The sequence below is a fragment of the Juglans microcarpa x Juglans regia genome, chromosome 2S (genome assembly GCF_004785595.1).
Source record: "Juglans microcarpa x Juglans regia isolate MS1-56 chromosome 2S, Jm3101_v1.0, whole genome shotgun sequence".
Classification (NCBI taxonomy): domain Eukaryota; kingdom Viridiplantae; phylum Streptophyta; class Magnoliopsida; order Fagales; family Juglandaceae; genus Juglans; species Juglans microcarpa x Juglans regia.
In genome coordinates this window covers 4,154,083-4,220,593 of record NC_054597.1, presented here as the reverse complement: position 1 = coordinate 4,220,593, position 66,511 = coordinate 4,154,083, and the positions used below count along the sequence as shown (strand labels likewise).

At 36.4% G+C, this 66,511-nt stretch overlaps 6 protein-coding genes and 1 long non-coding RNA gene across 7 annotated transcripts; 6 read left to right on the top strand and 1 right to left on the bottom strand.

Annotated features, from left to right (window-relative positions):
- The first annotated feature begins 3,249 nt into the window (after positions 1-3,249).
- LOC121252255 (GDSL esterase/lipase 7-like) lies at positions 3,250-5,555 on the top strand. Its single transcript, XM_041151811.1, has 5 exons — positions 3,250-3,555; positions 3,692-3,813; positions 3,951-4,217; positions 4,785-5,040; positions 5,151-5,555. The coding sequence occupies exons 1-5, from the start codon at positions 3,312-3,314 to the stop codon at positions 5,360-5,362; spliced, it is 1,101 nt and encodes a 366-aa protein (XP_041007745.1). The 5' UTR covers positions 3,250-3,311; the 3' UTR covers positions 5,363-5,555.
- Positions 5,556-31,039: 25,484 nt separating this feature from the next.
- On the top strand, positions 31,040-42,869 carry LOC121252163 (DNA-directed RNA polymerase 2B, chloroplastic/mitochondrial-like). The gene is given in 20 exon segments (XM_041151662.1): positions 31,040-32,041; positions 32,044-32,186; positions 33,252-33,467; positions 33,560-33,693; positions 33,778-33,844; positions 34,226-34,284; positions 35,693-35,810; positions 36,016-36,129; positions 36,297-36,428; positions 36,509-36,925; positions 37,610-37,660; positions 38,640-38,710; positions 39,403-39,487; positions 39,722-39,874; positions 39,989-40,063; positions 40,175-40,264; positions 40,384-40,431; positions 41,067-41,181; positions 41,262-41,365; positions 41,888-42,869. Coding segments are annotated over 20 exon segments (3,099 nt in total). The 5' UTR covers positions 31,040-31,245; the 3' UTR covers positions 41,999-42,869.
- A 1,068-nt stretch (positions 42,870-43,937) lies between these two features.
- LOC121252196 (pentatricopeptide repeat-containing protein At3g29290) lies at positions 43,938-46,874 on the top strand. The gene is made up of 3 exons (XM_041151721.1): positions 43,938-44,082; positions 44,157-45,809; positions 45,983-46,874. Exons 2-3 carry the CDS (start codon positions 44,166-44,168, stop codon positions 46,223-46,225), a joined length of 1,887 nt encoding a protein of 628 aa, XP_041007655.1. The 5' UTR covers positions 43,938-44,082; positions 44,157-44,165; the 3' UTR covers positions 46,226-46,874.
- On the bottom strand, positions 46,502-51,747 carry LOC121252227 (amino acid transporter AVT6A-like). Its single transcript, XM_041151762.1, has 6 exons — positions 50,843-51,747; positions 50,510-50,662; positions 49,033-49,236; positions 47,885-48,350; positions 47,032-47,213; positions 46,502-46,872 (listed from the first exon to the last, which is right to left on the bottom strand). Exons 1-5 carry the CDS (start codon positions 51,267-51,269, stop codon positions 47,075-47,077), a joined length of 1,389 nt encoding a protein of 462 aa, XP_041007696.1. The 5' UTR covers positions 51,270-51,747; the 3' UTR covers positions 46,502-46,872; positions 47,032-47,074.
- Positions 51,748-51,797: 50 nt separating this feature from the next.
- LOC121252367 lies at positions 51,798-52,006 on the top strand. The gene is made up of 2 exons (XR_005938208.1): positions 51,798-51,930; positions 51,965-52,006. It is a non-coding gene; the product is annotated as an uncharacterized LOC121252367 (long non-coding RNA).
- A 2,848-nt stretch (positions 52,007-54,854) lies between these two features.
- LOC121252183 (WPP domain-interacting tail-anchored protein 1-like) lies at positions 54,855-59,047 on the top strand. Its single transcript, XM_041151693.1, has 4 exons — positions 54,855-54,985; positions 55,251-55,852; positions 56,234-57,623; positions 58,961-59,047. Exons 2-3 carry the CDS (start codon positions 55,285-55,287, stop codon positions 57,541-57,543), a joined length of 1,878 nt encoding a protein of 625 aa, XP_041007627.1. The 5' UTR covers positions 54,855-54,985; positions 55,251-55,284; the 3' UTR covers positions 57,544-57,623; positions 58,961-59,047.
- A 2,826-nt stretch (positions 59,048-61,873) lies between these two features.
- Positions 61,874-63,370, top strand: LOC121252261 (E3 ubiquitin ligase BIG BROTHER-related-like). Its single transcript, XM_041151819.1, has one exon. It carries the CDS (start codon positions 61,965-61,967, stop codon positions 63,024-63,026), a length of 1,062 nt encoding a protein of 353 aa, XP_041007753.1. The 5' UTR covers positions 61,874-61,964; the 3' UTR covers positions 63,027-63,370.
- The last annotated feature ends 3,141 nt before the right edge of the window (positions 63,371-66,511 follow it).

Below are 66,511 nucleotides of genomic sequence, written 5' to 3'. Positions count from 1 at the left end.
ATAAGGACGATTGGTTATACGGAGGATTAACATCAATGAAAAATTAATGCCCCCTTCAAATTGATCCAACCGATCCAATTCGATCGGTTTGTGTTTCTTTTATTTTATGCGTACGCGTGCTCACTTTCTCCGCAAGTTGTTTTGTTGCTATGAGATAAATTTATCACCTCTACCCATAGTTTTTAATTTCGTTTTGTTCCGATCATTTCGGCCGGAATTTTTCATTTCAATGTACTATCTAATACATTTTAACTTCTCGTTCTGTTTTGTTTCAAATTCCAGTCCGTCCTGATCAAATTCTGGTTAGAATTTATTCTGGTTAGAATTTGGCATTTCAGATCTTATTCTGTTGATTTGAATTGTTTTAATGGCATTTTTGTAAATTTTAAATCTAGATAATATTTAATTAATTCTAAAATCTAAAAGGTATTTATAGAACTTTAATTTTTTAAAAACTTTAAATATGCTCCTCATTCTTTATTTGTGTAAATATCATTATTTTTAATAGTTTATCTATTCTTTTATTTGTTTTTTTTTTTTTTTGGTGTCTCGACTCTAGTATTTTATTTTTTAATATTATCTTTTAACAGTAATATATCTACTTTTTATAATTTTTTCAACATATATTTATTTTATAAATCGTCAATTCTTCTATATATATACACTCACTCACACATTATGCATACTTACATATTCATGTATTTATTATATTAATTATCAGTTTTTATATAAATCTATATAAAATTAATCTTAAAACCATATTACACCAAAATGCACTGATACCGAGATGTTTTGTTCTAATAGTACTTAAACTAAAATGATTACTAGAATGGAATTTAAAACATTGCAATTTTACGCTCGTTGGTTCGACATCTATTTTACTTTTACGACTAATCAATATGATACTATGATTTTATAAAAAAATATTAAATTTTTAATCTCAAGTTTTCTTACTTGTTTGAATTTTAAATTTCACATAATTATATTTTTAAAAAAATTATAAAAAGAGTTGTGTTTCATTAGTTGTCAAGAAATAATGCGAGAAATGGAACATCACACAAGCTTACAAAACCTTTACTCTAAGAATGACAAGAAGCTGATCACAGCTTGCTTCTATTCTTTATATACATACAACATATATATATATATATATATATATATATATATATATATCATTCTTCATATTGCGCGTCTCTTCCACACATTCTAAATTGGTAAATCCACTTTCACTAAATAACTTTTTTAAATCTGGCTTTTGATCATAAGCTTTACGAATAACAGGGCAATATAATTAGAGCTTGATCCTTTTGTCTGCACATCTCTTTCATGCTTCATACACAGATAATTTAATTAATCAATCCACTTTCCAAGAAGAAGAATTTCTTCTGATCCTTAATCGAGTACTTTAGGATAGTATCAATATTCATGATGCAGACTAATAACAGTTTTCTTTGTAATTAATTAAGAGGGCCTTAACAAAGGTTAAACTAGTAAATCTTTCTCTCTCTCTCCACCCACATTATCAATCGTTCCAAATTCCGACCTTTCCATGTAACAACTAGCCTTACAAAATCCTTAAAAAAAAGTTGAGTAAGCGTCATTTCCTGCCACGTAGACTCCACATCCTCTCAATGGTGGACCGCACTGCATAGAGGAAAAAATTATGTCCCTCACTTCCGTCCTCCCTCCCCCCTCCCCTCTCTCTCTCTCTCTCTCTCTAAAGCTTCCTTCAATGCTTTCAAGTAAAAGATAATGCTAGCTTTTCCTCTTGAGAAATATTTGAGAAACGATTTTCCGACATTTATAACAAAAAGAGATGTTTTTTTTGTGGGTTGTTTTCTTTCTTTAATCTACTGTAATCTTGATGAATGCCAATGTTTGGTGAAGGTGTATGAGGGGGAAATGTGTTTGGGTGTTTTGGCAGGGTAGGTTCAGGCAAATGGGTTAACTGTCAAGAAGGGCTTTCAAAAGCCATTGATATTTGTCTGTTAGCGGCAAAATCCATCTGCTACAAGAAAATCGAGAGGGTTGAAGCTTCAGGTATTATTTGGGTGGAAGAATTGTCTTGTAATTGCTGAGTGAGTGAGAAAAAAATTATAAATTTCAGAGGGGGAGTTTCAAGTCCACAGGATAAAGAGTTTCAAATCAAGAATTATGCTGAGAAGTCCGCAGCTTAAAAATAAACTCATCTTAATTTTTATAAGGAGTTATCTTACTTTTCTTATTAAGTCTTTTATGAAGAGAAAATGAGTTTTTCTATAGATTAATCTTGGATGCCCGTCACACCAGAGTTTTGTTTTATGCCAACCAAAATAGGATTTTGCACCGGGCTGGTTTGGAGCTTCTATGCCAGTGTGACGGCCATACGTCGTGCGGTGGTTGGGTCGGTGCGAAGTGTGGTCTGTATTCACAAAAGGGAAACACATACACGGGTGAGGAGGGAGTTTTGATTTTGATATGCTGTGATGCAGTACAAGAGTTTATTATGGTCTGATGTGTCAAAACAGTATTGACTGCCGTTAAATTCACAATATAGGAATTTTCGTTCCAAAGAGTAATCGTTTTGAAAAATGTTAGTTTGTCCTCTTACTTTATCCGTTCAATTGGACCGTTTGTGTATTTATTTATTTAATAATTAAAAAATTAATTTTTAATGTATTAATATTTTTTTTAAAAAAATATTTAAATATATTAAAAAAATACTAAAAAAGTGAGAAAAAAAAACCAAAATAGCCTAGCGGTCAAATAGAGTAGTGCTACTTAAACAGCAGAGTAGCACCGCTCAATTGTTTTTTTTTATTATTATTATTATTATAAATCATGTTATGTTTTATTTATGAATTAATCATTTAATTTCACCTCAATAAATGTTAGGAGAACGATGATAAATAAAAATTTTCACCCCGAAAATCAAGTAATTTATAAGTTACTTGTGTAATATCAAGTAACGCTTCTTAATTTTATCCATTTTTTCTGTCAAAAAGAGGTAACCAACCTCCGTATATTTCGGTTGCGTGTATGTGGATGTCTCATTACATGACCCACTGTTTCCACCACCTTCCTCCCCGGTGATCTTCATGTGACTGCTCCCTTCCTTTCTGGGATCATCAATTTAAACAAAAATTGTTCTCTCTCTCTCTCTCTCTCTCTCTCTCTCTCTCTCTCTCTCTCTCTCTCTCTCTCTCTCTCTATATCTATATATATATATATACATACAGGTACTGATCCTGATTTGCCTATTTCATCCAAACACATTGATCTTCATTAATCTTTCACTTTACGAACAACACACATTCTTTCCAGTACTAGGAATGTCGACAATTATGATAATTTCGATGTCTTTCATTTTCTTCCTTCATGTTCTTCCTGCAGCTATGATCCAGAGTCTGCCATTGGCACCAGCTTTGTATGTTTTTGGAGATTCCTTGTTCGATAGCGGCAATAACAATTTGTTGCCCACCGTTGCCAAGGCAGATTACCTCCCCTATGGTATCAACTTTGCCAAAGGAGTTACTGGAAGATTCACCAATGGCAAAACAATTGCAGATTTTATAGGTATTCTAGTACATCTCTGTGACTTTAGAGAGAGAGAGAGAGAGAGAGAGAGAATGAAACGTTCGTTCTGGTTATAAATATCACTGTTCAAGGCATTTGACAAACTCTTTTTTTTTTATCTTCCCTTGCCTTTTAGCTGAGTTTCTAGGGCTACCTTATTCTCCACCATTCATGAGTATACGGAGAACAACACCACTGACAGGTTTGAACTATGCTTCTGGGTCCTGTGGCATTCTTCCTGAAACTGGAAACCTATATGTACGTAAGAGATTATTACTGATCATTTGTTGTCTTGTCACACACTTTCTTATATGCTTATGTTTGATTATTCGTCATATTTTAAGATCACCCTCATGCAAGCTTTATCATTAATCCATGATGATGGTTGTTTGCAGGGAAAATGCTTGAATTTAAATGAACAGATAAATCTGTTCGAGAGGACGGTCAAGTCAGGATTAGAAAGGCATGCATGCATGCAATATTTCAACATGAGCTCGAATGAGCTCTCAGATTACTTGTCTAAGTCCATATTTATATTCTCTGTGGGAAGCAATGACTACCTCAATAACTACCTTGAACCTAACGTGTACGATACAAGCAAGCGTTACCCTCCTCAACCCTTCGCTCAGTTCCTCGTGGATACACTCGGCAAGGTTTTTCAAGTAATTATCTTTTTATCTCTCAGCACTTAAAAAAGAGATACTTACGTAAAAAAGTTAAATTCATCTCAATTTATTTTATACATTTCAATTTAAAAAGTTAAACATATATTAATTTAAAGAAGTTAAACTCATCTTAATGAGGCTCCCAAAATATTAATATTCACAATTTAATTCAACCCATCTCAACATATAAATACATTAGTTTAGTTTAACCAGCAGGGCAAAGCGGTTTTTGTATTGCTAGGGAGTGATATTTTTTTTAAAAAAAATAAAATATCTACAAGCCGATCGATCGCCTTGTACGTACGTACGTAATTTTGAGTTTGCTGGCTTCCTAGTACTATACTTTATCAAATCATAATTTTGGTGCCATTTTTTTTTTTGAAAGATTTTACGTTTTAGCATCAGACTAATTAATTAATTACCATATATATATATATATCCTGTCCTATATATATAATATCTTTCACATGTAAAAAAAAAAAAAAAATCTTTCAGTTTCACCTAATTATTTTCCGTGCATATATATATATATATATATATATATATGTTCCCGGCCGCGCGCAGAGATTATATAATTTAGGAGGCAGGAAGATAATCATGTTTGAAATCGGCCCCATTGGATGCATCCCATCAATTACAAGGAAAAAGAAGCACAACGCCGGGCAATGTGTGGAAGAAACAAATCAGATTGTGTCATTTTTTAATCAGAGACTCCCAGCGTTTCTCAACAATCTTACATCCACTCTCCATGGCTCCACCTTTATCCTTGCCCAAGCTAATTTTCTTGGCTATGATGCAATCATAAATCCTTCTAAATATGGTAACACACACTCTCTCTCTTATTAACATATAAAGGTTTTGTAACGCTCTCTTTCCCTTGATCTTCTTTTAATAGTTATTTTGGTTCAAATAAATAACACGTATATACAGGCTTAGAGGACTCGAACTCCCCATGTTGTACTACGTGGGCAAATGGGACTTCTGGGTGCATTCCATTTATAACTCCCTGCCTTCATGCCTATAAAAACTTCTTTTGGGATGCCTTTCATCTTACAGAAGCCGCGTATTCTCTCATAGCAACACGATGCTTCAATGACTCAATTTGCTCCCCATTCAACATCAAGGAGCTCGTGCGAATGTAAAGTACTGCGTGTACACATTTTATGATATATATATATATATATATATAAATCACGTCAGCAATATTGTTGCTAGCTAGCTATAGATAAGTTGATCAGAGATGGCCTTTACAAGAACGTAAATTTTAGTAAAATTAAAGGAATTTTATGTATGAATGTGATAGCTAGCTAGTAATTCAGTTGCTGCGCGCATGTTATACTTGACCCACCCCCGACGACATGATACTAGTTTGACCGATGGGCAGGAATTAATGTGATATTATATATAATGATCATCATGTTATGCCAGGAAAACTTACAAATCGAGGCGGGAATGTCTTAATTATGATCATCATGTCATGCCAGGAAACTTACAAATCGATCGTTGAAATCACATTCTTTTTTTTTAATGGAATATCGTATAAAAGTCGAAACTAGGCTATAGCTGGCTGGGTAGCTAGGAATATTTAACTCCTCTTTTAATAATTGAATTAGTGTTACAAGATTAAGTATGACTCGTGTGTGTGATCGATTCATATATGGGAGAGGAAAAAAAATGGAACTTTAATTAATTAGGAGGAGAATTGATTAATGACGGTGATTCTATTAATTCATATAATTTGGATTCAAAACTAGTATATATATATATATATATAGTTTTAGTCTTTTAGAGCTGATCACCATGAAACTACTACACTAAAAATAAACATGATTAAATTAATACCATTATTATATTAATATAATATATATATCACTTCACAAAACTAGCTAGTGATCATCTACCAATTAAAAGGCTTAAGCAGCACACTTGATGTACGTACGTACAGCACTTTTATATGTGTCCTACTTAATTCTGACTTGTCTGAGAAACAAAAAACATTACTACTACTACTGCGAGCTAGCTTAAGCCCTTTTGATCCATCAAAAAACAAAAAACAAAATAAAGATAAAAGATGGTACCTATATAACTACGTCTTGGGCAAAATTGTGTGCCTAATTAAACCTGTCGATCTGCATAGAGCGCGTTTAATTTCCATTTTACTTAATGCCGCCAAGGGTCGTGATTGTTTGTGGGTGGCTTACGTCGAGCCATTTTCCCATAATCCTTGTGCATCAGGTTCACAATCTCTTTGGTTGCCTCAAGAAGTCTCTGGGTTTCATCTCTGATCTGCAGAGAAGTATCATATATTTCTTGATGATCAGAGACTGTTTTGTAAGACCTCGAGGAACTCCCCAAGCTGGCAGCTTTGTTTGACACTGCCTTGGAGTCTCGATAGTACTGCTGATCTCGGTTCGTGTTTGGAAATTGGGCTGGCTTGATAGTACTCCTAGGAATTCCCAAGCTAGCAGACTTCGATGACTTTGGCCTTAGCATGTTCATATTATTCTGGTCATGTGAACGTGCATGAAATAAATTAAATAACGCCATAAGAGTGAAATACTAAACTCGGATTATAAACATATATATGATAACTGCATGCTAGCTGTTTAGCGAATTAATATATATAACATGTTCATAATTTGCAAGACCATAGCTAGCTAGGTTTATTAATAAAAGAAATGCAGATCCAAAAAAGTGGAGTACAGTTTGGGTTTTTTGCATTGACTGCAACGTACGTGCACAAGTTTTGCTTTTCTTCATATTAGCTGGAATAAATGTTTCTACGGAATATAAGTGATGAAAGAGAGAGAGAGACAGGAAGAGACCTGATCATTCAGTTTATCTTGTGAAAGACCACCAGGAGAATTATCTGAAGCGTTACTGTCCTGATCTCCTGCATGCATTCAGACAACAAATATTCATAACGAACGAGGAAGTTTCGCCTTATCTCCCGCAATCATCAATAGATTGTAAAGAATAAAGTAGTGTTTCGTGACCTCAACAAAGACCTTTGCAAGCATCGAAACAAAACATCATAATTTTTCGATTACATACAAGTATTACACTCCATGATACATATATTTTCATCAGGACCGGACTAAATATTTAAGACAAAGCAAGGAAGCGTAAAATTAAAGTTTTGATGCTTTTCAATTATGTTTTGGAGGGTGGCGTTTCGGCCCATGATAATCAGCTGTGAAAGCCACAAAGCCAGATGCTTTGTGCTTCTTAGGAGCAATATCACTTTTACCCCACAATTTACATTTTACTTTGAAATCGGCCCCCTTCAGTACTTCAATGTCAAGTATTCCATCAGAATGGGTTGCACCTGAAATCTCTGAAGTCCGTCCATTCAGTCCATGATCTTCTCTCTCGATCTCTTCACTCAACAGTACTTTTTGCACTGCCATTAATTTCCTTCCTCCATGCCATATTTTGCCCAAACCATCAGCAGCATTAACACCATCATGAGGAAGTACTCCCTGTTCACACTTTTATGCCTCAGTTAATCAAATTTCACGAAAGATAATACGTATTCCGCTTTTAAAATTCATGGAATAAGAAACCTAATATCTCTCCAAAAAATAAAAGCAGATGATCTACTTGTAATTAATTAAATAACAAGCCTTGCCTTTGGAACCGCAACATTATTTTCCTTTGCTGCAAAGTACCCTTGATCCTCTCCTACACGCAGATGGAGGTTCATAAAACTCATAACACAACCCATCTCAAAACTGTTGTAGTTTTGCTAAAATTGAACAAAAATATTAATGGAGAAGAAATGTTCTCTAGCTACGTACCTTGTTGAGCATATGCAGAAGACTCGCTAAGGACAGGCATAACAAAGAGAAGCACCAGTACGAAGCTTGTAAACCTTAAGTGAACCATATTTGAGTAATTTCTTTCCTTCTATTGGGTATGCTTGTTGTTCAACAACACAGAGAGAGGAAACTTGGAGAAGATGGCCGTGTAGGTTTTATAGAGATTTCAAAGTCAAGTCAAACCTAACTAGGGTTCCGACACCAGGTCGCGCAAAATAGAACTCCTAGGTATATGCAACAACCTGGGGAATCTCAAAGCTAACAAATAAATAAATTGGCACACACCTAGATAATTAATGAGAGAGAGAGAGAGAGAGAGAGAGGGAGAGAGGGAGAGAAAAAAACAACGTTCTTAGCTTCAAAAGTTTGAACGTGGTTTCCGTGGTTTTTTTAAACTAAAAATAGAGAGAATTAAGAATAATAATAGTACTATATTTGGCATAAACTTGGTTTTCTTTACAGTCATTGATACCACACTCAGTTGTTATTTGATCTGTTTTTTAATCCAATATTATGTATAAAGAAAAGATATTTACAATTGTAAATTATTCTGCTGATATATATATATATATATATATATATATTTATATGATTAGGATGATTCATGCACTACGTACAAAGAAAACCGGCCGGCCTCGTTCTTTTGAGGGTCGATCGGGAGTGGTACTCCTTTTTTATTTCTGCCCACTTGTGCTGGCCAGCTACTCGATCGATGGTCCTGGTCCCAAATGCATATATATACTGGCCCGACTCTTTTTATTGGTATATATATACCCTAGCTAGCTAGCTGCATGTGTTCAAGAAAGTGATTAATATATAATTTAACAAAAAACTAAAATATTTAATAATTAGCTAGTCATGATCTCAATATATATTAATATAAGATCATGTCCTGATCCAGCTACCATAACCAATCATATCAATCGTTATATATGCTAATCTATTACTAATTTATTTGCGTAACATCGGTCTAACTAGCTGTTTATATATCCTAATTTATTTTTCTCAACCCAAGTAAGTTTTTTATTATACTAAAAAATAAACCTTTTTTGTAGTACATGTGGTATTGAATTTTGAGACTTCATATAAGATCAATTATTAATTAATATGGTAATTGTCACACTTAATTTCAAGCTCAACGTCTACTTAACTTATTTTGAATTATTTAATATTTAAACTAATCAAGTACTGCAACATATATACCATGCAACTGCTTGTTAATTATTAATAGAATCAATCCTCGCAAAGATCCGCGCGAGTCAGAGATTCGGTCCTCATGAGTACTGTTAACAATTATTAGATTAATTAATACTAGTACTAATCATGTGTAATATATTCATGATGCATGGAGTTTATAATTAGTCAATAGGTACTAAAAAATACACCTAGAATTAAAAAGTAATTTGGGATATTATAACTTAATTGATCAGATCAAGCTGTAGACGTTAATTTATAAGATCATGCTAACGAAATGTGAACAGAAGAGTACTTCTTCTAAGCTGGAAATTTCCTGACATTTTACAAGACTAGTCAACGAGTTTTTGACAGTGATATATATATATATATATATATATATATATATATATATATACCGGCCATGAAATTAAAAAAAAAAAAACTTTTGATTAATATTCCACGCTATAGATATATATATATATATATATGATCAAATATAATTCGAGAAAATATTTTAGCTACAAAAGAATTATATAAAAGTAAATCCACATATTAATGTGACTTGATGTAATACGTTAAATTATAAAGTTACTTTTATTATAAAATAGAACTAATAGATTTCATGAAATCACATTAATTTATAGATTTGTCTTGCGTAATATTCTCTTTCTGTAGCAGTTCTCATTCCATAATCTTGACTCCACATGCAACAAATTAATTAAACTAGAAATTAATCTCGTACGTACTGATTAACTGGATGGGAGGGGATCAGGGTTGTGATCATTTGGCCGGGAAGGCATAATTCCCGATCGAAGAGAGTAGTACAGGCCGGTGGCATGCATATTCATGAGCATGCATCAAATTAGGAGCCCTTGGACGATTCGCCCAAGGGCATGCAAGTGATTATGCATAGATTTACTAAATTATGTCACCCTTCGGACATTAACTTTAAAAAAAATAAAGAAAAAATAATTTATTTAAGGCCGCATATATTAAACTTAGAGCCCGAGTGTTAAAAGAGTTTAGAACACGAGGACGTGACCCCCAACCTGATGCTAGTGGTTGCTCCTTGAGAACAGGATCAACCTCAAGGTCGGTTCGACAGCTCACGGGTAAAAAAAAAACAGGGCTGAAATTAATTAACTGACAGCTCTATGATCTTTCCCTCATAAATATATATAGTTAATAATTATGTGTCAGATAATTTACATGGGTTAAGTTGATCATTTTGGAAAGTTACGACCGCTTGAAATGCCTCTTTGTAATCGTAATGGGCATTTTATGATCCTAGTAACAAAAATGTGATAAAAATATTGTTTGTTTGTTTATATATATATATATATTTCATAAAAAAAAACTATAATATATCAAAGCTAAAATACGATATCGAGTGATATAAATTTGTTAATTTAATCTTTTTTAGATTTTTTCCTGACTCTAATTAACTTATTATTTTGAGTGTTAATTATTTATCAGTAACTAGATACAATTATAGATTGTATAAATACTATGCACTAATTTAAAAAAAAAAAGAGTACAATTTATTATTTAATAATGGCCACGCAAGCCATCTGTAAGAAGCAAATAAGATAAGAACACGAGAACAGTAATGACCAAATGGACACGTGGATACAGAAAGCATGCATGCATGGCTCCATTTACCGAGAAATATATATATCAGCGTCAAAGCCATAAATAATATATATATATATATATATATATATCTTTTTTCTTAATTCTTTTGGTATGATAGAATCATAGAAGAATAGAAAAGCAAGAGAAGCTGCACGTATACTCATAAAAGGGTCTCAAAATTTGTACCCTCGTACGGGGATGAAGCTAATTTTGAGGTGTCCGGTACTGGTGAGTGGCTGGGCCGGCGTGTCGCCCCGTTGGTAAAATTTGACCGTTGATCAGTTTTCCAAGTAAAGAGAATGCGTTTCAAATACATGAGTAACTATGGACTTGTCCATGTGCAGGATGTATGATTGCTAGGCAATAGGTAGCTTCAAAAAGCTTCAATTATTGAGGAAGACTTCGGCTGCATTTTCATGCAGGTGCTTCAAAGAATTGACAAGTCAAATATTAGTCTATTTACAGATATTGCAATATCGCTATGAACTAGAAGAAATAAAATGTTATTTGAGGACAACTTTCTACCTCCATCAGTATTATTCAACCGAGCTATAGACATAAAGAGTATCAACAAACTCAAAGAAGGCATGCTAGCTCGAGACTAGCTTCTAATCAACAGGTCAACAAACTATGGGAAGTTCCACCTGCAAATTGGATCAAAATTAACTGGGACATAGCAATTAGAGAAGCAGGTAATAGAATTGGTGTGGGAGTGGCTTTTCGAGACAAATAAGGTGAAATACTGGTTACTTTGATGCAACTACTGTGTTTTTATTCACAATCTACTATAACAGAAGTAAAAGGATTAGTATATGCTGCAATTTTGTGTACAGAGCTAGGTTTACAGAATGTTGTGTTTGAAGGTGATTCAATTCAGGTTGTGAAGGCAATGAGACAACACACATAACCATGGGTTGCTAAACTGCCTAGTGCAAGATGTCAAGACCATCTTGGCTGATACAAACTGGCTTATTAAACATGTCAAGAGGGATGCAAATAGAGTGACACATCGATTGGCACAACAAGCTGTTAATTTGAGTACTGAAATGATAAATATTGATAACATCAACCCAAGTATTGGGCCTCTGGTTATAGCTAAATGTAATAGATTTGGTATAGAGACTTATGTAATGGTTGAAGGCCATAGTACTGTTTAATGCAATGAAGTACCAACTTCTCAAAAAAAAAAAAAAAAAAACATGCGTTCACATATATGAAACATTGGACAGATACATGTTTCCACTTTCAACCGAAAAGAACCCAACCACCCAACCCAATATCTCTGTACTGCCACCCCAAACCCCTGCCACATGAAACCGCTATGACCTAGCTACTTAGATCATTGCGAAAATAATATATATATATATATATAAAACAAATCAATAATGCTCTATATATCATACTTTTATATCATTTTTATCTTATTATGTAAAATACGATAATCTTATCATTCTTAGATCAACATTATTTAAACAAAAAATTATCAAAAGTTGAAAGCTAATACCATCCCACCATAGCAGAATCATGATCATGAAAGTGGGATGAGAAATATTCGGTTATGGAGCATGGTTGTTTTTTAGCTGAGGATACGTCAAATCGAAAGTTCGCCCAATTCTCGCTCAACACGACACTTAGGGGTGAAAAACAAAACATGTGAATCGGTAAAAACCAGACCGGTTACACCCATATGCACTCGAGTGAACTCAGACAATGAGTTCGCTCGATGTGCGCTCAATAGAGAATTCATTCGAGATTCGCTCGATAGACTATTTGAGCCAATGTTGGATTAGTTGTTCGCACGCAACATGCTCAACACCTGCTCAAGCGAAGAACCTTGTTTTTGCCAAATTAAGATTTTCAACGCCGTTTACTCTATATATATATATCTGTTATGTTTATGTTCATAAGGTATCAGATTGAATTGAGAAGAATAGAAATGGTGTAGAGCAATATTGTGAGAGAGAAAAAGCCCTAGAGAGAGAGTTAAGATTTGTGAGTAGAGTGAAGCTCTTGTAACTCACAGTGTAATTGTAATCTCCTTTATAATAAAATTCCCTCTCAGTTCTGTGAACGAAAGCACGTTGACAAACCACGTTAAATATTGTGTTATATGTGTGCATGCTTGATTCATGTGTTTTTGTATTTATTTCACTGTCAATCTCGTAATCATTAATGTGTATTGTGGGTGCATGTGCTAATTTTCACAACAAGAAAATGGTACACATGCGCAGAATACTAGAATTTTCCATAACAAATGTCAACTTGCCCGCGGGTATATACACACATTATCAGTAGTTATGAATGCAAGAAGCAGCATCATATACTTGAGTACTAATCGATCTGTCCTAACTTTTCGAGTTCAACTCACCATTTCTACTCTCTTTGTTTGGCAATATCAAACAGATCATCTTGTGTGAGGAAAGACATGAAGTATTAATTTGCTGTAGTCGATGCAACATTCTAAAGCTTAACTATTGCATATGGCTTTAACCCTCAACTAGTTCCAAACAGAGAGATTTTTAAGTTAAGCAACGTACGTACGTGCTTGTATCCCCATGATCAAGTACTTCATGAGTCAGTGAACAAAATATAAGTAGAAACAAATTTTAGATGGCTTTAAGGATTAATATATATATATATATATATATATATATATTTGCATTCAACTATATATGACTACCCTGAATGAGCTACGCGCAGATATTCGAGTACTATGTGATCAAGTACTTGAAGGTCTTTGTCATGCAAGCGACTTAAGCTTGAGTTTTTTTTTTTTTTTTTATAAGTAAATAGGTAGCTTTATTGAATAGAATGAAATTAGGCAATGTCTAAGGACACAGAAAGTATATAAAGTGAGACACATAATTACATTCTAGTGAACTGAAAAGAAGATAGAAATTCATAGACATTCCCACCCTTCAATACAATAGAAGAAAATCACTGTAAAACAAAGAAAATAAAAAAATTCTAAATTTCCCCCACTGCATGCTCCTTGTTATTAAAACACCTATCATTCTTTTCCGACCATAGACACCACATTAAGCAGAAAGGTAACATACGTCACGTTGTTGCCAATTGGTACTGATATGCCTCATGTTCTAGCACGCTAGTAATTCCACAACACTCTTAGGCATTACCCAACTTAGTCCGGCTCTATCAAGGATACCAGCCCATAATTCTCCCGCCATCTCACATTGTAAAAGCTAATGATCTATTAATTCTCCATTCATTTTATACATGTAGCACCACTCTATAACCACCATACCCTGCTTCCTTAAATTATCAACCATCAAAATCTTTCTAAGCGCAACTGTCCAAGTAAAAAACGTAACTTTAGATGGAGCTTGTGCTTTCCAAATACTCTTCTACGGGAAAAATGTGGGTTGTTGTACTGTCAAAGCCTAGTAAAAGGATTTAACAGTGAACTTTTTTCTCCCCGTGTGAATCCATAACATACGATCACCCCCATTTCCTCCTACCTTTGCTAAATACAAGTAATTATAAAAGGTTGTTATCTCATCAAATTCACAATTTTGAGCATTTCTAGTAAAAGTGACATTCTAAGTTACTGTCCCATTGGCACAACACAACAAATCTGAAGCTATTGCTTGTTGATTTCCAGCCATGTTAAATGTGACTGGAAAGACAATGGAAAGAAGTCTCTCCCCACTTCAAGCATCGAACCAGAAGCGAAGTCTTACTTCATCACCCACTCCAAACCTAATATGTTTTTCAAAGGTGTTCCACCATTTTCTAATAAATTTCTGTAGGCTTACTCCATATGAACCCCTGCCCTCCTTAAAACACCTTCCCCCCACTCACTACCATACTTGTACTACCATACTTGTGTTCAATTACCTCTCTCCACAACGAGTTCTCTTTTATTTGATACCTCCACAACCACTTACCAAGAAGGGCCTTGTTGAAGATGCTCAAGTTTCACACTCCTAATGCCCCATTTGCAATCGGGCAGCACACGCTTTGCCAACTTACAAGGTGAAATTTGATTTCCTCCCCCATGTCATCCCACAAGAAAGTTCTAAACAACTTTTCAATATGGTTAGCCACTTTCACCGACAATGGAAATATGGAAAGATAGCAAGTAGGAAGGTTGGAAAGGGTACTTTTAATAAGTGTTAACCTCTCCCCTTTTGATAGATATAGCTGCTTCCATCTCTATAAACTTTTCTCAATATTTTCTACCACCCCATCCCAAATGTTATTTGCTTTAAATGACACCCTTAAGGGGAGTCCAAGATATTTCATAGGAAGTGAAGCAATTTTACAGCTCCACAACTCTGCTAGAGAAGCAATATTACTCACAACTCCCACTGGTACCAATTTTGACTTCCCAAGTTCACCGTAAGTCTCGAAAATACAGCTTCAAAATATAACAAAACTGCCCTTAGAGTGTGAATCTAGTCGTTAATAGCATCACAGAAAATAAGTATATCATCCACAAATAATAAGTGAAAAATAGAAACAAGTTAATTGAGTTTTTTCTAGTGCAATACAGTTAATTGAAACATAGGAGTAGTAAAAATAATCCTCCTCCTCCTCCTGGTGGATGAGAAGTTTAAAAGGGGGTGAATGGTGAATGTTGGAGGCAGCTTTGATCAGTTTGGACGTGACTATATATATATATATTATATATATATAATGACAATTCACTCGATCGATCGCTAAAAATCAAACAGCAGGAATCCTAGCTTTCCCTTATGGTCGGTGAAATTAAGCATGCATGATTATAATTACCACGTACGTGATATGAAGGCAGAAGTAAATGCACAGGCGTTTAGCCCTCATAATCAAATTACAACAAAATTAAAACCAAATTATGGCACATAGTCCACCACATGACCTACGATCGAGTGGTCGACATGCAGTAGTACTTGGGGCTGCAACCCGATGACAATTAATCGGGTCTGGGCCCGATCCGACCCGACCCGTTACTATTTGCACGCCAATCTAGTCCGACCCGACCCGTTAATGTGCGGGTCAGATCGGTTTCCACACCCCCCCCCCCCCCCCCCACAGTGGTTATTGTGTATCGCCAACGGTTGAAACGTCATATTTTTGTAGACTAAGTTTATGCCAACCTCACTTCAACCATACTTACTAAAAAAAACTTAGTAATGGCTAATGATACCACTAATCACCTCCTTCCTTAGAACTGTTTGATTTAATGGCTAACATATAGGTTAAATTTGTACAAAAACTAATAAAAAAAAATATACAAAAGTCATCTATTATAAAAACTATCTAAATTAGAAAATATGAATATCAACTACAAAAGACTAAGGAGCATCCAATGATCAAATTACAGCAGCTTCCCATCTCTTTCTCTATATCTGCCATTATGAAAAAGTCTTAACACAAAATCAATAATAGCACAGATACTTTTACTAAAAAAGAAGTAAGGAAATGTCAAAATATTCAACTCAACCAAATGAAAACAGAGCAGTAATGCCTAATATCACTGCTCTGTTCAGAGAAAAAACAAAAGGATCAAGATTCTCTTTAATTCTCTATTGGTAACTATTAATAAAAATTAAGGATCACGATTCTCTTCAATTTTCTACTGAATTGAATGGTCTAGTTTGAAGAGAGATATAAGAAAAAAATGCTACAGCTTTTGTAACAAATTAAAGACCTATCTAAAGCTACATTATGTTCCTGTCAAACTAATTTAACTTGCTTTTCTGGACCTTGAGACAAATAACAAATCAACCTCTAGACCATTTTTTTATATAAGTAAATCAACCTCTAGACCATGAGAAGAATATGAATGCAAACCATGTCCATAATAATTAACTTCATCCAATTGAGTAAAAGCAGAAATTTCTTCAAATCTTACATCATAACTTTTTACATTATTAGCCTCACCTTTATTTTTTTACTTTCCCATTTTCCCCAAATTAAATAACCATAATGCAGTATGTTTCTATATGAATATATAATATTTGCTTAAACCAAGACTCCTTTGGTAAAGCTTTGTCTTCCTAATAGTTCTAACCATAGCAATAATATGGAATGTCATTATAACTATTCTAAACATATATCTAATCATTTATAAATGTTTTTTTTGTCTTTAATTTGTTTTTGACTTAACGAGAGGAGATGATTATATTTTGCCAAAACTTGAGATGAAAAACTGCAAACAGTACTTTTCATATTAACTTGGTTGGCTGCATCACACTCAAATTGTCGTGGGTCTTTTGTATATATTCTCAGCTACTATGAATTCCTTCCAATTTACAATGCAATATGCAGTTTCCAGAATTGGAGGCGACCATGTCCACTTAATAGTCATTTTCCTGCTTACTAATCTCTCTATCAACCCCTTATGCATGTTAATGTGTAAAAGCATTAGACAAATATAGCTAGACAATTGTGCGTTTAATGAAACATATAATAGATACAAAATGACTAAAATTATAATGCCATGAGCTTTTCTACTGATCCTTACCCACAACCGGTGATGAAAAAACGAAGAACATGTAACTAGATGACAAGCAGCAGGCCTGAAAATTGAAATGGCAAGAGAGTAGAGGTCATATTCCCAGAGTAGGTGAATAGGAGAATCTTCACACTAGTCCAAAGAAATAAAACAATCTCTATATATATTTCCCCATTAGCCTATTTATTCATGGAACTTTAAATAATTACACCATAACTACTACATATAGTTGTTTGCATCTTTAGAGTGCTTCAACCTTCCTATACAGAGAGTAAATGAGAAAAATGAATAATTGCTTCAGTTATCTGGTTATCTTTTCGGTTCTAGTAGGCTCATTGGAGAAGTTCAATCTATCATGTGGTGCCAATCCTACTTATGGCTTCACCTCTGTCCATTAACAGAAGCAAATTTCAAGTTACAGAAACCATATGACATACCTCTCGAGCAACGATACAATTATGTTAATGGGGTTCACAAATTGGGGTAACTAGTTTTTTGGGCCATGACGCTTATTTTCCATTCATTAAGTGAAGGTTCAAGGTTTTAATATATAAACCTACAAGTGATGTCCAGCAAAGGTAAGACCCATCTTGTTTTGGAGTAAACTACCACCACCCAAACAAAAAAAATACTAAAAGTTTGGATAAGAAAACCAGACCCAGAAAATTAACAAGGATTGCATAAAACCCAACAAAACAAAAGAACCTTCACATTCCCAAACATCAGTTTTTCCCTCAATAGCTGATGATAATCATATGTTCATCTAACCTCAAAGAATATCTTCATTCCTATTGCTATTACCCCGAATTCACATGATCTATTTCTTGGTAAGTAAATCACATCACCTAAAGAAGTGAAAAGCAAATCTACATATCAGATGGTGTTAAGGGACGACAAAAACAAGTGGAATGAGGCAGAGAGATTGAGAATCTACTTTTCTGTTCTACTTGAGTGATTGAAAAAAAAAAACAGAGAGAACCGAAACAGAGAGAGCCGAGAGATAGAGAGATGTATATTAGTACTTGTTTAGGGCACCTAGCTACCTAGCTATCATGATGATCTTGATCATGAAAAGACATGTATATTTTTCTTCGATTGAGAAGTTGAAACTCCACATGATGCACGATGTATGTGGATCATGATTTAGAAGAAGATTCCACGCACAATATCACCCGTACTGCTACTGATCACTTCTAATTAATTACCCAATACTAATTATGCAATGCCTATATATCCAATTAAATACCAAACCCAAATAAATCCCAAGTCATACATATATATATGTATGTATGTATATATATATACATACATACATATATATAGGGCATGCACCCACGTACGTGCACCCAAGTATCCAAAATTGATAAAACTTAGAAGAATCCATTTCTAGAAGCCCATGCATCAACCCACTTATATATTGAGCCAGGCCATGCCACCTTGAATAAATTATAATCTAGCTCGTAGGTAACAACGAACATGATTAAGATATTATAAGCAGCCTAGCTAGCTAAATCATTCTCATATATATATTAATACAAAATTGAAGCTTTTTGGTTTTGTGTTAATGTAACTACCACCTTTGCCTCAAGAATCATGTGGATTTACTTGGCGTGAAAGGCTTGCTAGAGTTGAATTAAAGAAGTAAAATTCTAGGACAGGGACTGTAGATGTAAAGTTTGGCTAGGACTAGGTGACTAAGTTGATGAGTTTGTATAGGATTAGGTGACTAAAATGATAGAGTTTATCTTATCAATAAGTTTGAATTTGAATGAATGTAAAATAATTGTTGACTTTATTTTAAACAACATTAAGTTTATCTAGGAGTCTTTAAGGTTGGTTAGATAAGTCAGCAACATGAAATTTGAATTCAAAAAGATTTGCAATTATCCAGAACAGAAGTTGAATACAGTTCAGTAACTACAGAGAAGAGTTATCGCGACATGTTAGCAATCCGTCAAGAGACGTCTTCGCGACAGATTCTATCCGTCAGCAGAATCCTACTGAAACTGAAACTCTTTTCAGATTGTTTATTTAAAGGATTCTACTGGTTAGGATCCATACAGATTCAGATCTACATATTTTCTAGAGCACTTTTTAGTGCATTGGTTGGTGAGAAAATTCCTTAGTGAATTTTCATATTTGTGATCTCTCTTTGAGTATGATTGTGCTTCGTGTATGGAGGATCGTGTGATTGGATTTCAGCCCCTAGAGTTCTAGGAGGAAAGACAATATTTGAAAATCGCCAGAAGTTCTGGCTGGACCCGTTTGTCTGGGCAAGTAAGAAAGTCAAGTTACAAAGGTTTTGTAATTGATGAGTACTTGTAATTGATTTTTAAATTATAAGATTGACTTTCCTTAGTTTGGCTGCCCCGTAGGGTTTTACCTTTAAAGAGTTCTTTAAATGGTTTCCCTTCGATACCAATCTTAGTGTTATGCAATTTATTTATTTTTATGTTATTGATTAATTATTAAATTAATTAAATGCTTAATAACCAACCAATTTGTTGAGTGAATTGGTAGATATTTTCGCTGCATTACAGGGGTACTTAGGTAATTTCAATTGGCATCAGAGCGTAGTTCACTCATCCGAGTGTGATCCGTTCCCCTATTGACTATGTCGTTACATGTCCCACCACACTTTGATGGGGAAAACTATACATATTGTAAAGTTCGTATGAGGGCTTTTCTCAAATCGTTGGATGAACGAGTGTAGTATTCCGTTGAAAAATAATAGACTAAACCAACAACAAGTATTGATGCTTGGACAAAAGATGAGATCAACAACTGTAATTGGAATAGCAAGGGACTGAATGCTATATTCATGTCTGTATCTCCGAAAAAATTTAAGAGAATCTCCATGTGTGAGATTGCTAAAGAAGCATGAGACATCTTGAAGGTTACACATGAAGGAACAAAAATTGTGAAAAATTCAAAATTACAATTGCTTACTTCAAAATTTGAAGAGATTAAGATGATGGAAGATGAAAGTTTTAATGATTTTTATGCTAAACTTAACGATATTATTAATTCCAGGTTTAATCTCGGTGAGAAGGTGGAAGATTCAAGGGTCGTGAGAAAGATTTTGAGGTCTCTACCTAAAAGATTTTGGCCTAAGGTTACTGTCATTGAGGAAAGTAAGGATTTGGATGCAATAAGGGTTGAAGAGCTGGTCGGTTCCTTACAAACGTATGAATCCTCACTTCCTCAAACAAGAAAAGGTAAATCCATTGCTTTAAAAACAGTAAAAGAGGATCAAAATGATTTTTCTGATGAAAACAATTTTAACAATGAAGATATAGATCTTATTGCAAGAAAATTCAGAAAATTCTTGTTTAACAAGAAAGGTAGGGAAAACAAAAGCAAGGTAAATAATTTTTTGCAAAGAAAAATTATTCTGAAAAATGGAATAAAGAAAATTCTGATGATAAAAATAAAGTAAAGTGCTATGAATATTCGGGTTATGGCCATATAAGAATTGAATGTCCAAATTTCAAGAAAAGTAAAGGAAAAGCGTTGAATGTCACGCTTAGTGATAGTTCAGATTCTGAAAGTTCAACCTCATCATCTGATGATGAAAAATCTTTTATGGCTTTTCCTTCTATTGTGAATGATTTTCCTGAGATTGCACTAACAAAATCTGAAAGTGGTTGTGATTACAGTGATTCAGATGTATCACTTGTTGATGCTGACCAAGAACTAAGTTTACAGGAAGCATACAATGATGTGTGTGAAGAAGTGGTCAAATCAAACAAACTCAACAAAAAGTTGTACAATAAATTTACTACTGTGGAGAATGAGAAAAACAATCTCTCTAAGGCATTAAAAATTTCTGATGATGAAATATCAATATTAAAAGATCAAAAGGTTGCACTTGAAAAAGAATTGGAAAAGTTTCAGGAGTACAAGCAGAAAACAGCAACACAGAAATTAGAAGAGATGTTGAGTTCTCAAAAATCTAGATATGATTGCACGGGTTTGGGGTATATGACTTCCTAAGGTATGGAACTTAAAGGCTCATCATCCGCTGCCACTTCATAAAAAAGTATCATATTTGTTGAAGGAAGTCAAGATGAGGAAGCTCCAATGAATACCGTGTCTAAACTCATGTTCCGAGAGCCTCACATGATAGATCAATGACAAAGAAGCTCAACCAAGGTAAGTCTGAAGGTAAGTTTATTCCTACTTGTCATCATTGTGGTATTCTTGGCCATATAAGACCATATTGCTTTAACTTGAATAAAGTGAAGAAAAATGAAGGTGAAAAAAGTTGAAAAGGAAGGAAAAGACTTTAGAAAATCAAGTTGGTGAGATGAGTCAACAAATTACTACCTTCATAACTCTAAAACTTGGTGAACTAGCAGAATTTTACTTTCACAATAAAGAAAAGATCATACAAAGTGGTATTAATGAAAATAATAGGCCAAAATTTAAAGCAAAGTGAGTGATCAAAGAAGATACCGTGCCACATTAATTGATAAGACCACTTGCATATTCTTACATTCTTGCATTTCATTTTTATTATTCTAGGACATGCATTTTATTTTTCTGTTTTTAAGTTATGTTTTTGTTTTCAGTTTTTTTTAATAAGAAAAATAATATAAAAAAATATATATTTCTGGTTTGTTTCTAATTTTTTTTTGGAAGTACATGCTTGATATATCTGAGTTTTGAGCACATGTGTTCTCACAAAATAAATTTTTGAACTTATACATTTCTCTACTTTGTGCAGTGCACTTTGTGCATATTAACCCTTTGAGCCATCCTGATAAAGTTCATTTACAAAGTACTGTGAGAAACTTATGTTTATACATCTTATAATTAAGTTCCATATTTATTATTGAGATGCTCACCATAGAGGGAGTTCATGCCTTGAATTGACTAATACTAGTTGAACCTAGTACAATAACAGAGAGATTTTCCCTTGCCGAACACAAATAGTTGATCCATATAGAAAAAGTCGCTGTTACATTATTATGGAAAAAGACAAACATCATACACGGATCAATCCCTTAAGTTCTTATAGAAAGAATTGTGGCTCAAATCATTGTGGAAAAAGATGAGTAACAAAAATGGAAATGAAATGGGTTGTGCAAACTAGTGTTTGGAGGAGATACTCATGTATCTAGGCCCTAGCATAAAATTTGACTTTTGAGGTGAGTACAATCTCTTGGGAGCATCTATGAGAAGAAAATACTGCATCTATGAAAAGAAAATACTCATAAAGAATAAAAAATATCTAAGAGAAAAAGAGATAAAAAGTTGCTATTTTATATAAGTTTGCTCACTCACACACTCACATGAACTTTTACATTGATGATCTTATGAGGAGTGAACATCCATAGTGATTGTTACAAATGAGAGTGTGTAAATGATCAGTTTTTTTTTTTTTTTTTTGTGGAACACATTATAGTTAAACTAAGATTTTTTTAAGCATGTTGCTAGTCTCATTATTCATTTTTTTTAATTAAAAAAAATTGCATCATTTTCATTTATATTATTTATATGGTAATTTTATTTTATATATATTCTCATGAATTGTCTTTTAAAAAATATATATAAATAAATAAAATATGATTGTTTGTTGGGGAAATTTTTTCTCGTTCTGGGGACTTTAAGTTTTTAACTTAAGTCTCAGTAGGACTCTTTGACTTACGACATGCGCATGGGGCTTAGTCACTTAAGTGGCTTACGGTGCTTTTTTTGGTCACAACACGCTCAGCCGAGCCTATGTCCATCATCTCATGCGATATAGTAGCCCACGACTCCTTTTCCACATCTCACTCGGTGTTTCAACAAAAATTCACTCATATCGGTTTCAATTCTCTTGTAATCAAGAACACACAAACTTATCTTCCTTTTCTCCTCTTCCAAATCAAGGTAAGTCTCTTTTGGTCTTCGAAATATTCATGTTCTAAGGTCTGGTATGCATTTATGAAAAATTTGTATGTGGGTATTGCCTATGTGGAGGCTGGATTGATCTAATTATTTGGGATGAATAACCGTTTCTTTGACTACTCATATGAGAGTATTTTATTAATGTATTGAGAACAATTTTTTGTGAGTTATGTGATTATACATTTCAGTTTTATCTCAGTGCATACCAAGTGTTTAATTTTTTGTCTCAACCAAGTTGTCTCAATCATTTGCTCATTGCTTGACATACATTCATGCTTATACATCAAGTGCATTTTATCCATGAGAAGTTGAGACACATGGGAGTTTTTCATCATGACTTTCTTAGTTTTTTTTTTTCATCTTGACACACATAAGTGGTATTAATTCTCTTATGGGTATTATCAGATTAGTGACAAAAATGGGGAGTATTAGAGCAAATTAAAATATTTTGGTATTGTGAATTTTAGGGAGAGTTTGAGTAGTGTGTTGTTGAGGGGGAGTTGAAGAATTTGCTGCTGAAATGAATTTATTGAGGGGGAGATAAATGATGTTAAAAGGGAGAAAGTTTATGTTTGCTGGACATTATTTAATGTTGGACTAAAACAAGATTAGACTTTGAATTAATTTTTAAATCTTGTGAAATATGGTTTAATTCAGTTTCAAGTCTAATTTCATTTTGTTCAAGTGAATGGTTTGAACTGAACTTCTAATATTAGTTAATGATGCTTCACGAGATCTTGGTCTACTGGTTGTGTTTGTCTCCGGTACACTTTACATTCATCAAGTTGGTTTTGTCACCAATCCGCCAAAGGGGGAGATTATAAATGTAAAGTTTGGTTAGAACTAGGTGACTAAGTTGATGAGTTTGTATAGGATTAAGTGACTAAAATAATAGAATTTATCTTATCAATAAGTTTGAATTTGAATGAATGTAAAATAATTGTTGACTTTATTTTAAACAACATTAAGTTTATCTAGGAGTCTTTATTAGTTAGATAAGTTAGCAACTTGAAATGCGAATTCAAAAAGATCTGCAATTATCCAAAATAAAAGTTGAATACAGTTCAGTAACTACAGAGAAGAGTTATCGCGACATGTCAGCAATCTGTTAAGAGACGTCTTCGTGACAGATTCTATCATTCAGCAGAATCCTACTGAAACTGAAACTCTTTTCAGATTGTTTATTTAAAGGATACTACTGGTTAGGATCCATACAGATTCAGATCTACATATTTTCTAGAGCACTTTCTAGTGCATTGTTTGGTGAGAAAATTCCTTTGTGAATTTTCATATTTGTGATCTCTCTTTGAGTGTGATCGTGCTTCGTGTGATTGGATTTCAGCCCCTAGAGTTCTAGGAGGAAAGAAAATATTTGAAGATCGCCAGAGGTTCTGGCTGCTACCGCGGTAGAAGACAAACGAGTCGTTTGTCTGGGCAAGTAAGAGAGTCAAGTTACAAAGGTTTTGTAATTGATGAGTACTTGCAATTGAATTTCAAATAATAAGATTGACTTTACTGAGTTTGGTTGCCCCGTAGGGTTTTACCTTTAAAGAGTTTTTTAAAAGGTTTCCCTTTGATACCAATCTTAGTGTTATGCAATTTATTTATTTTATGTTATTGATTAATTATTAAATTAATTACATGCTTAATAACCGATCAATTTGTTGAGTGAATTGGTAGATATTCCCGCTGCATTACAGGAATACTTGGGTAATTTCAGGAACTACCAAATTAACCTTGAAAATCTCTCTCTCCAGCCACTTGCATTGTGTTTATAATTACATGTCGGTGGAAAAATACACTACTATTTGTATAAGGTGCTAATTATAATATTACATGGATTTTTAATTACATCAATAATGGTACATTTAGGCCCGTTTGGATAGAGAAATGGTTTCATCTCATCTCATCATTATAAATTTCTTAAATTTTCACACAAAATATAATAAACAATTTAAAATTTTCAAATTCCAAAACAATAATAATATTAAAAAATAATATTCTAACTGTGAGGGAATAAAATACACCAGACTCAAAATGGTTCTCAAGGCCCAGCCCAGCCCATCTAAGGATCATTACTAGAAGATAAATGAAGAGAGAGGTAAATGGGACAGAGAAGGGACAATAGAAGGCAATGGGTAATGTGTTAGGAGAGAAAATAGGTGATTTTACGTAAAGTAAATGGAAGTGACATAAAGTAAAGGGGAGTAGGAGATAAAAGGGACATGGTGCCTACAGTTTCAAGGACTTTTTTTTTTTTAAAGCTTGGAGGGACTTTTTGCTAGGCTTCTTTTTCTTTGATTTTTCTTCTTCTCCAACCTCTGGACAGAGAGCTTGAAAGAATGTATTTTCTCTAGCAAATAAATTTGCAGCTTTCACTGTACAGTGAGAAATAAGAGGCTATGAGAGACTGTAAACAAGCATATTATAGTGGAATCTTCCCTTCCAAAATCATGTGGATGTAAGCCTAGTGCTGAACCACATAAATTTGTATCCATCTCTCTTTACTTTCTCAGCATTTAAATACTGTGTTCACCACCATAGACGTATGTACGGACACCGTAAAACATCACCGAATCACAACCAGGGGCTCCACACCTCACCGATCGAGGCCCAGCCCACCTCAGCGCGTCCGAGAATGGATCTTTCTCCCCTTCCAGGCTGCACCATTTTTAGGCATTAACATTGGTGCCGTCTGTGAGATCGAGATTGTTTTTGCATTGGAAGCGGAAGAAGGACGATTTCTCTGCGTGCTAAATAATCTCCCAAGGAACAGATGAAGGTTTTCTAGATAAGTATTTTCAGCCTTTCCACTTTTATTTTTATGAAAAACACTAATGCAAAAACTAGGCAAGCAAACATTTTCTCGCCCAGATGGGAACCCCAAGTTACTCGCTGCTTGAATTGTAAATGCTCAATACCCATTAAGGGAATTGTACAAAGGGGCGAGTATGAGAGGATGCAATACACTTAGAGTACACATGTAGGAACAACCAAGCACACAGTGCACAAGCATACAGTGCTCGAGCACACAGTGCATGTACCGTGCATGGCATGAACAGTGCCGTGCACGATGAGGCGTGCACGTTACCATACACCCTGGGCTCCCCTCGACCATTGGCCATGGTGCCAACGAAGATACCAACAGCCACCCCTTGGCTCGCCGGCATACTATGTCGGTGTAGAAGTGGTCGCTGACAATCCCGGTGGGCTAAGGGTGGCTCACGGCCATGCACCGAGGCTCACGGTGTACTTGCGGAAGCATACTGAGAGCCGTGAAGACCTTCCGGCAACCACCACACAGATCGCTGGCATCATCTAGACCTCCCCAGATGACCCAACCACCTCCCTTCAGTGGAGACCCCGCCGCGCCAGCCAAGTGCATGCACGAGACTGCACATGGTTGAGGTCTCCTTGGCCCAGTCCCACCACAACAAGGCAGAGGCACCGGCGGCCACCATGTGTACTGCTGACAAAGTTTGTCCAGGCCTGAGTGCCTCCAGCACGCCCCAACGCATGGTGGGCAACAGTGGTGTTTGGCCATGTACTTTATGCATGTAGCAAGCTCACGGCAGACCGCCATAAGCCACTTGATCCATCGGTGATCACCACTTGGACCGTCGGCATCCTCTGTCGTCTAAGGGGTGATCCCTAACCACCACGGCTGACCCTGGTGGCCCTTCGGCCATGCACCTAATGCACGAAACATGCATTGGACTCCTTGGCCAGCTCACGACCGAGGTCTCCCCTCGGCCCGTAACTTCCACGACCATGGTCTCCATGGCTAAAACATTTGTCGCCAAGCACCTCTTCGGCCAGAGATCTCTATACACCACGATCATGCACCACGACCAGAGATCTCCTCACCCAAGACCATGCACCACTAACAAAGGTCTCCTCGGCCATTGACAACCCAGCAAGTGTCTTTGGCCAGTGACGACTCATCACCCAGACTCCACGACCATGCAACTCCTCGGCCAAGCAAGCTCCTCAGACTCTCCCACGATAAACGGTAGACTCCACGCCAACCTTGCCCTACAACAGGATTCTCGGCTTGAACAAATGCACGGCCTGGGTGATTGAGCCGTTAACCTCTAGCACATGACCACCCGATTTCTTTGGCTACGTGGGCAACATGCAGCACACATTACATGGCCCATGCAACGTGCTCCACTAGCCCCCGCTTGGCCTCTGTAGGCACGACCAAAGGAGTCCTGACTCACCCGTGCGGTCGGCTAACCATTCCCGACTGGCGGGCACAGTGTCGTCGCCACTGGCTTTTTCTACCACCAAGTTGCCCCCACTCGACCATACGAATAGAAATCATGGACAAGCATGCACCTAAAAAAAATGAAAATAAAAATGAGGAGCAAGGAAAAGAATAAATGACAAACAGTAGTGAGCAATTTCAGTCAAGCAATATTCCGGTTTGTCTCCTTCAAGACTTGTGTGGATTTAGTTTTCACTAATATAATTGATCTTTGTAGCACGAAATCTCCATCAATTTCTTACCTCCCCGTGAGGCACCAAAGGGATGAGTGTAATGCCTAAGGCTGCTCTATTCCTTTTGCGGAGGAGTGCGGGTTAGCTTTCAGCTACTCGAAGATGAAATCTCTACCAACGAAATATCCATCAATGAAATCTCTATCAGCTACTTACCTCCTTGCTAGGCACATGGATGAGTCTAATGCCTAAAGATACTTTATCCCTCTCACGGATGAGTGCGGGTCAGCTTTCGGCTACCCGAAGATGAAATCTTCATCAACGAAATTTCATTAACAAAATCTCCATCATCTACTTACCTTCCCTCGAAACAAAGGGATGAGTTTAATGTCTAAGGCTACTCTATCCCTCTTGCAGAGGAGTGCGGGTCAGCCTTTGGCTACCCGAAGAAGGAATATTTACCAACGGAATCTCTACCAACTACATACCTCCCGAGAGGCAAAGAGATGAGTGCAATGCCTAAAGTTGCTCTATTCCTCTCAATGAGGAGTGCAGGTCAGCTTTCGGCTACCCGAAGACGGAATCTCCACCAATGAAATCTCCATCAGCTACTTACCTCCCCATGAGGCAAAGTGATAAGTGTAATACCTAAGGCTGCTCTATTCCTCTTGCGAAGGAGTGCGGGTCAGCCTTCGGCTACCAGAACTACTCCTGGGACGTCATCTCCAGCAACAGAACGCTAAACGGATAGCACTTTAGACCTTCACCACACCCTAGCAAGACGGCTCAGGTTTGCGAATTTCGAACTTGTGATTGGAAAATATTTGCATTAGCAAGTTTGACTTGTGCAGCGTTTGTTATTTACCTTTCCGTGAGGGTCAACAGGTGGGTCTAGCTGTAAGGTGGCCTGGCCTGCTTCACGGTGAAGTGCTAGTTCAGTCTTTCGACTGCCCGACATTACTTTTGAGACAACATTTGCACAAGCGAACTCTGAATGTTCACACTCGTACCATAACCGCTGCCAGCGGGTTACCTTCGAGAACAAGCCTTCAGAGTTAATGTGCCTCTGAGCTCCACAACCACCTAAAGTGGACCTAGAGGGTCGGTGGATTCCCTGACCACTTCGCGCGGGTTACAACAAACATACTCTAACATTAATCGCAATTCACATCAAAAAAGGAAAGTTCACCAACATCATCTAAAACAAAGACGTCAGAAGAACGTACACCTTTCGACAAGACTTAGGATGAGTCCAATCTTACAAATTGCTCGACCCTTTTTATAAAAAGTTAGTAGGCAGGAAAGGTCAAAGACCGCCCGACCTCTCAGGTGCCTAAACGAGCAGGAAAGGTTAGGGACCACCCGACCTCCCAGGTGTTTGAATAGGCAGGCAAGTCACTTGACTGCCCGACCAACTTTTGTACGCATTTTACACAATCGAGCCCATCTCTCACCATAGCCGAGCTACATGCTCGCACCCTATGCATGTTATGCGGGCTGAGCCTACCTCCCACTTACCTCGCCAGGACAGGCTTGGCGTTCGCGCTCCATGCGGTCGAGCCTACCTCCCTCTTACCTCGCCAAGAAGGGCTTCGCGCTCGCGCTCTATGCGATCGAGCCTACCTCCCGCTTACCTCGCTAGGACGGGCTTCGCGCTCGCACTCCACGAGGTCGAGCCCATCTCCCGCCTAATCTTGCGCTAAAAAATCTTTACTTCTTAACGCGAGAGGAACGAATGACCAGGGCCAGCCCCCGAAACTTATTTCTTTATAGACAGGGGCGGATCAGTTTGATTGCATATTTTACCTTTAAAGATTCTCAATGCTTTTTTTTGAACAAATTGCCTTTAAGAATCGCGGAGAACTGTGAGGAGGTAAAATACACTAGGCCCAAAATGGTTCTTAAGTCCCAGCTCATCAAATGGCCATCATTAGAAGATAAAGGAAATGAGAGGCAAATGGGATAGAGAAAGGACAATGGAAGGCAATGGGTAATGTGTCACGAGAGAAAAATAGTGATTTGATGTAAAGTAAAGGGAAATGACATAAAGCAAAAGGGGGCAAGAGATAAAAGGAATCGGGTGCCTACGGTTTTAATGACTTTTTTTTTTTTTTAATGCTTGGAGGGACTTTTTGTCAAGCTTCTTCTTCTTCGATTTTTTTTCTTCTCCAACCTCTGGACATAGAGCTCGAGAGAATGTATCTTTTCCAGCAAGTAGATCTTCAGCTCTCATTGTACAATGAGAAATAAGAGGCTATAAGAGACTGTAAACACGCATATTATAGTGAAATTTTTCCTCCCAAAACTCCGTGGATGTAGGTCTAGTGTCAAACCACATAAATCTATGTGTTCATCTCCCTTTATTTTCTCAACATTTAAATATTGTTTATTGTCATAGATGTACGTACGGACATCATACAGCCACACCGGATCACTGTCGGGAGCTGCACACCTCACCGATTGAAGCCCAGCGCATCTCAGTGCGTCCGAGAGTGGATTTTTCTCCCCTTCTAGGCTGCGCCCTTTTTGGATGTTAACACTAACAATATTTTATTCAACTTTTAACTTTCATATAAAACCATCTCATCTCATCTTACTATCCAAATGGGGCCATGTGTCAATAAACAAACTACTTTATCACTATCTAACTACGATAAGCAATCGAAATTTATCAATTGATCCATGAGTCAATTTTCTAGTTAATTAGTTATAGACTACGTATGTACGATATGGATACTAGGTCCGTTTAGATACCGATGTGAGATGAAACCATCTCATCTCATCTAATTTTAACTAATAATCTTATTACTATTCATAAATTATCTTATTTCATCTCATTTCACTATTCAATTTAGATGACTGATGACGTGGTTGTCTAGTATTTTTTTTTCCTTCTCGAAATATCTATTATAACGTCATGTTTTAGAATTATTAACCTTTTAACGAGTTTTGTTCATATTTTTTCTCACAGTTTTGGATTAAATTGAATTTTAATTTGTTACAAAATAATCACAATATTTAATGCACTTATATTGTTTTTCTTAAGCTCATTTTTTTTAATTATGCAACCAATAAATTTATAATATTAGTGTTAAATAACTTACATTATTATAACTTTTAATTAGGTTAATACATTATATAAAGGCTCTCAATATTTCTATTCATTTGTGAAACTTGTTAGGTCTCTAATTTTAACAATAATGGTATAGACTTAATGAAAATTAATACAGAAATAAACTAATATTTACGTTAAGAATTTTAAAAATCAATATAAGAGTATTGAAGTTCCCTAATCTGTTATTGGTCCACGTCACCAAAGTGGAGCCGCATATAGCCACGTAATGCACCATTGAGTCGACTACATGTTTAAACTTTAACCCATCAGAATTCAGAGAAAGCAAGGGGACAGGGAGATGCAGGGTAAAATAAAGGTTTAAGAAGGGTTTAGCTTCAAGGCGGCTACTACACACGCTCTCTATGTGAATTCAGTTCCTTTGCTAACTTCTTCTCCAACCCAATTCCTCTAATCCCATTCGACATCCCAATCCTACTCGATTCCATCAATTTAATTTCCCTCAAAATATTATTCAAATTGATGTCCATTAGTAAAACCCCAGAAATTAGTAAAACCCCAATAGTCTCTGCAAATCTCAGCAGCAAGACCGATCATTTACTTCCCTTTCGTAACGAAATAAATTTTTCTTTAAATACTTCAAGGATTTCCACAGCCATGTGGAGCAACATTGCCAAGCGAGCTGTTTCAAAGCCCCGGGATTTTGGCCTTAATTCCCACTCCCTCCGACGGGTTCATAGCTTTCTGGGTCTTACCCAGGACCGGGTCTTCACCGAGAAATTCAGATTTAGGCCCTCTGAGCTTAGCGCTTGCTCGGATTATGGGTTTACGGAAATGGGTTATCGTCGAAATGGCGAAGTTCTGTCACATGAGGACTTTATGGGGGGGCCAAGTTTTGGACTTAGAGGGTTTTGTCCCAAAGGGTATGCAAGTTTGGCCGAGGCCGAGGCCGTTTTGTCTACAGATGTGGAGGAAGACGCCTCTGTTGCCGAGGAGATTCAAGAATTATTGCAGGAAATGAGTAAAGAAGAGAAGAGGCTGGTTGATTACAGGCGGCGGAGGCAGCAGAAAATGGTGAGGGGAATGGGGCAAGGGAAGTATCACTTGATTAGGAGGAGGCAGGTGAAGATTGAGACCGAGGCATGGGAACAAGCGGCAAACGAGTATAAGGAGCTTTTGATGGATATGTGCGAGCAGAAGCTGGCCCCGAATTTGCCGTATATGAAGTCGTTGTTTCTTGGTTGGTTTGAGCCTTTGCGGGATGCCATTGAAAAGGACCAAGTGGGATGCCGGAATGGGAAGAACAGGGCAGCATATGCCCGTATTTCGACCAGTTACCGGCTGACATGATGTCGGTTATCACAATGCATAAGTTGACGAGTTTATTGATGACAGGAGGTGAACACGGGGCTGCAAGGGTGGTACAGGCCGCTTGCATGATAGGTGATGCCATTGAGCAGGAGGTAGGAAGTTTCTTTCCTCATTAATTTCATTGTCATTTTGGTTTTAATCCTTTCATTTGGTCATCCAATAGTTTTCGGCCTTTCACTAGGATTGATTGAAGAGATGTGCGTGCATTTAAACTTTGTTTAGAGGTGATGAATAAGAAGATACAAACTAAAGATTTATTGATCTTTCAAATGCATTGGGGTTTATGTTTAGAATTTTTGTTGATGAAGCGATAAATTGGTGAATGGTGACTGTCATAATTGTCAATTTATAACCATGGAGCAAGATCATGTTTTAGTCTTAATAATGATGATTTTACGAGCCTGAGATTTAGGTGCCGTTTGGAATCTGGATAGTGAGTTGAGATGAGATGAGATGAGTTGAGATGAAAGTTGAATAAAATATTGTTAGAATATTATTTTATAATATTATTATTGTTTTGAGATTTGAAAAAGTTGAATTGTTTATTATATTTTTATGGAAATTTGAAAAAGTTGTAATGGTGAGATGAAAGTTGTCTTAGGAGCAAGCTGACTGAGATAAAGCCATTTATGCATGTTGGCGTGTTTTTGAAAATTTGTTGTTTTTTGTAAAATATTGGGCAGCAACATTTTTGTAACAGCAGGCAAGTTACATCAATTAATTATACTGGCTTAAAAAAATACGGATACACCAGAATCATATCAGGTTCCATTTTTTTTTCCTCTCATAATGGGGTACTTTAATGTGATTAAGCAGATTATAGACATGGAATGAAAGAATTGTGTGGCGTGGCCGACACTCTAAAGTAAAAATTCTTTTGAAAAACAGTTATACTGTCAGACACCATTTTGTGCCATCATGAAATTCTTATTTTAGCACTTACGTGATGTGTGTTTATGTATAAGTTGCTCAAATCATGACGACATTAATGAGATTGAGGGGCATGGACAGTGGGGTTATGATTTTCAGACTAGTTTCCTCTCTTACATTATGAAGTGCCTTATCCTTTGTTTCATATAGACTAAGCAAAGCAGTATTCCATACCCCTACTCGTTATCCCACAGTGAGCACTGATGTGTCACTTCTTCATGTGCCAGGTTAGAATTCACAAATTCTTGGAGAAAACAAAAAAGAAAAAGGGTGATAAAGATAAGAAAAATGAAGGAGGTGACTCTGATACTATTATCAAGGAACAAGAGAAGTTAAGAAAAAAGGTCACTGATTTGATGAAGCAGCAAAAGCTGCTAGCAGTGAAGCAGATAGTGAAGGGACAGGACGATTCAAAACCGTGGGGCCAGGATGCTAGGGTTAAGGTTTGAAGATATCTTGTAATGACATGGAAAAGGTTATTTGTTTCTGTTGGTATGCTTTCTAAAATGGTTCTCTTTGCCCTTGAAATTTTCAGGTTGGAAGCCGGCTGATTGAACTGTTGATTCAAACAGCTTATATACAACCACCGACCAATCAATTAGCAGATGATCTATCTGACATTCGACCTGCATTTGTACACTCATTAAGAAATGTGACGAAGGAAGGAAAGTATGATCCACTCACCCCTGTTTTATCAATACCTCGTATTTTTTTCCTCATCACAGTAAATGGTATGGGCTTGTCTTTCCACAGGAAAACGAGCAGAAGATATGGTATCATTGAATGTAACCCTCTAGTTCTCAAAGGCCTTGAGAAAACTGTAAGCAAGTTGTTTCATCTTCCATTCATTGACAAAAAGTTCAACTTTTAGATTCTGTTAGTTCTTGAGATATTGGAAAGTTTCATGTGTGCAAGTGGTGGATTTTTTTTTTAGATTTTTGAGGTGGATAAATTAATGTGAGGAATGATATAATTATTGATTGGAGGCTAAAAAATTAGTCTGTAGAATTTTCTTTTCGTTTTTTTTTTCTGCCCCTGCGCGTGGGGGGGGGGGGGGGGGGGGGGGGGGGGGGGGGGGGAGGGGTGCTTCCTGCCCAAGAACACATATATTTCATGCAAAACTTTGCAGAACTTGATTTTATTATTTTATTTTCTCTTCTTGCTAATGATGGATTACAAAAATTGTTATCTGCTCAAACAGGCAAGGCACATGGTGATTCCTTATATGCCAATGTTGGTGCCCCCCGTCAAGTGGACAGGGTATGTTATTTAGAGCTTCATTTTTCATTTTTGCCAGTGTGCTGCCTTTGTTTGTTTTTCTTGTGTAATCATGGTGCAGAGAACTTAGGCTCAAACATTTAGAAATTCATCCACTCCAGAGATAGCCCCTCTATTTTTTCACTCTTTTTTGTTGAGTGCAAGTTTAAAACTTTGGAACAGGTGTATTTTCCACACTTTTTCGCCTGTTTGCTGCCTTTTCTTTATTTTTAATGTGTAACCATGGCGCCGACAACTTTGCCTCAAACATTTGAAAAGTCATAGGAGATTGATTGGTTGAGCTCCTCAATTGTTACACTTGTTCAGTACAAGCGGTTTCTAATTTTTGACTGGTTAGGGTATTTGATATAAGTGTGAAGGAAGTGGTAAGAAGTGGATTCCTTGTATCTATCTCTAGTTCCTAAGTACGTGCATTCTCTTGTATGCTACTTGTGTACTTGGGCTATGCGTATTCCGTATCAATAAAATTTCTTTTACTTAAAAAAAGAAGTCAATGGTTGGCTGCTATTGTACTAAAGGGAGGGAATGTTCATGAGTTCTTATTTTCTTTTCAGCTTTCTAGAATGTAATTAGGAGTCTCTTTTGTATACTTCCTGTGTATATGGGCGTTACCATAGTTTCATTCAATCAATAAATTTTCTTACTTATAAAAGAAAAATAAAATAAAAAAGAAATGGGTGTTTCCTCTTCTATATATATCCCATGTACTAGGGTTGCACCCCTCTACGCATTTTAATAATATTGCATTACTTATAAAAAAGGAAGTGCTAAGAAGTAAGGGTGCTTTATGTAAAGGGGAAGAAGTCACTATATTGTAATCATGCATGTTTGTTGTTATTATTATTATTGTTATTTTAATTTTTGAATAAACTAGTTGAATCAAATTGGGAACTAAGTTACATATCGCATGGGTCCTGAAAATCTTTCAAGTACGAGAGAAATGACTTGCGATGGCCATTTGATTAACTTTTAAGAGCTCATACTTGAGCTGTTTGGAATTAGTAAAGAAAATATTGCAATTTTGATTGGAAATAACTTTTTATTAAATATAAGTTGTCTCCATTGAGCACAAAAATCATAGATGTGATATCATCTAAATTATGGTGGATGAGAAGGTTAATTTAAACACATCCATAGAGACACAGATGCCCCTTCTGCCCACAGACTGGTTTATGTAAATCATCAGTGCATCCAAATGATAGAAAGGGATTCGAGCTGCCGCTTGCCTATATGATGGTTGTGCTAATAATTCAGGATAAAAGATAATGATGGCTTTTTGGTGGTTCAACTGCTGGTGATATTTGTGAAAATGGCTTGCTAGGTTACTTCCTTTTGGTCGAATAGTTACTCCTTTGATTATGTTCTTTCTTTTTCTTTTGTACTTTTGCAGTTATGACAAAGGAGGGCACTTGTTCTTACCATCTTATATCATGCGCACTCATGGGTCCAGACAGCAACGTGAAGCAGTTAAGAGGGCACCTAGGAAGCAACTAGAACCTGTTTTTGAGGTTTGAAATTGTTTGAATCGTTTCATGACTTTATTTCATGACATATATTGTGTAATCGGAACCCTTTAATGTATTTAGCTACGAGGACTAGATACCAGTATTATGTTGACTGTGACACATTTATATTTTATCTGCTTGGTATTTCTTCTCGTTTTGTTCCATTCGGCAACTTTGCAATAATTGTTTATGTAAATTAACTGTCCAGGCCCTGAATACTCTTGGGTATACCAAGTGGAGAATAAATAAGAGGGTCCTGAGTATTGTAGATAGAATATGGGCTAATGGAGGCCGTCTTGCTGATTTGGTGGACCGCAATGATGTGAGTTATATTATAGCACTTATCTTTCTTTCTTTTTTATCATTCTAATTATGATTTATTTGTGTTTTTTGACACCATTCCAACTTCCAAGTGATTGGTATATGGAGTGAGTTTGATTCATTGACAGCAGTTTGAAAATGCTGTTGTTTACCTTTATTGTGTTGTAGGTTCCTTTACCAGATGAGCCAGATACTGAAGACGAGGCTCAGCTTAAGAAATGGAAATGGAAAATCAAATCTGTGAGGAAACAGAACAGGGAGAGACATTCACAGCGCTGTGACATAGAACTTAAACTTGCTGTAAGATGCCTTTTACTTCCCGTAAGTAACCATTTCTTATTTTTAAGAAGGTTTGTGCCAACTTTTCTTTACGGGAGCAGGTAGCACGAAAAATGAAGGATGAAGGTGGTTTTTTCTACCCGCACAACCTTGACTTTCGCGGCCGTGCATACCCAATGCACCCATACTTAAATCATCTTGGCTCAGATCTATGCCGGGGTATTTTGGAATTTGCAGAAGGACGCAGTCTTGGAAAATCAGGCTTACGTTGGTTAAAGATACACCTAGCAAATCTATTTGCTGGTGGTGTGGACAAATTGTCTCATGAGGGTCGAATAGCATTTACTGAGAACCATTTGGATGATATATTTGATTCTGCAGACAGGCCACTTGAAGGCAGGTGCTGGTGGTTGAATGCAGAAGATCCATTTCAGTGCTTGGCTGTGTGCATGAATTTAACTGAGGCCTTGAGAAGTTCTTCCCCTGAGACTTTTATTTCACATATTCCTGTACACCAGGTACTTTGATTGTGGCACATTGCTAGATCTTGCTCTTTTGAATTCTGAAGGACAGGGAACATAAGTTGCTTTGGGATTACTAATGCCTTGAATAGTAATTCTGGCGGTTATGGACATCTCTCTCATGGTAAATGCCTTTAAAATAAGTGATATTCTTGTGCCAGATTTTATAGGAAAAAATCATCAAGAAATTTTTAAAAAGAAAAAAGAAAGGGAAAAAAGGACCAGATCTTAGGCAAGGGTGCCACAGGAGGTGTAGCAGCAGTTTCTAAGTTTTTATGCATAAACTGTCTCCATGATTGATGTATTCACATATATGCATATGTAGCTTTTTGTGGGTTTCTGAACACTTTTGGGATTTATTTGTTATGGCTACCTCCTTCCTCCTGTCTCTTGCAGAGACAAACCAAAGATAAGTTTGGGTTTCTTTATTGGGTTGTTTTACTTGATTTGTCTTGTATTAGAGGGCATTTTAACATATCATTGCAATTGTTGCGTAGATGTGGATGGGATCACCAACTTCATTCCACTTCATGTTTCTTTTCTTTTATGATACTGTCATTTGTTTGCCAATTAAGAACTTTCAGTACTGCAAAACTTTGGCTTGATCTGGTATGTCGCGCTTTCTCCTTAATTCATAAACCCCGTACTAAGTCATCTTTGCCCCTTTATGATGTTCTCTAGGATGGCTCTTGCAATGGTTTACAACACTATGCTGCTCTTGGAAGAGACAAGGTAATGGCGGTATTTTTCTGTTCTAGTTTAACTTAGCAGAAAGTATTAAGATTTCACTTTGGCTTAGATGACTTCCCCCAGAAAATGCCAAATGTATGAGAGATGTTATAAGCTTCTCACCTGTCAAGGTGCAGCCTAGTGGTCAAAGGGTGGGCTTGGGATGATTTGAAGACGTAGACATCCTAGGTTCGATTCCACACTATGAGTTTCCTTGGATTACCTGATACATGGTTTTGGCGGGTGAAGTTGTGTTTTGGGTTTACTCCGCAGGGGTGGGTCTGAAGGACCCTACCTTGGTGAGGTTCTGGGTCATTGAATTAAAAAAAAAAAGATGTCAGTCTTTGAACTTATCAGGAGAAAAGGAAGTGTTTTGATTTACCACAAGTGCCTTCTCCAGTACATGTCAAACTTCTGGTTTTTTTTTTATTGGCATAGATGAGAGAATCTTTTCGCATTAAATTTGTTTACCTGCTGCAACACAATGGGAAAGTTCCATGTTTTGAAGTGACATTTCTATAAGTTAGGATTCAAAACACTGTCTCAGTTGGCTTTTCATTTTGGCTTGTGAATTATAAGACATCAATAATATGATTTGTTAGTGTATGAACACTTAAAGACACTGAGGAATCTTGTGGTAACTTATCAAATAAATTTTGCCAAAAATGCAGATGAGGTTAATTGAAAACCTTCTTAACCATTTCTTTAGTGGGAATTTATCCACTTGTATTTTCTTAATTTTCCCTTTGCCTGATTCACTATTCTGATGGCATTTGTTGAAATCGAAATGGATATGCCATTATACCAGTGTTCTTCTTATTACTTCGTGTGCTCGGACTATACTGTTTGCATTTGTTAATAAAATATTCGATATTTATCAAAAAAGGATATTGGAAAACTTTCTCTCTCTTGTGTTTGGAGAAAAGATATGCTTCACTTTCAGATGCATGGAATTAATTCTCATTCCTAATGTTCAATTCAGTTGGGAGCAGTTGCTGTAAACTTAGTTGCGGGAGAGAAGCCTGCAGACGTTTACTCAGGAATAGCTGCTAGGTAAGCTGTTCTTTACTGAGGGAGGTAAATGGGATCCATCAGATAATAGGGTTCTGAGCCATTTTACTTTCAGTAGCAATGGTATGATTTCAGGAAGTAGCTTTGCAATGTCGGAGATTGTACCTTCTAAACAAAATGCAAGTTAGATAATGAAATGAAGATTTTTTAAATAGAGATATTAAAAAGGTTATTAATTATTTGAATCAACTTCAGATTAAAATGAACTAATTGGGTCATTTTCTGGTTCAAATCTTAATTGCCAAAATTTGCATTTATTTCTCAGCCTGAAGTCAACCCTTTATGAATAATGCAAAAAGTAAGGCTAATTCTAGAAGATGAGGAGGATAACATTAATTTCTGCCAGGTGTAGTTGGTGGTAAGAGAACTACTGTATCGATCAGCAGTACTAAACAATCAAGAATGTGCGTACTTCGGATTTGATATCTTCTATAGAAAGCAAATGGACCGTGAAATGATCAACCTGAAAATTAATTTTCATCTGTTTCTATCAAATAAATTTGACAATTTAACCAAAAAGAACTGGACTAAAGGCAACTGAATGCGGTTTTCCACAGAGGCTGTCTGAATTCTGTTTATTTACAGAGTATTTCTAGCTACAGTGGCCATTATTCTCTTTGTAAGGAAGTTGTCTGAGAGGACTATTTGATGAAATTATCATGTTTGCTATGCAGGGTGCTAGAAATCATGCGGAGGGATGCTCAGAAAGATCCGAATATTTTTCCAGATGCGTTGCATGCAAGAATATTAATCAATCAGGTTCTATGCCAACTTTTCATTTATTGATTTGAATGCTGTCTTGTGATACATATGTTATGAAAATAAAGTTGGCAAATTAGAACCCTCAAAACCTTGTATTGATTTTCACCCAAGTCACTCAAAAGATGCAAGTAGGTTTTATATATTTGCTCGGTGTATGTTGCGATTTTACCCACTGGGTGACCTCCCATTTCTTATAACTGATAATTGGCCTAATGGCTTGATATCCTCTAGGTTGACAGGAAATTGGTGAAGCAAACAGTGATGACATCAGTTTATGGTGTCACTTACATCGGTGCTAGAGATCAAATCAAGAGAAGGTTGAAGGAACGCAGTGCATTTGCAGATGAAGCAGAGCTGTTTCATGCTTCTTGCTATGCTGCAAAGGTAATTGGAGGGAGGAGCATTGATACTATTATAGCCTCACTTTTCTATGCTTTCCCCATGGATATTTGAATATTTTATCCTTCATAAAAATGCTCTGTGTTGTTGCCTGCGCAGACCACTCTAACTGCCTTGGGGGAGATGTTTGAAGCTGCACGCAGTATCATGAGCTGGCTCGGTGAATGTGCAAAAGTGTGTCCTGCAACCGTTTTCTTTTGGCGTTGCTTAAATATGTTTAACATATATTGTCCACTTGTTATTTAGTCATTTTTAAAAATATATGCCTGTATTGGACACGAACAGATAATTGCATCTGAAAACCAGACGGTGCGGTGGACAACTCCACTTGGACTTCCTGTTGTCCAACCCTACCGAAACTTGCGAAGGCATCTTGTGAGTGCTTCAAAATATTCAGTGACGTTAATGGTTATTACTCTTGTCACATCTATAGACAAAGCGCCATAAGTCATTAAGTTTTTTTTTTTTTTTTTTTTTGGTGAAACTCAATGCAGATAAAAACTTCTCTTCAGTGTCTAACGCTACAGCGAGAAACAGAAAAGGTAACTGTGCTTATTTTCTCTATTTGGGCTCTGCTTAGTTATGTGGGATGTTGTTCGGTGTACCTCCCAGCATACACATGCCACCTGTGCATTATTGAAATTGTAGGATGGCCTTGCATTTCTTTAACCGTGGTATATGTCCAAGGATCATTTCTTCGTATTTCAAGCTGTGCCCAAGTTTGTCTATCGACTTTGTCTATATTATACAATTTTCAAAGCAAAAGCCTGCCCTCATGAAGCCACATCATCCACTATCTCATTTTGTTATCATGAAATGGAAATTAATCGTACAAAGCCACATCATCCCTCCAATTGTATTATTGTTAAAATGAAAAATAAATAATATACGCAATTAAGTAAAGCATTTTAAAATAAAAAAACTCTTACCTCACCCCTTCTCATCTACAAGAAACAATTGCCTTGAATGTTGAAACTGGAAATGACTTTGAGCATCTATTGATGGGTCCAAACAAAATGCTGGATGTACAGCTGGTTCCCACATTGCTATTGAACACAAGTATATAGGGCCGATTTCATCTCGGCTGGCCTGATTGTTTTGGCTTTCAAGGATTTTAATGCAGTGAATGTATTATGTTGAATCTTGGGCCTCCAATTTCAATTCTTTACCATTGTAGGTCATGGTCAAGCGGCAGAGGACAGCTTTCCCACCAAACTTCGTTCACTCCCTTGATGGTTCTCACATGATGATGACTGCAATTGCCTGCAAAAAAGCAGGCTTAAACTTTGCAGGTTTTTCTTGGGTTTCCTTCATTTTTCTTCCCATCTTTGTTTTTAACTTTACTGATTTTACCACTTGTATATGATTGCAGGAGTTCATGATTCATACTGGACCCATGCATGTGATGTGGATGAAATGAGCAGGATACTTAGAGAAAAGTTCGTTGAACTCTATGAGACACCAATACTGGAGAATGTACAGTAACTTTACATCTTATGTGCATCTAAGTTAGATAGGAAGCCCTTTCACTGGTATTATTATCAAGATAATTTTACTAATCAAATATGACAAGAATATATAAATTGAGCTATTGTAAGTTTTTCATAAAACACTTCTGATGGTGGGGACACATGAATAAGAAAGTTTATATTGTTATGTCAAGCTCTGAAGCAATTTTCACTGACTGCACTTTCTTAAAAAAATACTTGGTTTCTGACGCATTGGTTGGCTCATCATTTTCTTATTTTTGTCATAATATTTAGACCATAGCTGATATTGAGATATGTGCTGAAACTGCTGATTTAAGGAAAGAAAACGATGGTATATTCATTTATTTCTCTTTTTCTGATTGAAACCACGAAATGTTTGATGTCATCTTGAAAATCATTCTACATGCCTGCCAAATGTGAGCATTTAAAATCGATTATGTTTTGCCATCGCAAAAGGGGAAAACGAAAAATGGTATGCCATTGCTCTGACCCACTGTTTTGTATGCAGTTACTTGAGAGCTTCCAGCAGTCCTTCCCAACATTGTCTTTCCCTACCTTACCCGAACGTGGAGACTTTGATTTAAGGGACGTGTTGGAATCACCGTACTTCTTCAACTGAACTGACGCACAGATTTCTCTCATCTAGGCTAAAGTGATCCCATGCCTCGATTGATGTTTTCTTCTATGGCATTTGTCTCCGTTTCTATCCATAGGCCATATTGGAATAAAAGGAAGGTAAGCCGCTTTACCTTAATTAGCATATCCTCTTTATTTTCTTCCTTTGCCGCTGCTTCGCTTCTAGACATGGGATAAATTAGAGGAATGAACGAGGTGCTGCCGACCAAAGGAGCATGGTTAGGAAAGGAGGTTATTTTATCAAAATCCCTTCTTGAGAATTGCTGCACCATCCATGTATATATATATATATATTGCGGAGGATGTCCCTGGGCATCAAGAAGATCGATATATGATACAGGCCTTTAACTCTGAGCTTCTATGATCCAGTACAGCCAACATGAACTTTAGTTTCCGAAGCAGGAAAATTCCTAGGAAGCTGAGATATATTCACAACCTGGTTGCTGCTCAAAAACAGCTTGTCAACGATACATCCATTGCATCGCATTAAAGATGCAAAAGCTTCACGATGATTCGATTGACATCAAAACCGGTTTGCATATCCTCGACAGCCAGAAAATGCTAAGGTCAGGTTCTTTTGATAGTTGCAGATGCTGCAATGGAATATGTACCTTTTACGTTCTTGTTCTGTCCCACTTGTTTTGTGGGTCTTTTTATTTTTTTTTAATTTTTTTTATTGTGAGTGAAGATTTGATATAGCATGTACAGTATAATGGGAGGCAAAATGTTGTATTGAGTTCATAGATTTGCTTAAATCCTTTTGGTGGTTAAGCAAACTCTTGTAAGAAGTCACCGAGATTGTGCTGATTCAAATTGGCTGAATAGGCATTTCAATGAGACAGAACCTTACTGTACTTGAACTTGTTTTGGCCAATGCGTCGTAATATAATTTTGACGACAACATTCATCAACAGTATTCTTCATATGACCGTACCTACAATGCACCTTAATAATCGGTTTGTTATCTTTGTTTTAATGTTTTTCTTTTTTATTTTAGAATTTCTGCCTTATACCCCCCTTCATGTTCTAATAATTTTCAAGTCTTTTTTCTCTGACATTTTTTGTTTTTCACTTATTATATATATATATATATTTTAAATGATTTTGGCCTTTTTAAAAATTATTTTTATTTTACATGCAATGTGTATTTATACAGGCCTGAAGATACATCAATCTTTTGCTGACGTGGCTTTTTCCAAGGAGTTTTGATTTGAAAAAGGAATTACACTCAGATTCGTTTGTTTTCACAACTATTCGCAACTCATGTTATCTCATTTCATCTAGTCATTATAATTTTTCTAAATTTTCATATAAAATAAAATAAACAGTTTAACTTTTTCAAATCTCAAAATAAAAATAATATTAAATAAATATATTCTAATAATATTTTATTCAACTTGACCAAATTTAATTTAAAAAATAAAAAATAAAAAAAATCCTTCCAAGAATGTTGTAATCCTATTAAAATTTGAATCTTCTAAATTAAATTATACATCACATCGGTGCAGGCTCAAGTAGTTCAGTAAATTTCGTATCCGGGTGCCAGTATGAATAGCATTCAAATAGAATTATTTTATTTACTTGCAACAAGATCTAGCAGGAACAGGTATATTATTTTTCAAAGAAAACCTACTCTATCTAAGTGAACTCAGCTAAACGACCGATCCTTTCCAAATGGGCTGGACCTCTCTACCTTGGAGACTTTTTATCGGCCCATGTACTTTGCATTACTGAAGGAATAATGATAAAGTACGTTAAATCTGTGCTCCAAAATTACACATCAGTAAAATTAATTTTTTTTAAATTTTTTAAACACTTTTTAATTATAAAAAAATAAATAAATACAAATTTACTGATAATTACTTTTTTAACATTAAAAAAAATTAAAATATATTAGTCACGCCATGCGCAGTCGTACCAGCATTTTCCTTAATCAAGATTCAAAACCCCCCACGCCTCTCTCTCTCTCTCTCTCTCAGAGCGTCATGGTGAAATTATCTTTTCGTATTCGTCGTTCTCTGAGGGATTGAATCGCATACTCCAGCTCGGTCATGCTTGAAAAGCTCAGTGAGTGTCTCTAACAGCTTCTCTCGCTTAAAGAGTCTCTGTTTTATCCTTCTGTTGTTCTTTTTATTTTTCAGGGTGCAGTTATGCTTGAATTATTGAAGGACTCAGCTTCTGTAACGATTTTGTCGAGTTGGTTTTCTTGCCAACATCACCAACATGACCGGACTGTCTACTTGCGTAGAATTAGCTGTCAGCAATTTCGTTGTAGCGTGTATATTAATTCTGTTATAAAGTCGAATAGGTGGTGTGCGATAATGCCTGACCTTCGCATAACCTCCATGCGGCAACCAGGGACGCGACAAAATTGTTTATTAAGACCCGTTTGGATTGAAAAATCTCGCATCGATATGAACATGGTTGCGACTGTTGATGCTGGTCCGGTTTGTGAAGAAGGGGAAGGAAAGGAACTGATTAGAGGAGGAGATGAAGGGTTTGAAGCATCTATTTTTGAGCAGACTTTGCCTCCTTGGGGAGATGTAGCGATTCAGAAGGATCGAGATATTGAACCTAGATGCGTTGGCCCGCCTGAGTCAAATTCTACTGCGACGACTACTTTGAACGAAACGAGGGTACATTTCTTGGAGGAAACGGATGAAGAGCAGTTATCAAAGCGACTTTTAGTACTTAGCAGAACCAATAAAGTTCGAAGTGCATTTGAATTGTTCAGGTCGATGGACTTTTTGGGTCTTTCTCCTAATTTTCATGCATGTAATTCTCTTTTATCTTGCCTTTTGAGGAATGGGCTGCTTGAAGATGGGTTGAGACTCTTTGAGTTTATGAAGACAAAGCAGATAACTACGAGGCACACTTACAGTATAGTACTGAAAGCTGTTGCCAATTCTCGAGGTTGCGATGCAGCCCTTGAAATGTTTATGGAATTGCGAGGGGAATGTGAAGTGAGGAAGGATTTTGATGCTATAGTCTATAACACCATGATAACAGTCTGTTGTAAAGTTAACAATTGGGTTGAAGCTGAGAGGATATGGAATTGTATGAAGGCAAATGGCTGTTGTGCAACTCGAGTTACTTACTGCCTCTTAGTCAGCAATTTTGTTCGCTGCGGCCAAACCGAACTGGCTATCGATGCTTACAGCCAGATGGTTCGAAATGGATTCAAGCCAGGGACTGATACAATGCAAGCTATAATTAGTGTGTGCACGAAGGAGGGAAACTGGAGTTTGGCACTTAGCGTCTTTCAAGATATTTTGAAGGGTGGGCTTAAGCCAAACCCGATTGCATGCAATGCATTGATTAACTGCCTTGGCAAAGCCGGGGAGCTCAAACTAGCATTTAAGGTTTATGACATCATGAGGTCATTGGGCCATTCACCAGATTCATACACATGGAAAGCTTTACTTGGTGCTCTTTACAAGGAAGATCGACACAATGATGTTCTTTGGCTCTTTGAAATCATTAAGAGATATCAGGGCTCCCTGTTGAGTTTGCATTTGTTCAACACTGCTTTGATGTCTTGTTCGAAGCTCGGGTCATGGGATAGAGCTCTGCAGCTTTTGTGGCAAATGGAAGCCTCTGGACTCTTAGTTCCAACTGAATCATATAATCTGGTCATTAGTGCTTGTGAGATTGCAAGGAAGCCGAAAGTTGCATTGCAAGTGTACCAGCACATGGTTTACCAAAAGCGCAATCCTGACACATTTACTCATCTGTCGCTATTAAGAGGTTGCATTTGGGGATCTTTATGGGATGAAGTTGAGGAAATCCTAAATGTAAGTTTCATTTTTTGACATGTTTTTGGCCCATTCACCCTAAACTTATCCAGTTCATAACTTTTTTTCTCTTTCTCTTTCTTTTTTATTTTTTTTTTTTTTTTTATTTTTTTATTCCAACTGTGCTGCATAACTTTTGATTTGTTTGAATCTGACGTATCAATTTTTTGTAGCGGGCTACCCCAAATGTCTCTCTTTACAATGCTGTCATTCAAGGAATGTGCTTAAGAGGCAAGACTGAATCTGCAAAGAAGCTCTACATGAAAATGCGTGAGAACGGTCTTCAACCCGATGGAAAAACACGTGCTTTGATGCTTCAAAACTTGCCAAGTGATTCAGCTTCACGAAGAAACAGGAGGTTATTTCGTTACGGTCAACATGGACAGAAGATTAAAAGGAGAAAAGGAAAGAGATAATCAGTAATTAAGCTCGTCCGGATTGATTAGCTGAATCATGAATCAGTTGAAGGTATGTATGACAAGCAAAGCCTATGTTGTACGGAGCAAAGTCATGTACACAACTGTTACCTGTTCCGTCGATACTTTGTTTCTTCGGACATGGGTTTTCAGTGCATAGAAGGAACATGTTGCAAATATCCCATATTGATGTAATACAAAAGATTATTATTTCGTTATTCTTTAAAGGATTTTCATAAGACAATTCGTCAATTAGATTGCGCAGTTCAGTTCAAGTATTCGAATGTGATATGCAGAATGATATTTCACAAAATTCAAAAATAGGCATCACAAGTTTCAGATAACAGATATGAAGCAGAAAATGAGACAGCAAACATGATTAATTATGTTACGAGGTGGGAGGGTGTTGCCAGATGGATTGCACTTTGGATTCGAGCAAAGACCCATACTGATCAAGCATCCAGACGACAATTTCAAACTCCGTCACTTGCCGCACTATGGCATCGATCTACAGGACGTACTCGTCGAATCAAATGCTCTCGGACTTCAACTGCTCCACAAATACTCTCTCAGCCCAGACGCCACAGCTTCTGTACTCAACTCTCAGATCCTTCTCCTCCAACAGTTCCTGGTAATTTATTCGTCCCCTAACAACAGCAAAAAAAATAAAGCTATCAGTGATTCACTTGAACCCTAGAAAATGAGAAATGTGAGGGGACGGATGATGATGACAAAGAGAATAATACAACGCCAAAAAACTGGGGTTGAGATGCCACAAGGTTCCTTCTTTGCAAGCATGACCATACCTAAAGCTTGGGCATTTCTTCAGATCAGGAGTGACATGAGCGATCATTCACGGGGAGATGGGCTCTTCATAATCAAGGCATAAGCATCACTATATATGGCCACCAGATTGGAGAAGACTGCAAGGACTATCATAAAAACAGCCAAGATCTTGTTCTTCTTTGTTGCTATGCTGTAATTATCCCTGAATCACCAAGGGAAAAACAAACTTATGATAACCCATAAAATGAAAAAAATAAATAAAAACTGATTTTTCAAGATCCAGCTCAAGAATTTATAGAGCACCGATAAAAAATAAATTTAACTCATTCCCTCGGACAGGGATACCAATGGAAAGGGCAGAGCCGGAAGACGGCATCTCTAATATTGTTTGTATAATAGTAGTAATAACCATATAGAATTCAATATATGAATGATATACAAAGCATATTTATCCGTCAAAGCACCTGCCGATCATAGTGTTTTCGTCATCAAGTTCATTAAGTGGTAAACTGGAACTCCGTTTACTTGACAGGAAATCTCAATCCCATATGTACATCCCGCAATTTAAAAATGTCTTAATGTTGATATTTCCTTCTATAAGGAATGGGATCAAACAAATTAATCAACCATGCAAGCCTTGACCAAACCATCGCCTTTCTACAAATTCATTCTTTTTATCCCCCCCCCCCCCCCCCCCCCCCCCCCCCCCCCCCCCCCTAATTCTTATGGGGTGAGGAAATGCCATTAGAGCCAAAGCTCGTTGATTTTTCTTCAAATTCTAATATTAAGATGAAATTAATATTTAAATGAAAAGGAGAAAAAATGAAAATCAATCCTTCACAACAAAGTCCAGGGACATGTTGGAAAACTCACCTAAGAGTAATGGCAGCAGGAAAAATGAACCCGAGACAGACTGCAGCAGTCGCTCCAGTGAATTGGAAAGCATCCCATATGCTGGGTATAAAATTTGCACCTATGAAGATAAGAGCAATAAGCCCAATTGAGATCAATGCAAACCTACAATTGTTGAGAACCAATGGCCTTGATGAGGGAAAGATGAGGCCATCCAAGTTGAGCCGCAATGGAAAGAAGACAACGGGAAATACAAACATAAGGTGAGCAGCATAGCTGACACGAACAGCATCATTAAGCAAGGAACCGTAAGGAATGCCAAGGTTGGTGTCAAAGTTGGCAAGCACGTCATCTAAAGTTGCATCACCAAACAGAAGGAACCCGAACAAGCTTGTCATTATGTACACAGATGAGCACAGGGCAAGTGAAGTTCGCACAACCCCTTTTATCTGCATAGAATCTTCTAGTTCATTGTCTATGCTGTGAACTGCAAATGAAGTGTCCGGGAAATAAGTTCTTGTTATTTATACGCTTCCAATTTGAGAGGAGAAAAAACATGAAAATAATGAAATCATCCATATCAATCAAATGTCTCGAGCTTATTCCAATCCTAGAAACCATACCTCCTAGTTAATAGGTAAGGTCTTCTGTGCAACCAGAACTAAGATTCACAAGAAGTTGGATACAGGGAACACTTATTTTCTTCTCTCTTCGTTGACACACAATAAACTGATTGTGCTTGTTATTCACAAGCTCAAAAAACCGAAGAAAAAGTTTAAGAATAGGCAGGGTCCAAGTTTCAAAGAAGCAAAAAAACAAAATGGTGCACAGAAGCAATGCCTGAACTATGCATAATTTACAGCTAGATTAACTGAGTTCGACCAGAATTTGACCACGGCTGGCTGACAAAGTCTTTGTGGTCCCTTTTTTGGTTGGGGGTGGGGAAGGATGGAGATTCAAGCGATCCTTTTTTTCTTCCTTAATTTTCCATTTCTTTTCTTACGTTTTTGTGGATGTTTTTTTTTTTTTTTTCTTTTTTTGGTGAGGGGGAGTGGTCTATTTCATCTCAACATTCATCACCCTAAGACACCCCATTGATCCCATTCCAATGGAAACACCAGGATGCAGGAAAATAAGATCTGCGAAATTTGGGTAAGCATCTTGCATACCATTATAGTGGCAGATATAAGCAGTGACGAGAACAGGGACTACAGTGAAGACGTTGAAGAATGACGGAAGATCGCTGACATCAGGTAGCAATCTAGGCATCATAATGCCTCCACTTATCAACTTCATGATAAAAATTCCAACAGTTATAACAAGAAACACAACTGCCAGGGCAACTGATAAAGCAGAGGTGTACCTCAAAGAATCTGCCACCATAAAAAGAAGCCATAAAAGATCTCCACAACAACGCACATCAAACATGATAAGGCCAAAGAATACGAAATGCATTAGAAGTCCTACCACCAATATCATATGCTACACAAAAGGTTTTTAAACAGGACAACATTTAGATAACCAAATGTGAAGAGAAGATGCAAAAGTTCAAAGCAAGAGAATGCCCAAAGACAAGTTAAATTTCTAGTACATATATTCAAAATCACCCAGACACAGTACTAAGCACTTCAAAAAGCAACAAACATCTGAGTTATGTTCATGGAGAAGCAGATATCAATTATAAATGAGAAAGCAGCTTTTGATCTCTATGGGTTCGTCTGGGTGAGACTTGGACAGGTGGTAGATCTACTAGTGTGCTAGAAAGGTCAATTTGTGAGTGATCATGGCATGTTATAATGATTCCGAAATGCCTAATGTGGTTCCTTGGTGAGAAAGAAATATAAGAGTTTCGAAAACAACACAATGACAATGGAAGATATCAAGCTTTCTTATTTAAAATACTCTCCTTGTGGCTGGCTGCCCATTTATGTTTCTCTAGTTTTACCTTTCAAGATTTTCTCGACTCCTTTTACTCTCTCTAGTTAGATGTATCTTTATTTTTTTTAAACCCCAAGAGGTTGGCCCAAGTGGTGAAGGCCTTGGTCTTAGGGTATCACTCCCTTCAAGTCCAAGGTTCAACAGTTCATAGGTGCAAACAATCGTTTGGGGGCACACCACCTGGTGAAAAGCCTGCGATTTAACTAGTTCCGTGTAGGAAAACTTCCGAGGGTGCGGTGCACGAGACTGGGGTTTACTCTGTAAGGTGGATCCGAAGGGCCCTACCTTGGAAAGGTTCCCTGACATCGAAAAAAAAAATGTATCTTTATTTTTTTATAAGATTAGAAAGGCTAGGACTATCGTGGGCTAACATCCAAATAAAAATAGTTTCTAGCATTATATATCTGATGTGTACTCCCTAATTATTTAGATAGTGCCTTTTTAATATTAATGAAACTCATCTTACCGATCAAAAAATGAGAACAAAATCAGGCTGCAATTCTATATCTCTATGAATATAGACTACTGCTATAATCTGCACTTAGTAATGAATTAGTGTTAGTCATCAAAATTATAAGCTACTAGTATAGTTCAAACACAACAGTTTCAACAAAACCTCAGATATTGCTAGATCGGAAAGTGTTCAATTTGTGGTGGAAAATTAAGAACCATATCAATATGTCATTGTCAATGAAGGATAAAACTAACCAATTCGCTTAAAGCATGCCAATGGAGAAAATATACAAAGCGTGGTGACGAAGAGAATAAAGGTACGCCCATTCCACCAGTGGTCTCCAAACCACCCTTCAAGGACACCCGCATGGTGAACTCCACTTGAAGTTGTTCCAGAAAGCACATCGCCTTCAAGAAAAGGATACAAAATACATCAGACAAAACTGTAGCTTTCCACATGTATACGATGATAAATTTTGTAGGCAACTTTGTTTAGCGAAACGTTCCATGAATCAGATATCAAATTCACAAGCGAATATTTGAATACAGATTTCATATACTAAGTAATGAAAAAAATAAAATTCATACCGATAATAATCATGTACACAATGAGTACGCCAATGTTATTTATTACAACACATATCTGCAAGAAAGTTCTCCCATATTTTCCAAAGGCATCCCCCATAAGACCTCCATAAGAAGTCAACCTCCGTGCCCGGCTAAACTTAAGCAGCATCTCGATTGAAGCATCGGTCAAAACAGCCATAAAGATTATCATGGCAATCCCAAGACCAAGTCCCAACATTTTCATCGTCGCCGGCAACGCCATGATCCCGGCACCGATAATTGTGGTAGATAGATTGAACACTGCGCCAGTAAAGGAAGCACCAGGGAACTCATCGAACCCAACATCTTCCTCTTGCCTCTTAGGCAATAAGGGGGCTTTCTCATCAAAAATTGCTTTGGCCTTTCGTGACTCCCTCTGCTCCTTACGTGCAAGATTTCCAATCGTCATCTTTTGGTATCCTAAATTTCTCCAAACGAAGATTCTAAGCTTAAGAAATGTACAAAAGGAGCTCAATAACTGTATACGTAATAACCCAAAGTAGTTTCCAAATTCTATAATTCTTAAAAGGTTGAAGTCAAATCGTAAAAAAGCAGATACTGAACCCAATACCCAAATAGCTAATTTGGGAAAACCCACTTCCTGCAAATTTCCAAAGGAGGCGGTTTCTTCGCCAAATAGTCTCAAAATCAGAAGTCAGAAACTAAGAAAACTAAAACAGATTTCAAAACCCAGAGAAGGAAGTATCGAAATTAAACTTCAAACAAACAGCGGAATTCCACAAACCCAATTCTCTCTTCGTAGCTCGTAGATAAGCACGCAATCCAATCAATTCAGGGAGATTTTTGGTATAATAAAAAAGAGAAGGTGGGTAAGCTTCAAAAACAGGAAGTTCTAGAAGAAGAGTAACATTGAAATCTTGCTGTTTTGATCTTGATGCTTGGCTGAAACATATCCGAGACAACGAGTTGAGTGAAATATAAATGCAAATTATGATGATGAGACAGAAATTTTAGAGTACGGTGAAATTATTCGAGTTTATACAATGATTTTTAGGTTTATCACAGAGAAAGAGCGCCGTTGACGTCAACGTCAAAGTCAAAAGAGTCAGGTATGTCTGCGAATGGAAACGTCAAAAGAGCCAGGTATGTCTGCGATTGGAAAGTTAAAACCCCAGGAAACTTCACAATAATTGGTGACAAAGTTCCGATTTTTCGGAAAGCAGAAAAATGGAATGAAAGACGGAAGGTCCAGCTGAGATTTTTCTGTACATTTTCCGGGTAAGACTTTGGGATGTTTTTGGCGAGAGGATAGGATCTAGGACTTTCCATATACAAATTAGATGATATTTTTCCAATCCAAATGATGGAAATAGCATTCATGTGGTCCTTGTTGTGCCCATGCCACCTAACTTATTGTTAAGTGTAGAGCCCTATTAATGCATGTATCATTAAGACTTCGGTTGAAATATAAATTACTCTCAACTTATCTCAACTTATCATTATAATTTTTTTAAATTTCAACACAAAATATAATAAACAATTCAACTTTTTCAAATTTTAAAACAATAATAATATTAAAAAATAATATTCTAACAATATTTTATCAACTCAACTCAACTCACTTCAACATCTAAACTTACCCTAACCCATTAATTAGTTGTGTTTGCAAAAAGAGTAATGCAGCTAATGCTTCTATGTTAAATTTAAGAAAAACTAATTATTTTTTATTAATGTTATATAGTTTATGTGACACTGACAAATCACTTGAATAATCATCCCTTAAAACATGCCATTAAATATTATTTGAGATAATGAAATTTAAAATAAAAAATAAAAACTTTTGAAGAAAAGGTTGAACACCGTTTGCATATTATATATGCTTGTTCAAGTGGATTTGATGCTCTCAAAATTCAATCATTTGATCCATTTCGGTATTCATGTTAGTATTTTTAAGTAGGAAATTCCTATTTTCTCCATTATACCCCATTTTTCTCATCTTTTTACTCTTGTTTTCTTGTAGGTCTAGTTTTTCTCTTTGTTCTCTCTCCTTGCAATTTTCATAGCCACCATAACATTTCCTCTATGGCAATGAAAATGAAAGGTTGAACCACCATACCTCCAAACTCTATCTTCGTGATTCTGGAGAAAAAGATGAAAGAAAGGTAAGGGCATAAATAAAAATAAATAGATAAATAGCTAATGATTTTTTTTTTATATCTTAATATAAAAAACTTTGCCAAGAGTCTGTGGCCTGATGACATAAGACCTACATCTCTAAAATGAAGATCATGGGTTCAACCTCTTTCCCAATGTATAAAAAAATAATAATATAAAAAACTTCAATATTGAGATCTTAAAATCTAACTATAAGAGATTTTCCAACTTTATCTCCACCACGGTCTCGCTTTGCCATTTTCCTTTCCTTTTCTTTTATTAACAAAATTAACTCCTCATAATGAATCATCGACCCCCAAAAAAAAAAAAAAAAAAAAAGATTTAATGATCTGTTAACTTATTCATTTGTCCTTAGAGTTAGAGTCATAAACAAAACAATAAGCACGACGTGATTATGAAGAACATGGAGACAGATCAAATCCTTGAAGATTTAAAACTCTGAAAGCCCCAGTAATCTAATCAAAGCAACTAAGCAGGGGTTAGATGAGTATCAGATGGTTCTCAAGGTCCAAGGGACAATAGTAAATACAAGCAGATCAGAAGTAAGGGTTATTAGATCAGTTACATGGAAAAAATCAGACCAAATGTTGTTGAGGTTAATTGAGATGCTGCATTTTAAGAAGAGAAATGATAGTTGTAATCGTGAGTGTGCAAGAATCGTATAATCATTTTGAAAAAAAATGAATAAATAAAGGATCTATATGAAAAAATAATAATTTTTTAATTATAAATTCTACTCGTTTTTAAAATAACTGTATGATACTTATATACTCTATAATTATATGTAGCATTGTTCAATATGTATATTGATTAAAATAGTGTACTGACCCGCAGTACGTATGATGGGAAGCTTTTGCCTTTGGAGGGGATGTTTGTATTACGTGTGGATTTTATAAAGAGTAAAATGATGTGGAGAAGTTTTACCGGTACACAACAAAATAATTATATAAAAATAAAATTTTCAATTAAAAATAATTTATATAAATTTGTTAGATTTATTTTATAATAAAAATAATTTTAAAATTTGATATAGTAATCAACTTTGTAGTTACGTTATTATATTATTATTATTGTTAATGATTAGTTCAATTTTAAACAAAATTACACGCAAGATTCGCTCCAAAGTTGTAACGTCGAATCGAGTCGCCTTAAAGCGCGAAAATTTGCACCAAGTTGCTTGGTAATGAGTTTTTTTTTTTTTTTTTTTTCAAAAATAACGAGCTGATCAAGATTAATATTAGATAGAGCGGTGCTACTTACACTACTGGGAGCTCTTGTTGGGGCTCTCGTCATAGTTTTGAGATAAATTTTTTTTTTTATATGTATTTTTTTAACACATTTAAATCTATTTTAAAAAATAAAAAAATTCATAATATTATTAAAAACTATTTATTTAATCATTAAATAAAAAAAATAAAAAATAAAAAACTCACAAAGGTAAAAACAACTAATGGTACAAGTTAATGGTAAGAGTAGTATTTTCTTATTAGATACAATCTATAAGTGTGTAAATGTTTGGTAATTCTTTAAAAAAAAAATAAGTCTATTATTAAAAAATTAATTTATTTTTATATAAATTTCTTATTTTTTTTAATTTTTTTTTTAAAAATTACACGAGATATACACTTGTTGATCACTGTTTCCGAAGATTTTATTGCGGCAAGAGCAGCCACGTATTAAAAAAGAGAAGAGGGCGGAAAATTCTGCAAGCTACGTGTTTAACCGAACGGACTGACTCGTATTAATAAACAAACTTTTTATTTTCTTGGAAATATTTAATAAATTGAATTTATTGAGGAAAGAAAATTTCACCGTCTCCCTTCCACTCTTGAAGGTTCCTTCTCGTGCTCTCGAGGTCTCTTATTTCATAAGGTAGACTTCCTGTTGTTCTCACGTTTCTTCTCTGATTTCTTTCGACAAAATCCAGAAAACTAACGTGGGTGGTACCTATTTTCTTCAATAGTTCGTGGTTTATGTTCATACCGTGAGGTGGGCAGCTTGGAGTTCCTATGTTTGGGACATTCCCGGATTCTTACATGAATTTTGTTTTTCTGTCGACATATATTGGAAATTCTAGATCTGGGTCTTTCAAAGTTTTGCCTGTTACTGATGTTTCTTAGTTTCCAAAGGTTTTAATGCAAAATGACTGAGATCATGCTAACGCTTAGAAAAATATATTCAAACAATATTTTGAATTCCTCTCAAAGCATGTTCTAACTGAAGTCCTCTGTATGTTTGGTGGTTGATTTTCCAGGTTTTAAGAACAGCAGAATAACCGGACGATTGCAATGGAAAATGATGCTGTTTGTGAAACAACTGTATCCGTTGATGATGATGTTGATACTGGATATCCAGAGGCAGAGTTGAATATGGTTGACTTACTTGAAGGTGCCATTTCCAATGGAGAGGTCATTGAAGAATTAGGAAATGCTGGCGAGGTTCTAACAAGAGTGGAATTGGAGTTAGCATGTTTTTCTGAAAAGTTGGTAAACTTGAGTGTTCTTGCGATGCATGTGGCGAACAGGGAAAGTGACTTTGAAGCCTTTGCTTCTGTGGAAGAACATATATTGGGTGACTCTATTGAAAAGGCTTTGGAATTTGATCTATTATCGGGAATTTTAGATTCAGAGGCGAGAGAACTGGACAAGTTCACGACTACTCTTCAAGCTGATGTTATCTCTGCGCGTGTGATTGTATCCTCACTCAAACACTTGGGAGAAAACTTCATGGAAATGGAAGGAAAGGTGCGTGATGTGGAACAATCTTTGAAGCAATCACAAGGGCAGGTCTCTGAAATTAGGAAGCAATCTGCCAAGTTCCAGAGGATCATATCCTCTCCTAATCAGGATGACAATAGTAAGCTATAGAAAGTAAATCTAGTTTATAATAACAAATAACAATTGGCATAGCCGCATAAGGATTCCATGGTTGCATTATAAGAGATAGCAGTAGAAATCCGAAGAGTGGGACAGGTTTGTTTGTTCCGCACAAAAGTGAAATAACTTGTAAGAAACTGTGGAAAGCCTGTTTGGGAGATGTATGTGCGAGATGAATACGTTAAGATCGTTTTCATGGGTTACTGGCTTGATTCTGCGTGAAGTGTGACAAATCATAGTTTTTCTTTTAATTTTGTTTTCTCTCTTTTGATGTAGGCATAAATTGGTGCCATACAACATGAAAGAAAATATTTTTACGGTTTTGTCGTTATCTCACTTTCAGATGTATGCATGTTGACAGGGAATAGTGGTAGAGGTGCGGACTTTCCAGAGGATGATGACTTGTTGAATATGAATGCAAAGATACAGACTGCTGGACAACAGAGACATATCCTGAGAATGTTGGAAAAATCTTTGGCTAGAGAGATTGATCTTGAGAAGAAGTTGACTGAATCAAGACAAATCGAAGAAGAACTGAAACTGAGGCTACATTCCTCAGAACAAGAAGTATTTTACCTATTGGAAGAAGCAGCAGATGTTTGGGAGAGAGGGTTCCAGGCAGATAATACATCACAGGTCCTTCTGGAAATTTCAAAAGAACTATTGGGTCGGCTCCAGATTTTTCAGTTCAATTTGAATGGTTCATTACTTCGAGAATCTGAGCTAAGATCAAAGCTTGAACACTCCACTGACCAGTTGAAAGTGAAAGAAATTGATTTCCACATGCTCAAGACCAGTAGTGCAGACCTCAATGACTCTCTCTTGGCGCGTACAAATAGCTTAAAGGCCAGATTGAAGGAAGCTGAAGATAAATTAATTATAGCCAATTCTGAGGCCTTCACTTTGAGGGAGAAGGTGAGTTCACTTGAGAATCTGCTTAAAGAACCTGAGTTTCGGCTGCTGAATGAAAAGGTCTCTGCTGATGGAAGTCGGGATCAGCATAACGTTTTATCATCTGAAATCAATGAAATGGAAGATCTTATTGTGGATCTGAAAGAAAAAGGTTCTGAAGCAGAAAGTAGGGCCGAAAGTACCAAAATCAAGTGTAAAATGTTAGGGGAGACTAATATGGATCTCTATGAAGAGCTGTGTTTTCTTGAAGGCAGTAATGGTATCTCTGACAAGGTTAATTCACTCGAGAGGCGGTTAAGGGAATCCAATAATCAGCTACAGCATGCAGTGGTAGCTGCCAAAGCAAGTCAGGAGAAGAAAATCATGTTGTATTCTATAATTGGAGACATGGAGAATTTGATAAAGGACCTGAAGTTGAAGGTTTCAAAAGCTGAAATTCGGGTCAATACTGCAGAGGAGAAGTGTGTCATATTATCTGAATCTAATGCACGGCTAAAAGAGGAACTGAGCTTTCTGAGAGGCAGACTGGAAAGCTTGGAGGCATATTTGCATCAATCCAAGGATATGAAAATGGCAATTGCAAGGGACATAGGTATCCGGACCAAAGTTATTACAGATTTGGTCATGCAACTGGCAATTGAAAGAGAGCGCCTTCATAAGCAGGTAGTGACCAATTTTACATTCTGTGGTTTGATTCTTCAGGTTAAAATACATGTCACAACATTATCCCACACCAAACTAACGCAAAAAAAGCCTTGATATCCCAATTTGGGATTCAATACATGAATCCTGAAGAGATGGAAAGATAACAGTTTGATATACACAAATATTTTACCAAACTTTGTTATGAATCATCTGTTTGCCCGAAGAAAGTTCACCACCTGTCTTGTTTAAAAAAGTGGAGACTCTCAATAGCTTGCAAATTATGTTTTTCAAATACTTCCTGTTTATTTATATACATCTAACTCATAAAAAAAGGATTGTATGCTTCTAATTGTGGGTCTCTTTCTTTTAATTATGCTTGAAAATTCCCTTCTTGTCAGGGGATAATTTTTTTTGGAAGTGAGAATTTCAATGCATCTTAGTTCAAATTAGGAGGACACATTTGCGGGGTCGGGGTTAAGTTATTTACATGTATTGCATGGACAGAAGTAAGTCTCTGATACATCAGAGCTTGATGGATTTACATCCACCCGATGGTGCAATCACAGGCACCATGAATTTGTTTTTCTTGGTGGATCTTAGAAGTACACTAGCATAGCATATCCTAGCAATGCTAAAATCTTTAATCCGAACTCCACCTTCATAATTTTACACTCCCTCCTCCTCCTCACCACTCAAAGAAAAAACATGTTAGCATTTGAAAGCCCTTTAGAATAAGTCCTAGGTGCTCTAATCCGCCTACTTAGGTAGGTGAACCGGCTCTCCATCCCAAGACTAACAGATTGAGGGTGGATCCATATTAAATCCACGGATCAAAATGTTATGATGCCCAATCTCAGGTGCTCTCTTTTATTTCCTGTCAAAGTTGAGTCCACAGTCCACACTTGGTCATCTCCCAACCGTCCTACATGACGTGCAATGGATTGGAAATTGGGAAGCCAAAGATTGATTCTCTTGCTCCTGACCATTTCATAAAGATTTAAAAACAGAGTTAATTTCTTATTGACTTCAATAGGAGCTATGTATTCAGAAACTCACCATGTTAAGATATCAGAAATCTCTCGTGTTCTTTTAAGGCCCGGTTTGGATTCATAACCCATCTCAACTCATTTCACTACTATTCATCAACTTTAACTCACAAATCTCACTACTATTCACAATCCATCTCACTACTATTCACAATTCATCTTTAACTCATCTTTGAGCTTCCTTTGCATTCTATTTTAATGAGAATTTCATTTTGGAAAATATTATTTTTTTTGGAAGTTGAACTTTGTTCTTCTGAAGTGCTTCCTCCGACTTTGTTTTGTTTTGTTTTGTTTTTTTTCCAGTGGGACAAGACTCGGGAAAATATTTCTGATGGTAAGACTAGAGTGGGATCTGCAGATTCTACATCAGAGTTTGAGACAGTGAGGAGAATAGATGCAGGAATTCTGAACTTTAAGCATGTTTTTATGGCAATGCTGGTCTTTCTGATTTCAGTTGTAGCCGATATATATAGTTCAACAACAAACTAGCCATTTCTGATGTTTGTCCAAGAGTTTTTCCTTGCAAATGATAGAGGTGTTTTTGTAAGCGTCTCTCTTTTGTCCATCATGTCTCTTTTGCAACTGAGTGCACTCTCTCTCCCTCTCCTATTGTAATTTTGTCGTAGACCAGTCAAGGTAGCGATGTATATCTTTGAGAATAACAATATAGTTATGCATTCAGAGATTTTGTGGGAGATCATGATACCACTAATACTGTTCATCTGGGCCCCTTTTGTCTCGGCCTAATTGTAACCCGAGTAACCGGATTTTGGAGGCAATTATCGACTTGGGTAACTGCTGATAACTGGATTGCCCACCCGCTCATATCCGGAGGTGGGTACAAGTATATGAGGCAACTACTGGGTTTAGTACCCGCAATTTGGGTTTATTTTGTAACCCGATATACAACTCAGGTTGTACCCGGATTTTAACCCAGGTACAACTCAGGTACCCAAATTTAACTCGGCTACCCAGTTTATTTATTAATTTTTTAAAAAAGAGTATATTGTTTTGTAAAATTTGGTCAACCTGGATTTCAAAATTCGGATTCTTCTAAGTACCAGATTCGGTTAACTTGAGCGGTTTGACTGTGATTGAATTTTGAATTGAGTTGAGTTGAATTAAATTAAAAATTAAATAAAATATTATTAAAATATTATTTTTTAATAATATTATTATTTTATAATATGAAAAAGTTGAATTGTTTAATATATTTTATGTTGAAATTTAAAAAAATTATAATGATTTGATAAAATAAATTGAAATAAGTTGAGATAAATTTTATAACCCAAACTGACTAGACCGCATCACGCAACCGAGTCCAAGTTTGAATATGAGAAATGATAGTTATAGTCGTGAATGTCTAAGCGTCGTGTAATCATTTTGAAAAAAATGAATAAATATGAGATTTACATAAAAAAAAAATTTTAATAATAGAGTTTACTTTTTTTCAAAAAAACTGTACAATACTTAGGCATGGATCGTTACTCTTTATTTATATATTTATTTTTTTGAAAATTAGGTGGGCTGTATCTAAGAGCACTCTCATTGGATTAACTAAAGTTAAATTACATTTTTTTATGAATGTAAGATGAATTTAGCTTTTAACTATTCTATTCACATAAGTTCCTACATTGGAATAGTCATTTTTTCAGTATATGATAATAAAATAATAAAAGATAAATTTGACTTTGACTATTTACATTAAAATTTTACATTGGAATAGCTATTTATTCATAAGTAATTAATAATTTCAAAAATATTTTAATTTTTTTAATTATGAAAATATTTTATTTTATCATATTTTACTATTCATAATATTATATATTAATTAGTAATCATATTCTAATTAAATTATGGGTTAAAAAAATTATATTTTTTCAATTGTCATCTAATGCTATAACCACAAACATCTAATTAAACTTATCTAAAATTCTATATAAATGTCTTAATTTACAAACCAATCCAATATTTCCCATCCAACTATATTTTTTTTTTTTACCAAATTTTCTTCTACCATATAGTTTTTTTTACCAAACTTTCTTCTATCTAATAATCATAAGTACTAAATTTTTCATCCAACCATCTTCTTTTACCAAACTTTCTTCTATCAAACAACCATACCTATTGAACGGGGTGCAGCCTTCCTCATGTCCACCACTTTGTAAGAGGGTGGTGAAGAAATAATTATCATCAAATGGTGCAGCCATCCTTCATTGTATTATAAGGATAACGAAAAAACCTGAGGATTTTATGGTTTACATGCAATGACAATTGGTAGCTGCATGTGTAATCTATCAAACTAGTAGCTGCATGTGTAATTTATCAAACAGATTCTTCTATCCATTTACTCTAAAATTAGCACAATGGAAATCTTTTTTCTTTTTTTTTTTTTCTAACCTAGAGGCAGCATGCTATACAATGCAATAGCAACCAAACAAGCAAGTTTACCGAAATGTCACAAACTTCAAATTTAAAAATAGAGAAACTACCATAGTTGTAGTTTATTCAAATGTAAACTTGGTGTTTAAATTGTTGCTATTTTATTACAACAGGTCTTGACTAAATTCTGTGCAATCCTCACCGAAACAGAGTAGAGAAATATATACATCTAAAATTCTATACAAATTTTTGCTTTTTCTTTGTATACACAAACGAAAACAGAGTAGCAAATTTTTTCACAAACGTATTTCTATAAATTTTTTATTTTTCTCGCAATACACAAACAGATGTGTAATCCTCACAGAAATAGATTTACATCCAACCCCTCAATCATAAACAGAGACAAAAATGAAGATACACAAACAACTAAATCCATCCACAATCAAATATTAGGGTTTGGAGAAGAGGAATGAGGGGGACAGCGAGGTGCGGAATAAAGTTAGGGATCATCAAGAGAATCGAAACTTATACATGGAAAGAGATTACCTTAGCTTCAGAGAAGCAAATCGGAGAGAAAGAGGGGTTTGGTCGTTTCTGTCGAGAGTAGGAGTGCGTTGGCTCGGTGGTGTTGTGCCGTTGTTGTTGACGAGACGTGAGGTAGTGGTGCGGTGGTGGTGCGGTGGCGGGTCCGTATGGTCGAAGATGAAACACTCGGGATCTAGGCGAAGGGCGTCTGGGTTTTGTGAGGAAATGAAGAAAATCGAGAGAAGGGAAAACTCAGGATATTACGTAACGATGAAGACTTCGAGAGAGAGAAAGAAATAATATAAAAAAGATTTGATGAATGAATAGTGTGTTTCAAATTTAAAAATTAATTTAGATGTTACTGTAGCTATAACTATTTCAATGCGACTTATTTTATGACTTAATAGCTAAATTTTTAGTTTTTAACTAATCCAATAAAAATTATTTTATGATCGCATAGAATCGAAACCACCCACTATATAATGCACTCCAGCCCCGCGCATACTTTCCCAATCAAAAACCCTAATAATTAATATTCCCAAATTTCCTTCTGATTTCTGAAGTTCCTTTCTTGATTCGACGATGTCTCAGTCCGACGAGCTTACCTTCCCAGAACCGGACCCGAACACACATTCCCATTCACGTACCCAAACCCTCGATCACCTCGCCCGCCGCGGCACCATTTTTTGCCCCGTCACCGACCATAATCCCTTCGATTCCCAAAGCTACGACTCGGACTGGTTCTCCGATTTAGGCTCCGGCTCGGGCCGCGATGTGGGCAACTTCCTCAACGACCTCTTTGAGGAAGTGGGTCGCTCTAATGATGATGATGATGATGATTTACACGCTTTCGACGTACCCGGCTCTGTCTCCGATCCGTTTTCCGAGTTTGAATTCGGAAATGGTGGCGAATTAGGCCCGGATCACGAAGAGGATTTACAGTGGCTGGGTTTTGGAGTTAAACTCGATTTCGATACGCAGCGCTCGGGTACCGATGGTCTCTGCATTGCTGGGCACGACTCTGAGTCGGATCGGGATACGGAATTCAGTTCCATGGATTCTAATATTCGTGGGGACAGATTTTGTTTGGAGGAGCAGGGGAATGGGCTTGAGGTTCTCCTTCCAGAGGGTTTCGAATGGGAGGAAGTGGAAGACGGCGTTTTTAACCAGAGAGAAAACTTAAGCATAATGGTCGAGAGGGTCGAAGAATTTTCGGTAGCTTCCTCCGAAGAAGAAGTAGAGGTGCGAAATCTTGAGTGGGAAATTCTATTAGGTGCGAATATGAGGTTAGAGCGTGAACTTGATGGGGATTCGGACTCGTTCCTAGCAGCTTTTCAGGGCGAAAGTGATGCAGATACGGCTGAATTTGATGCCGTTTTCAGGCGAGTTGTGGAGATTGAAACGGGTAATCCTCCGGCGGCGAAAAGGTTTGTGGAGAATCTTCCCTCTGTGGAGTTAACGGTGGAGGAATTACTGATGAACACTGTGGTTTGCGCAATTTGCAAGGATGCGATTGTGGTGAAAGAGAAGGTGAGGCGGCTTCCGTGTTCTCATTACTATCACGGGGACTGCATTGTGCCGTGGTTGAGCATAAGGAACACCTGTCCCGTTTGTCGGTATGAGTTACCCACCGAGGATCCTTAGTAGAGGGTTGGTGGTGGTGGTGGTGGTGGTGGCAGCGGGGAGCTGCGTCCTGAGGGGCTGGGCTTGCAGGTTAGCTACTTGCTTAATTGTTTTCTCTCAAGTAAATACCTTTTTTTTTCCAGATTAGTCTCATCTCTGTCTGAATTGATGAGAACGAAGCTTGTAATGGTTTTTAATTGTTATATAGCTATTTACATATTACTATTAAATATTTTCTTTGTTGTCATGGAAAAAAACTGCCCTTTAATGACAATTTGAGTTTTAGTGGTGCTTCTGCGCCGAAATTTGTACACACATTGAGTTTGATTGTGTTCATTGAGAGAATCCTTTGATTTGTGATTCAATTGCTATGTCCATCTGTGTTGTTGTGCCCGTGGTCCTATTATCATGGTTAACCAGATATTCTTAAGCTGCTTATACCAATCTTGTCAGTAGTCTCTCAGCAGCTATTTGGAGTTACATTGGAGCTTCTCTCCCAAATGACTTAGGTTATGGTTTGAATAGTCGTTAGGGAAAATTGCAGCTATCCACTTCAAACTATAGGGGTTTATGCAATTTATAAATTATAAATTTAGGCCACCAATGTCTAATATGAATTGACTTTCAACGTCCATCCCAGTGTTCAAATCAGTGTTCGAATATGAGGTTAGAGCATAATTGAAAGGAATTTCTGGCCAATCATCTCCTCTGCTCTGCCTTACTTGAGTTCCATCTTTTTTTAAAACCAAAAATAATAATAATTTAAACTCAAGAAATTTAAAATATATTTTTATAGAAAAAAGTAATAAGAAAGATTTGAGGGGGGGGGGGGGGGGGAGCGGGAATAATGGCTCTGATAAAAAAGGGTCACCACTAGGTGGCCTGATATAGGCCATCCCACGGTGGCGAGGGGTTGGCCTCTGATTTGGACACCACATGGTGGTCCGATGTGGGCATATACCCAGATTACATATATTATAACTCCTTTAAATTTTTTCAATATCTCCATATGATTTCAATATAATTTTATGGGTTACAATCGGCGACATCTAGGGTTGCTTTTTCTTTTCTTTGTTTTTGGCTGAAAATAACTTGATGTTTTATGATTTTTTTTTTTCTTTTTGCTTAATTAACATTTGGCATCAACTCATCATGTTTTTTATCTGTGCCATCAAATCATTTGAAAGTGCTTCTTGGTAGGTAGATGGTACTGGGGAAGAACAAAATTTAGAATTAGCAATACATATTGGCTTCTATCTAATTTTCAATTCAGAGACTTTAGTGAATTCAAAAGTAGAATGACTTGGGAGATATAATGAAGCTTCAATTTGTTCTTGCATGAATTTGGATTTAGGCTGGACTAGGTCTGTCTTTTTATAGATTAATCTTTTTTAATGTTTAGTTGGCTGGAAAGAAATATGGGTTACCTTTGGGTGCTCCTCACAAATCACTTTCTATATGGGATGGGGTTATTGAGAAGATTGGGAGGCGGCTAGCTGGTTGGAAAAAACTCTATTTGTCAAAAGGGGAAAGAGTTACTTTGATTAAGAGTACTTTGTCTAATCTCCCCACATATTTCCTTTCTTTCTTTCCTTTACCCGTGTGGGTTGCTGTAACACCCGGTTCCCGTAGGATAGAGATATTACTAGCAATCATACATAATGCCCGGTAAAGAGATTCATTTCTTGAAATACCTCATTTATTGAAAAACATCAAAATATTAAAACTGAATTGAGCATGATTGTTTCGAAAACTGAACGTAAAATAAAAGAACATAAACTAATCCTATGAATACATAAAAGAAATCTAATTCTTGTGTGAGTATAACTTATTCCGTCCCAAGTCTTTGTACTAGATCTATTCCTGGCCATCCAGCTCCCCGTCATCATAATCTCCATCTTAAAACATGGAAAAAAAACAAGAAGACAAACAAAAATGAGTCGAATACTCAGTAAGTAGCACATCACACTGTAAAATATAATTTGGCCTAACATGGACTTAATTTATGAAGACTCTTCATAACATACACACAGCTTCATAGATTTACATTCATACACGTAACATGACTTTCTGAAAGACTTTACATACATATATCGTCATAGATTTATATAGCATACGTATTCATCGTTAACATGAGCGGAAGCATATATAATCGTGGCAAACATGTAACGTGAATGCATAATATCTTCTTTGTCTTGTCTTAACATGGAGTGAAACATGCTTGAGTCCGTATTTCACTTAACTGGTGTTACATTTAGTGAAACACGCTTGAGTCCGTGTTTCACTTAACTGGCATAACATGGAATAAAACGTGCCTGAGCCTGTGTTTCACTTAGCTTGCATAATATGGAGTGAAACATGCTTGAGTCGGTGTTTTACTAAACTTGCACTTAACTTGCATAACATGGAGCGAAATACGCTTGGGTCCGTGTTTCACTTAACTTGCATAACATGGAGTGAAACACGTTTGGGTCTGTGTTTCACTTAACTTCCATAACATGAAGTAAAACACGCTTGGGTCCATGTTTCACTTAACTTGTGGTTAACCACGCTTGAGTCCGTGGCACCGTAACATTTCTTATCTTTTTTAATGCATTAGAATTTATTAGGCTTCATGAACATTTCTAACATGACATATTTTTGTACATGGCATAGCATAGCATGGCATATTCTTGTACATGGTATAGCATGACATATCATAACATGACATAGCATAACATGGCATAGCATAACATGCTCTGAACGTTTTATGACATTCTATAGCATACATGATCTAAGTACTACATGAACATGGCATACATGATCTAAGTACTGCATGAACATGGCATACATAATCTAAGTATTACATGGACGTGGCTATTCCATTACATGGCATACTTGACTTGAATTACTACATGAGCATCTCATGGCTTTCATATGATTTTAGTAACATTCAATCAATCGAACAACAAATTAATTTATTCAAGCATAATCTCATATTTCATCTAGGGGTGAAAAACCAATCTATCGGTTCGGTTTAGAGTCGAAACCGAGACCGCACCGATACACTGAAAAAAAGAATATCTCGACCGAAACCGGCCGGTGAAGGGGAAGAAAACTGTCGACATCAGTCTCGGTTTTCTACCGGTCAGTTCTTCGGCGTCGTCGGTGGCATGAAGAGAGAGAGAGAGAGAGAGGAATGAGAAATACTGAAACAGATTCACAAAGTTACACGTAAACTTGAACTCCATCATCACATATTCACAAAATTACAAGATATACAACAAATATCAAATGATTCACAACAAATATCACACTATCACAATACTATCGGTACCCTCTCTGAGAAAAATAAAAGAAACTTGGTCCCCATCAACACACCTCAACGAATTGGAGATGGGAGCTTGAAACGACGCAAATGGATGAAACGGCACAAATGGATGGAGGGAGAGAAGGACTGCATAGGAGAGAGAGGGAGCTAAGAGGGAGATGAGAGAATCTGAGAGAGAGAGCTGAGATAGAGAACG

Excerpts from the sequence above, each read along its gene's own strand:
- LOC121252183 (XM_041151693.1), top strand. The coding sequence starts at position 55,285 with ATGGAAAATGATGCTGTTTGTGAAACAACTGTATCCGTTGATGATGAT. Across the intron at positions 55,853-56,233 it reads TCCTAATCAGGATGACAATA|GGAATAGTGGTAGAGGTGCG; the intron begins GTAAGCTATAGA and ends GCATGTTGACAG.
- LOC121252261 (XM_041151819.1), top strand. The coding sequence starts at position 61,965 with ATGTCTCAGTCCGACGAGCTTACCTTCCCAGAACCGGACCCGAACACA.
- LOC121252255 (XM_041151811.1), top strand. The coding sequence starts at position 3,312 with ATGTCGACAATTATGATAATTTCGATGTCTTTCATTTTCTTCCTTCAT. Across the intron at positions 3,556-3,691 it reads AACAATTGCAGATTTTATAG|CTGAGTTTCTAGGGCTACCT; the intron begins GTATTCTAGTAC and ends CTTGCCTTTTAG. Across the intron at positions 5,041-5,150 it reads CATAAATCCTTCTAAATATG|GCTTAGAGGACTCGAACTCC; the intron begins GTAACACACACT and ends ACGTATATACAG.
- LOC121252196 (XM_041151721.1), top strand. The coding sequence starts at position 44,166 with ATGCTTGAATTATTGAAGGACTCAGCTTCTGTAACGATTTTGTCGAGT. Across the intron at positions 45,810-45,982 it reads AAGTTGAGGAAATCCTAAAT|CGGGCTACCCCAAATGTCTC; the intron begins GTAAGTTTCATT and ends AATTTTTTGTAG.
- LOC121252227 (XM_041151762.1), bottom strand. The coding sequence starts at position 51,269 with ATGACGATTGGAAATCTTGCACGTAAGGAGCAGAGGGAGTCACGAAAG. Across the intron at positions 48,351-49,032 it reads TTATATCTGCCACTATAATG|TTCACAGCATAGACAATGAA; the intron begins GTATGCAAGATG and ends CTTCATTTGCAG. Across the intron at positions 47,214-47,884 it reads CCTGCTGCCATTACTCTTAG|GGATAATTACAGCATAGCAA; the intron begins GTGAGTTTTCCA and ends TTGGTGATTCAG.